The 51,667-nt window shown below is 40.8% G+C and overlaps 1 protein-coding gene across 1 annotated transcript; it reads right to left on the bottom strand.

Annotated features, from left to right (window-relative positions):
• Nucleotides 1-10,008: 10,008 nt before the first annotated feature.
• Nucleotides 10,009-51,448, bottom strand: TMEM236 (transmembrane protein 236). The gene is made up of 4 exons (XM_065872887.1): nt 51,192-51,448; nt 39,802-39,874; nt 33,639-33,780; nt 10,009-10,589 (listed from the first exon to the last, which is right to left on the bottom strand). The coding sequence occupies exons 1-4, from the start codon at nt 51,446-51,448 to the stop codon at nt 10,009-10,011; spliced, it is 1,053 nt and encodes a 350-aa protein (XP_065728959.1).
• Nucleotides 51,449-51,667: the final 219 nt, after the last annotated feature.

The following is a 51,667-nucleotide window of genomic DNA, read 5'->3' as shown; positions in this document are numbered from 1 at the left end:
ATTTTCAACATCCTCTGTACTCTTCCTGTTCATCTCTTTTCCCTCCCCACCCCACCCCAACTACTGATTTTTTTGTTGTCTCTACAGTTTCACCTTTTCCAAAATGTCACATAGTTTTGAACCATATAGTAGGTAGCCTTCTCCAATTGGCTTCTTTCACTTACTAGTATACAGTTAAACTTCCTCCATGTTTTTTCAAGGCCTTATAGCTGATTCTTTTCTAGAACTGAATGGTATTTCATTGTCTGGATGTACCAAAGTTGATTTATCTACTCCCCTACCAAAGGATATCTTGGTTGTTTCTAAGTTTGGGGAATTAAGAATAAAGCAGCTAAAAACATCCACGTTCAGGTTTTTGCATGGACATAAGCTCCCAACTCCTTTGGGTAAATGTTTAAGGAGCATGCCTGCTGGATCAGATGGTAACAGTATGTTTAGTTTTGTAAGAAACCATCAAATTATCTTCCAAAGTAGCTGCACCATTTTGCATTCCCACCAACAATGAATGAAAGTTCCTGTTGCTCCACATCCTTACTGGCATGTGGTGTTGTCAGTACTTTGATTTTGGCCATTCTAATTGGTATGTAGTGGCATCTCATTGTTGGTTTAATTTGCATTTCCCTGATGACATATGATTTGGAGCATCTTTTCATATGCTAATTTCCCATCTGTATATCTTCTTTGATGAGGTATCTGTTCAGGTCTTTTTTCCATTTTTAAATTGGATTGCTTGTTTTCTTATTGTTGAAATTCAAGTGTTATTTGTATATTTTGGATAACAGTCTTTATCGATTTGTCTTCTGTAAATATTTTCTCCCAGTCTGTGGTTTGTTTTCTACTTCTTTTGATATTGTTTTTCACTGAGAAGATGGTTTTTAATATTAATGAAGTCCAGCTTATCGATTATGCCTTTCATGGATCATATCTTTGGTGTTATATTTTAAAAGGCATCACTACACCCAAGGTTACTAAGTTTTCTCCTATGTTTTCTTCTAGAAGTTCTATAGTTTTGTGTTTTCCATTTAGATCTGTGATCCATCTTGACTTAATTTTGTGAAGAGTATATCGTCTGTGTGTAGATTCATGTTTCTGCATGTGGATGTTCAGTAATTCCAACACCATTTGTTGAAAACACTATCTTTTCTCCATTTTATTAATTTTCCTCCTTTCTCAAACTGGTTGACAGATTTATGTGGGTCTATGTCTGGCTTCTCTGTTCTGTTCTTTTGCCAATAAAATTCTGTCTTGACAACTGCAGCTTTATAATAAGACTTGAAGTCAGGTAGTGTCAGTTCTCCAACTTTGTTCTCCTCGATATTGTGTTGACTATTCTGGATCTTTTGTCTCTCCATATAAACTTTAGAATTAGTCTGTCAATATCCACAAAGTAACTTGCTGGGATTTTTATTGGGGTTGCATTGAATCTATAGATCAAATTGATAGATATAGACCAGTTGATACAATTGCTATAGAGATACAGTTGATCAACTCTGGATCAGCTCAAGTGAAGAACTGACATCTTGACAATATTGAGCCTTCCTATCCATGTACATGGAATATCTCTCCATTTATTTAGTTCTCCTTTGAAATCTTTCATTTTATAGTTTTGCTCATATAGATCTTATACATATTTTGTTAAATTTTCACCTAAGTATTGCATTTGGGGAGGCACTAATGTAAATACTAATGTGTTTCTAATTTTTAATTTCACTTGTTCATCCCCTGATATACAGAAAAGCAGCTGACTTTTGTATATAAACCTTGTATCCTGCAATCTTGGTATAATCACTTTTTAGTTCCAGAAGTTTTTTTGGCCAATTTTTATGAATTTTCTACGTAGATGATCATGTCATCTGTGAATAAAGGAAGTGTTATGTCTTCCTTCCTAGTTTGTATACATTTTATTTCCTTTACTTGCCTTATTAAATTAGTAAGGACTTCCAATATGAGGTTGAAAAGTAGTGGTGAGAGGGGACATCCTTGCCTTTTACCTCACCTTAATGGGAAAGCTTCAAATTTATTACCATTAAGTATGATGTTAGCTGTAGGCTTTTTGTAGATAGTCATTATGCAGTTGAGAAAGTTCCACTCTATTCCTAGTTTATTGAGATTTTTTTTAAATCATAGATATTGGATTTTTTCAAACACTTTTTCTGCATCAATTGATAAGATCATGTGATTTTTTCCTATTTAGTCTGCTGATATGATGGACTGCATTACTTGATTTTCAAATGGTGAACCAGCCTTGCACACCTGGGATAAATCCCACTAAATTATGGTGTGTAATTCTTTTTATAGCTTTTTTTTATTGGAGTATAATTGCTTTAAAATGTTCTGTTAGTTTCTGCTGTACAATGAAGTGAATCAGCTATATGTATAACTATATCCCCTCCCTCTTGGACTTCTCTCTCACCCACCCCTATCCCACCAATCTAGGTCATCACCGAGCACTGAGCTGAGCTCCCCATGCTATACAGCATGTTCCCACTAGCTATCTATTTCACACATGGTAGTGAATTTATGTCAAACTTAATCTCCCAGTTGGTCTCACCCTCCCCTTCCCCACCGTGTCCACAGGTCCATTCTCTACATCTACGTCTCTATTCCTGTCCTGCAAATAGGTTTTGTCTGTACCATTTATCAAGATTCCACATATATGCATTAATATACGATATTAGTTTTTCTCTTTCTGGCTTACTTCACTCTGTATGACAGATGCTAGGTCCATCCATATCTCTACAAATTACCCAATTTCATTCCTTTTATGGCTGAGTAATATTCCATTGTATATATGTATCACATCTTCTGTATCCATTCATCTGTAGTTGGATATTTAGGTTTTTTCCATATCCTGGCTATTGTAAATAGTGGTGCAATGAACATTGGGGTTCATGTGTCCTTTTGAATTATGGTTTTCTCAGGGTATATGCCCAGTAGTGGGATTGCTGGGTCATATAGTAGTTCTATTTTTAGTTTTTTAAGGAACCTCCATACTGTTCTCCATAGTGGCTGTTTCAATTTACATTCCCACCAACAGTGCAAAAGGGTTCCCTTTTCTCCACACCCTCTCCAACATTTACTGTTTGTAGATTTTTTGATGATGGCCATTCTGACCGGTTTGAGGTGATACCTCACTGTAGCTTTGATTTGCATTTCTCTAATAATTAGTGATGTTGAGTATCTTTTCATGTGCCTCTTGGCCATCTGTATGTCTTCTTTGGTGAAATGTCTTTTTAGGTCTTCCGCCCATTTTTGGATTGGGTTGTTTTTTTGATAATGAGCTCCATGAGCTGTTTGTATATTTTGGAGATTAACCCTTTGTCTGTTGCTTCATTTGCAAATATTTTCTCCTATTCTGAGGGTTGTCCTTTTGTCTTGTTTATGGTTTCCTTTGCTGTGCAAAAGCTTTTAAGTTTCATTATGTCCCATTTCTTTATTTTTCTTTGTATTTCCATTACTGCAGGAGGTGGGTCAAAAAAGATCTTGCTGTGGTTTATGTCAAAGAGTGTTTGTCCAATGTTTTCCTCTAAGAGTTTTATAGTGTCCGGTCTTACATTTAGGTCTTTAATCCATTTTGAGTTTATTTTTGTGTATGGTGTTAGGGAGTGTTCTAATTTCATTCTTTTACATGTAGCTGTCCAGTTTTCCCAGCACCACTTATGGAAGAGGCTGTCTTTTCTCCATTGTATATTCTTGCCTCCTTTATCAAAAATAAGATGACCATATGTGCGTGGGTTTATCTCTGGGCTTTCTACCCTGTTCCATTGATCTATATTTCTGTTTTTGTGCCAGTACCATACTGTCTTGATTACTGTAGCTTTGTAGTATAGTTTGAAGTTGGGGAGCCTGATTCCTCCAGCTCCGTTTTTCATTCTCAAGGTTTCTTTGACTCTTCATGGTCTTTTGTGTTTCCATACGAACTGTAAAATTTTTTGTTCTAATTCTGTGAAGAATGCCATTGGTAGCTTGATAGGGATTGCATTGAATCTGTAGATTGCTTTGGGTAGTACAGTGATTTTCACAATATTTATTCTTGCAATCCAAGAACATGGTATATTTCTCCATCTGTTTATGTCATCTTTGATTTCTTTCATCAGTGTTTTATAGTTTCCTGAGTACAAGTCTTCTGTCTCCTTAGGTAGGTTTATTCCTAGGTATTTTACTCTTTTTGTTGCAATGGTAAATAGCATTGTTTCCTTAATTTCTCTTTCTGATTTTTTGTTGTTAGTGTATAGGAATGCAAGAGATTTCTGTGCACTAGTTTTGTATCCTGCAACCTTACCAATTTCATTGATTAGTTCTAGTAGTTTTCTGGTGGCATCTTTAGGATTTTCTATGTATAGTATCATGTCATCTGCAAACAGTGACAGTTTTACTTCTTCTTTTCCAATTTGTATTCCTTTTATTTCTTTTTCTTCTCTGATTGCCAGTCTAGGACTTCCAAAACTATGTTGAATAAGAGTGGTGAGAGTGGACGTCCTTGTCTTGTTCCTGATCTGAGTTGATATGCTTTCAGTTTTTCACCATTGAGATTAATGTTTGCTGTGGGTTTGTCATATATGGCCTTTACTATGTTGAGGTAGGTTACCTCTGTGACCTTTTTCTGGAAAGTTTTTATCATAAATGGGTGTTGAATTTTGTCAAAAGAAATTTCTGCATCTATTGAGATGAACATATGTTTTTTCTTCCTTAATTTGTTAATATGGTTTATCACATTGATTGATTTGCGTATATTGAAGAATTCTTGCATTCCTACCACCCTTGATCATGGTGTATGATCCTTCTAATGTGTTGTTGGATTCTGTTTGCTAGTATTTTGTTTAGGATTTTTGCATCTATGTTCATCAGTGATACTAGCCTATAATTTTCTTTTTTTGTGATATCTTTGTCTGGTTTTGGTATCATAGTGATGGTAGCCTCATATAACAAGTTTGGGAGTGTTCCTCCCTCTGGAATTTTTTGGAAGAGTTTGAGAAGGATGGGTGTTAGCTCTTCTCTAAATGTTTGATAGAATTCTCCTGTGAAGCCATCTGTTCGTTGACATTTGTTTCTTGGAAGAATTTTAATTACAGTTTCAATTTCATTACTTATGATAGCTCAGTTTATATTTCCTAATTCTTCCTGGTTTAGTCTTGGAAAATTGTACTTTTCCAAGAATTTGTCCATTTCTTCCCAGTTATCCATTTTATTGGCATATAGTTTTCTGTAATAGTCTCTTAAAATCCTTTCTATTTCTGCTATGTCAGTTGTGATTTCTCCTTTTTCATTTCTAATTTTATTGATTGAGTCCTCTCCCTTTTTTTCTTGATGAATCTGGCTAAAGGTTTATCAATCAATTTTGGTTTTCTTATCAAAGAACCAACTTTTAGTTTTATTGATCTTTGCTATTGTTTTCTTCGTTTCCATTTCATTATTTCTGCTCTGATCTTTATGATTTCTTTCCTTCTACTGACTTTGTGTTTTCTTTGTTCTTCTTTCTCTAGTTGCTTTAGGTGTAAGGATAGATTGTTTATTTGAGATTTTTCTTGTTTCTTGAGGTAGGATTGAATTGCTATAAGCTTCCTTCTTAGAACTGCTTTTGCTGTGTCCCCTAGGTTTTGGGTCATTGTGTTTTCATTGCCATTTGTTTCTATGTATTTTTTAATTTCTTCTTTGACTTCTTTAGTGATCTCTTGGGTATTTAGTAGTGCACTGTTCAGCCTCCATATATTTGTGTTTTTACAGTTTTCTTCCTGTAATCGATTTCTAATCTCATAGTGTTGTGGTCAGAAAAGATGCTTGATACGATTTTAATTTTCTTAAATTTTCTGACGCCTGATTTTTGGCCCAAGATGTGATCTATCATGGAGAATGTTTCATGTGCACTTGAGAAGAAAGTGTATTCTGCCACTTTTCGGTGGAATGTTCTATAAACATCAATTAAATCTATCTGGTCTATAGTGTCATTTAAAGCTTGTGTTTTCTTATTTATTTTCTGTTTGGATGATCTGTCCTTTGGTGTCAGTGGGGTGTTAAAGTCCCCTACTATTATTGTGTTACTGTCAATTTCCCCTTTCATGGTTGTTAGCATTTGCCTTATGTATTGAGGTGCTCCTATGTTGGGTGCATAAATATTTATAATTGTTATATCTTCTCCTTGGATTGATCCTTTGATCATTATGTAGTGTCCTTCTTTGTCTCTTGTAATAGTCTTTATTTTAATGTCTGTTTTGTCTGACATGACAATTGCTACTCCAGCCTTCTTTTGATTTCCATTTGCATAGAATATGTTTTTCCATCCCCTCACTTTCAGTCTGTATGTGTCCCTAGGTCTGAAGTGGGTCTCTTGTAGACAGCATATATACAGGTCTTGTTTATGTATCCATTCAGCCAGTCTGTGTCTTTCGGTTGGAGCATTTAATCCATTTACATTCAAGGTTATTATTGATATGTATGTTCCTATTACCATTTTCTTAATTGTTTTGGCTTTGTTTTTGTGGGTCTTTTTCTTCTCCTGTGTTTCTCACCTAGAGAAGTTCCTTTAGCATTTGTTGTAAAGCTGGTTTGGTGGTGCTCCATTCTCTTAGCTTTTGCTTGTCTGTAAAGCTTTTGATTTCTCCATCGAATCTGAAAGAGATCCTTGCTGGGTAGAGTAATCTTGGTTGTAGGTTTTTCTTTTTCATCACTTTAAGTATATCCTGCCACTCTCTTCTGGCCTGCAGAGTTTCTGCTGAAAAATCAGCTGATAAACTTACAGGGATTCCATTGTATGTTATTTTTTGCTTTTCCCTTGCTACTTTTAATATTTTTTCTTTGAATTTAATGTTTGTTAGTTTGATTATGTATCTTGGTATGTTCCTCCTAGTATTTATCCTGTATGGGACTCTCTGTGCTTCCTGGACTTGGGTGACTATTTCCTTTCCCATATTACAGAAGTTTTCTACTATAATCTCTTAGAAAATTTTCTCAGACCTTTTCTTTTCCTCTTCTTCTTCTGGGATGGGACCTGTATAATAATGTTGGTATGTTTAGTGTTGTCCCAGAGGTCTCTGAGATTGTCTTCAATTTTTTTTCTTTTTTCTTTTTCTGCTCCTCAGCAGTTATTTCCACCATTCTGTCTTCCAGTTCACTTATTCGTTCTTCTGCCTCAGGTGTTTTGTTGTTGATTCCTTCTAGTGTATTTTTCATTTCAGTTATTGTGTTGTTCATCTCTGTTTGTTTGTTCTTTAGTTCTTCTAGACCTTTTTAAAACATTTTTTATACTTTCTCGAGCTGTGCCTATATTCTGTTTCCGAGATCCTGGATCATCTTTACTGTCATTACTCTAAATTCTTTTTCAGGTAGGTTGCTTATTTCCTCTTCATTTATTTGGTCTTACAGGTTTTTACCTTGTTCCTTCATCTGTGTCCCTTTTTTTTGTGCTTTTTTTTTTTTTTTTTTTTTTGATGGGTCAGTGTGTGTTCCTGTCTTACTGGTTGTTTGGCCTGAGGCTTCCAGCACTGGAGTTCGTAGGCTGTTGGGTAGAGCTCGGTCTTGGTGCCGAGATGAGGACCTCCAGGAGACCTCACTCCAATGAATATTCCCTGGGGTCTGAGGTTCTCTGCTAGTCCAGTGGTCCTGACTCAGAGCTCGACCAGAGGAGCTCAGGCCCGCCCCCTTGCTTGTGAACCAAGATCCTGCAAATCGTACAGGGCAGCAAAAACAAACAAAAAAAAGGAGCAAAACAATAACAAAGGGAAAAAAATAAAATTAGAAAACTAACAGATATGTTAGAAAAAATAAAAATATAGATTAAACAACAACCAGAAGGTAAAACAGGATCACAATAGGAAAAAAAGAGGGAAAAAGAAAAAAAAGCTGAATAAAGCCTTGGCTGTGGGGGGTGGGGCTTAGGCAGGGGTGGGGTTTAGGCAATGGGCGGGGCCTATGCTTAGGACCCACAGGGCCAGGAAAGGCCCTGGGGGTTCGGGGGTGTGGGGCTTAGTCTCAACGTGCAGGAAGGGCCAAGGAGTGCCTCTGGCCTTGGAGGGTGAAGGACCAGGTCCAGGTCTGGGACCCAGGCTCCCTGGGCCCGAGTGTCAGGGGAAACACCCTCTGCACCTCCCCTGATCCTCCGATCCTGGAGGGCCCCTCTCCATCCACCTCTCCTCTGCTCCCCCACCCCCCATCTCCCTCCTAGGCCCCGAGGACCCAGGCAGGCTGGAGGGGGCCTTCAGAGGGTGGAGGACCTGGCCCAGGAGCCCAGCAGGCTTCCCAGAGCTGATTGGGCAGGGGACATACAAGGCACACTCCCCCCTTATCCTCTGAGCCCTACCAGGGTCCCTCCAGACATGGGAAACCCTCCCCTCTCTCAGCCACCCCTCGGGGCACCAGTCCTGTACAGCCTCCACTTCTCCTACCTCCTCACTTCCCCCCATGTCCTACCCAGTCTCTTGGGGGTTTCTCCCATCTCCTTGGGTGCTGAGGTCTCCCAACAGCAACCGGCAGGTGCCCTACCTGTGGGGAGACAGGAACTCTGCATCCTTCTGTGCAGCCATCTTGACTCTGCCTCCCTCTTTTTGTATCTTTTTGTATTTGATTTGCTAATATTTTGTTGAGGATTTTTGCCTCAACGTTCATGAGAGATATTGTTCTGTAGTTTTCTTGTAATATTTTTGTATGGTTTTAGTATTAGGATAATGCTGGCTGTGTGGAATGAGTTAGGAAATATTCCTTCCTCTTCTGTCCTCTTCAAAGAGATTGCAGAGAATTGGTATAATTTCTTCCTTAAAAGTTAAGTAGAATTCACCAGTGAACCCATCTGTACCTGGTGCTTTCTGTTTTTAGAAGGATATTAATTATTGATTCAATTTCTTTACTCGGTATAGGCCTATTCAGATCATCTATTTCTTCCTGTGTGAGTTTTGACAGATTGCTTCTTTCAAGGAGTTGATCCACTTTGTCTAGGTCGTCTAATTTGTGGACATAGAATTGTTCATAGCATTCCTTTGTTATCCTTTTAATTTCAGTGAGATCTGTAGTGATGTCCCTAATGCATTTGCTAATGCATTTGCTGTTATATTTGTAAGTTGAACTTCTAATTTTAAACAGGGCTTGTACCTGACTGTTTTCATGATGGTATCCAATTCCGCAAATAAGATATTCTTCTACTTTGAAATCTCCCTCTTCAATGAATGGCTTCCTATTATAAAACTTTATCTAGGTCTTACTGGTGTACCTTGACTTCATTATATTGAACTGAGTCAAATGTCTGAAACTAAATTTACTGCTTTCTATGCTGAAACCAATTGATTACATAAAAGTCGTTTGCCACAGCAGAATAAAAAGCATAATTCCATATTTGAAGGAGACCCTAAAACTACAATTCAAATGTTTTTAAAGAATCTAAACATTATTCCATAATTACAAGTGTATTTCCTAAAATTAATTTTAACGAATTAATTCTTGTGATGCACTTTATATAAACAATAAAAAAATTTCATTCTTGGACTAACTTAGTGGGAAAACATGTTCTAATTTTTAAGAGGCTTTATTGAAGGGTGCTTTTAGAAAAAGTGCAGAATACGTAACTAAAATTAACTGTTAACATTTTCTAGAGATCAAGGGGAACCAACTTAGAAGACTATAACTTTGCTTAAATTTAGCACCATTTGTATACATCTTAAAAATTGATATGCTACAGTTTTTTTTTTTTTTTTTTTTTGCTGTACGCGGGCCTCTCACTGTTGTGGCCTCTCCCGTTGCGGAGCACAGGCTCCAGACGCGCAGGCTCAGCGGCCATGGCTCACGGGCCCAGACGCTCCGCGCCGGACTGGGGCACGAACACGTGTCCCCTGCATCGGCAGGCGGACTCTTAACCACTGCGCCACCAGGGAAGCCCGATATGCTACAGTTTTTAAAAAGTTTTTTTTCTCTAGCATCTATTCTTCATTTCTTCCTATAGCGCAAAAATTTATCCCTGCCCCCCAAAAAGATTATAAATGCGTGCATGTGCATAACACAGAGGTTTGACTATGGGACATTTCCTTGTTAAAAAGATACCTCAAACTGAGAGAAAATCCTGAATTTGGTTAAGTAATTGAAGTAAACATAAGAGAGAGTCACGAGTACATTTTTACAAAGGCCCAAGATGGGTGTGATCGTTCCCAGGCCAATGATTAAACTAAGTCTAACAAAGATAAAGGGTAGATCCTGGAGCACGATGCCCAGGGAATTCAGAAGTGGGTTCCGGGGAGTCAGTATCATTCGAAGAAGAGAAATGAAACTGAAGATGTAGACGGGGTAGACCCAGCCTGACTGGTACACGTTGGGGTGCCCGGCCACCCGCACCATTTCTATGGTGTCTGACCACAGCAGAAAGCTCCAGAGGAAGATCTCAGCGCGCACATCCTGCTGCGACATCATTCTCAGGATTCCCCGTTCGAAGGTGGGCTCTTGGGGTCCCTCCAGCTCAGGAGTCGAGCCCCCTGTTGTGGCTCTTGGTAGCCATGACAGCTGGGTCCTCTTGGCTGGCTGCGAAGGTGTCAGGTTTTCTTCATTTTGCCTCAATTCATCCGTCACAGTTTTTATTTGCTGCAAACTGGTCGTGTGGATGTGCCTGTCTTCGTTACCTGCAATAAGTTGATTTATTTACATTTTAACTTTAAATTTTTATTTAGAATTTAACTTTTCTTCTAATTTTATTTAAATTTAAATTTTTATTTAAATTAAAAATTTTTATTTAGAATTTAACTTTTCTTTCAATTTTATTTAAATTAAAATGTAAGTTTTTAATTGTTATTTAAATTTAATTGTTATTTAAATTAGATTTTTATTTACCTGTGATTTTAGAATTTTTATTTAAAGTGAGATATTTAAATTTTTATGTAAATTTAAATTTTTATTTAAATTTAAAAATGAAATTTAAGTGTTCTCTTATTTGAGGTCTGTTTCACACATGGAATTTCAAGATAGCAATGAGTAGCACAGTGCAAAAAAAACAGAGGCAGAGAAGGCTCTTTGTGTCTTTGTATTTCCCTGGGTATGGATCCTAAGTCATTTTTACCATTTCAGAATAATAGCCATTACTGGTTACTGAGCTAAGTAAGCACTTTCACACATTATCTCATTTAATCCTCAGATAAAAAGGTGAGAGATAGGGATTACTATCCCATTCGATAAATATGGAAACTGGAGTACAAGAGGTGAAGTGATGCCTAAATTCAAATACACAGTTAGGAATGGGCAGAGCTGGAATTCACACCCAGACTTGTTTGACCCCAATTGACAATCCCTTAACTTTATGGCTGCTAGCACTTTCTAGAAGCAATACATCACATGCTAATTATAAAACAGATACATATCATAAAATCAAATGAATCAAAAGTTCAATGGTCCAATCTTATTTTATAAGACGCCCACAGAGATCACTACAACCCAGATCGCCAAGCTTAGAGTCTGGTGCTAAGAGGGTCTTTTGGGCATGATCATGAGAGAGCACAAGAGAGCCTTAGTGAAGGATAGCATTCTGTATCCAAGATTCTTAAGCTGTTCTTTCCCCCACAGTCTTTGAACTCGTCAGTGCGATGGGTTAGACTAAAGTATCTCATTTGTGACCATGAAGCTGTGGCTGGTCAACATGTCAGTCATCTGAATGAGTAGGGCGTTTCCTCATTAACATCATAAAGTGAGTGAGTGTGTGTGTGTGTGTGTGTGTGTGTGTGTGTGAGAGAGAGAGAGAGAGAGAGAGACAGAGAGAGAGAGAGAGAGAGAGGGAGAGAAAGAGAAAGAGGGAGAGAGAGAGAGGGAATGTGTGTGGCTCTCTATACACATGGGTGTTGAGGTTGGGGTTATGAAGGAAGCTCAAATCTCAGAACTTACTGTTGATGGTATGATTTTTCTACATGAAAGGACTAGCACATTATTTTCCAAATATTTGAACACTTAAGCACCGTTTTCATTGCTAACGAATTTCTCAGGTCTTGACAAAGTTTACTCAGCAAATGTGCTGAGCTGCCACATTACTTGATAAGACAAAATTTAAAGGGAGTCATTAGATGGAATAGCTCTAAAGGTTAAAGACACAAAGTCGATAAAAGTTGAGATGTACTGAGCTGAAGTGAAAACATTTTAAAACAAATAAGTTATTATGATTAATGACTAATAAAAGGCTTGCTCACTATAAGTAGGAGTTGTTTAAAGGACAAACCTCAGTTTTCTTTCTATACAATTAATTATTTTTAAATTTTAAGTGTGAATTGATTATATTTATCAAGTAAAAAATAAATTCTTGATGAGATATTATTTGCTTCTGGTATGAATCATTCATAAATAAATGTTAGGAACCATGACCCTTAGAAACTTCCTTATCAAACTTAGATGTCACAGTGGCATGAGTAGGAATCTTTTTTTTTAAAATTGGAATATAGTTGATTTATAATGTTTTGTCAGTTCAGGTGTACAGCAAAGTGATTCAGTTATATATATATATATATATATATATATTCATTCCTTTTCAGATTCTTTTCCCATATAGGTTATTACAGAATATTGAGTAGAGTTCCCTGTGCTCTAGTAGGTCCCTGTGCTCAGCAGGTCCTTGTTAGTTATCTATTTTATATACAGTAGTGTGTATCTGTTAATCCCAATTTCATAATTTATCCCTTCCCCCTACATTTCCCCTTTGGTAACCATAAGTTTGATTTTGAGATCTGTGAGTCTGTTTCTGTTTTGTAAATAAGTTCATTTGTGTTGTTTTTAAAATTAGATTCCACACATAAGTGATATCATACGACAATGGAATATTACTCAGCCATAAAAAATAATTTATGAAAAAGAGAAAAATAATGCCACTTGCAGCAACATGGGTGGACCTAGAGATTATCATACTTAATGAAGTAAGGCAGACAGAGAAAGGAATCATTCTGATAAATTACATTCAAGAGAGAAAAATATATGCCAATTACTATTATTTTAACAATCATAATATCATCTGTTTTTAAACTCAGATGCTCACTTGCATCAATTTTATCTCTTACTTTACCAAAAAAAAATCAATATAGAAAATACGTTTCTTAGAGTGTGTCAAGTCTTAGAGCACTCTCCTTCACCTCTCGTAGATCAAGGTGTTCAAATGAAAATCCAAATTCCTTTGGCAATAGGAGGAACAAAGCATATAATTTGGGCTTTTGAGGATGACTGCAAATTCAGCATTGTTTCAAAGCCAGGAAGTGCAATCTAAGAAGTGACACAATAACATTTTTTAAACAGTCATTGGGAGTCGTAATACCTGAGGATAAGAGCTGTTGGTACAAGCAACGAATTCTTAGCTAGGGTTCATTTTTAATGAAATACAAAAGCCCTAATCCGTGTGTATTTGGTAAAATCAGCCTCATATTTCTCCACGGCTCATTAGGGACTAGTTTAGATTTGGGGACTAGTTTAGGGTCTCTGCTGTCCTCTTTCCAAGTAAGAAGCATTATAACTATGAGCTGGAAAGCTCTGCTGGCCTCCCAAAGGGCAGGGTAGAGCTAAGGATGTTAAGAATTCATTTGGTCATTAGAACAGACCAGCAAGTTTATCCTCCAGTCACATAAACCTTCATGTATTCAATACTATTCCCTTCGGCTCCATGATTAGTTTCCCTCCAAATTATTATTTTTAAAATTTCCACTTATAGCTGGAATTCTTTTTATTGTTGCTGTTAGTTGTCAGGGTTTCTATTTGAGGAAAATTATATTTACTTGTGCAAAATCTGTAAAAGATATCAACACAAAGAGAGCAATCTACTCACTTCCTTAAAGGCTCACGTTGCCCTGTAAAAAGTAGAGGTCTTCCCTGGTCCGCCTGCCAATGCAGGGGACATGGGTTCGAACCCTAGTCCAGGTAGATCCCACATGCTGTGGAGCAACTAAGCCTGTGTGCTGCAACTACTGAGCCTACTCTCTAGAGTCCAAGAGCCACAAGTACTGAGCCAGTGTGCCACAACTACTGAAGCTCGTGTGCCTAGAAGCCCGTGCTCCGCAACAAGAGAAGCCACTGCAACGAGAAGCCCACGCACCACAATGAAGAGTAGCCCCCACTCGCCGCAACTAGAGAAAGCCTGTGCACAGCAATGAAGACCCAACACACAACTTTATATCCTCACCGTGCACGCCAAATAAATAAGGAAATGCTTTTTTTTTTTTTTTGCGGTACGCGGGCCTCTCACTGCTGTGGCCTCTCCCGTTGTGGAGCACAGGCTCCGGACGCGCAGACTCAGCAGCCATGGCTCACGGGCCCAGCCACTCTGCGGCATGTGGGATATTCCCGGACCGGGGCACGAACCCGTGTCCCCTGCATCGGCAGTCAGACTCTCAACCACTGCGCCACCAGGGAAGCCCAGGAAATGCAATTTTGATAACAGATAAATGTTTAAGTAGGTAACTCACACCTCTTTTGCTTTATTATTTCTTCATAGTGATGTATTTCTATCTCTAACTTGTTCCCCCAAAGTTTTAGATCACTTACAGGGAAAGTGTAAGTACAACATAACAAATCAGTAGTGAGGAATTTTCTAGAGTGACATGTATTCCTCTTGCAAAGAGAAAAAGAAAGCAATAAAAGTTATTTAAATAAAAAGAGAGCAAAAGGAGAGAGAAGAGTCACAAAAAAGGGCACCTAAAAACAAGACAGGAATGATGCTGCTACTAAAAATGAACTTTTTAAATGAAATCAACATTTTAATTTTATTCATTCAAAAATTTCACTGTGTAAAGGCAACTTGGAAAAGGGAAATCTCAGCTTAGGGGTAAAATGGCCTTTTTGAGGGGGAAGGGGGCTGGACTCAAGTGCCAACAGCAGGCGAGTGCTAGGTAGCGCCGTTAGTAGGGGGACAGGCTTCAAAACTGCCTCTCCAAACAACAGCTTCAAAACCGCTCCTGACGGGGGGCTTCCCTGGTGGTCCAGGGGTTAAGACTTCACCTTCCACTGCAGGGGGCACAGGTTCGATCCCTGGTTGGGGAGCTAAGATCCCCGCATGGCACGGCCAAAAGACTGCGCCTGATGTTGGTTAAGGGCTAGAACACTTGGACACCCAAGCTGTCTGCTGTTAGCAGACACACTGTAGTGCTGTTCCAAGCTTAGGCTGGGCATTGAGAATAATGCAGCGGATAATGTCCCTGCCTTCACCACTCCGCCCCCTGGATCTGGGAAGTGACAGTTAAGCAGAGACTGAAGAATAAATAGGAATGAATTATGTGAGAATGGAGAAAGGAAATTTCCAGGTGTTAGGAAGAGTAGGTGTAAAGTTCCTTCAGCTAAAATGAGCTGAAAGGAGGAGAGTGTGGTGAGGGGCTGGTGGGGGGCAAGAGAGCGAAGAAGAGGAGAGAAGCTAAGTCTTAGTGTCTTCTCCATACCAGGTGCCCTTCTAAGCCCTTTCTATGCAACCATTCACTTCATCCTTAGAAAAACTCTATGATGTGGCTAACCAAGGGGAAAGGTGTGGGGGGAAAGAAATTAGGAATATGAGATTAACAGATACAAACTACTATATATAAAACAGATAGGAAGTAAGGATTTACCATAGAGCACAGGGAACTATATTCAACATCTTGTAATAACCTATTAGGGAAAATAATCTGAAATATATACAATATATATAACTGAATCACTTTGCTATATACCTGAAACTAACACAATATTATAAATCAACTATACTACAATATAATAATAATAATAACAATAAACCTCTATGATGTAGATACTATTATGTTCCCATTTTAAAGATGAGTAAGCTGAGGCAGAGGGAGATTAAGGATTGTTTCCAGGGTCACACAGCGAGCAAGGAGAGGGATGGAGCGTGAACCTCAGACCCTTAAGCACTAGACAACACTGTCCGTGGCAAAGCCAGCTGATGTGGAGCTAATGGGCCACGATAAACGTTTTGGACTTGATTCTAAGTTTATTCTAAGTTCACCAAAGATGAGGACAATGCAGGGCACAGGAGCTAGAGAGGACCTGGGGATTCATCAAAGAGGTTCTTGAGGCCATCAAGGCAGCTGATGTGAAATTGAGTTGTTGTTACTCAACTCACAGCAACCAGAAGATCAAATTAAAGACTCATTCAGAAAAAGTATGACTAGTTTTGATGCACAGTCCCTGAAATCAATTTTTCCCTTAGAGGAAAATGGTCTAGAGAAAGAAAACTGCTAATGATTTAAATATAACATGCTGAGACAAAAAAAAAATCTGGAATAGAAGAAAAGTCACAGTCTTATGAAAAAATTTTTAAAAACATATGAAGCACTTTCAGTCAAAGTACTTTTTGAGATTAAAAAAATAATGAGGACCTTCAAGATGGCGGAGGAGGAAAACGTGTAAATCATCTTCCTCCCCAAAAATACATCTACATGTGGAACAAATCCTACAGAACACCTACTGAACGCTGGCAGAAGACCTCAGACCTCTCAAAAGGCAAGAAAGTCCGCACGTATCTGGGTAGGGCAAAAGAAAAAAGAAAAAACAGAGACAAAAGAATAGGGACGGGACCTGCACCAGTGGGAGGGAGCCGTGAAGGAGGAAAGGTTTCCACACACTAGAAGCCCCTTCACGGGTGGAGACTGCGGGTGGCAGAGGGGGGAGCTTCGAAGCCGCGGAGGAGAGCACAGCAACAGGGGTGCGGAGGGCAAAGCGGGGAGATTCCCGCACAGACGATCAGGGCCGACCGGCACTCACCAGCCCGAGAGGCTTGTCTGCTCACCCGCCGGGGCGGGCGGGGCTGGGAGCTGAGGCTCGGGCTTCGGTGGGAGCGCAGGGACAGGACTGGGGTTGGCGGCGCGAATACAGCCTGCAGGGGGTTAGTGCACCACGGCTGGCTGGGAGGGAGTCCGGGGAAAAGTCTGGAGCTGCCGAAGAGGCAAGAGACTTTTTCTTCCCTCTTTGTTTCCTGCTGCGCCAGGAAAGGGGATTCAGAGTGCTGCTTAAAGGAGCTCCAGAGACGGGCGCGAGCCGCGGCTAAAAGCACGAGACGCTAAGGCCGCTGCTGCCGCCACCAAGAAGCCTGTGTGCGAGCACAGGTCACTCTCCACACCCCCTTCCGGGGAGCCTGTGCAGCCCGCCACTGCCAGGGTCCCGGGATCCAGGGACAACTCCCCCGGGAGAACGCACGGCGCGCCTCAGGCTGGTGCAATGAGATACTGGCCCCTGCCGCCGCAGGCTCGCCCCGCATCCACGCCCCTCCCTCCTCCCGGCCTGAATGAGCCAGAGCCCCCAAATCAGCGGCTCCTTTAACCCCGTCCTGTCTGAGCCAAGAGCAGATGCCCTCAGGCGACCTACACGCAGAGGCAGGGCCACATCCAAAGCTGAGCCCCGGGAGCTGTGCGAACAAAGAAGAGAAAGGGAAATCTCTCCCAGCAGCCTCAGGAGCAGCGGATTAAAGCTCCACAATCAACTTGATGTACCTGCATCTCTGGAATACATGAATAGACAACGACTCATCCCAAAATTGAGGCGGTGGACTTTGGGAGCAACTGTAGACTTGGGGTTGCTGTATGCGACTGACTAGTTTCTGATTTATATGTCTACCTTAGTTTAGATTTTAGCACTTGTTATCATTGGTGGATTTGTTTATTGGTTTGCTTGCTCTGTTATTTTTTAATTGCTTTTTTATTTTAATAATATTTAATTTTTAAAAATTTTAATTACTTTTATTTTATTTCTTCTTTTTTTTTTTTTGTCCCTTTTCTTCTGAGCCATGTGGCTGACAGGGTCTTGGTGCTTTGGCCGGGTGTCAGGTCTAGGCCTTGGAGGTGGGAGAGCCGAGTTCAGGACATTGGTCCACCAGAGACCTCCCAGCCCCACGTAATGTCAATCGGCGACAGCTCTCCCAGAGACCTCCATCTCAACGCTAAGACCCAGCTCCACTCAACGACCAGCAAGCTCCAGTGCTGGACACCCCATGCCAAGCAACTAGCAACACAGGAACACAACCCCACCGATTAGCAGAGAGGCTGCCTAAAATCATAATAAGATCACAGATACCCCAAAACAGACCACCAAACTCGGACCTGCCCACCAGATAGACAAGATCCAGCCTCATCCACTAGAACAAAGGCACCAGTCCCCTCCACGAGGGAGCCTATACAACCCACTAAACCAACCTTACCCACTGGGGGCAGACACCAAAAACAACAGGAACTATGAACCTGCAGGCAGTGAAAAGGAGACCCCCAAACACAGTAAGTTAAGCAAAATGGGGAGACAGAGAAACATGCAGCAGATGAAGGAGTAAGGTAAAAACCCACCAGACCTAACAAATGAAGAGGAAATAGGCAGTCTACCTGAAAAGTAATTCAGAGTAATGATAGTAAAGATGATCCAAAATCTTGGAAATAGAATGGAGAAGATACAAGAAACATTTAACAAGGACCTAGAAGAACTAAAGAGCAAACAAACAATGATGAACAACACAATAAATGAAATTAAAAATTCTCTAGAAGGAATCAATAGCAGACTAACTGAAGCAGAAGAACAGATAAGTGACCTGGAAGATAAAATAGTGGAAATAACTACCTCACAGCAGAAAAAAGAAAAAGAATGAAAAGAATTGAGGACACTTTCAGAGACCTCTGGGACAACATTAAATGTACCAGCATTCAAATTATAGAGGTCCTAGAAGAAGAAGAGAAAAAGAAAGGGACTGAGAAAATATTTAAAGAGATTATAGTTGAAAACTTCCCTAGTATGGGAGAGGAAATAGTCAATCAAGTCCAGGAAGTGCAGAGAGTCCCATACAGGATAAATCCAAGGAGACACATACCAAGACATATTAATCAAACTATCAAAAATTAAACACAAAGAACAATATTAAAAGCAGCACAGGAAAAGCAACAAATAACATACAAGGGAATCCCCATAAGGTTAACAGCTGATCTTTCAGCAGAAGCTTTACAAGCCAGAAGGGAGTGGCAGGACATACTTAAAGTGATGAAAGGGAAAAAGCTGCAATGAGATTACTCTACCAAGCAAGGATCTCATTCAGATTGGACAGAGAAATTAAAACCTTTCCAGACAAGCAAAAGAAGAGAATTCAGCACCACCAAACCAGCTTTAAAACAAATGGTAATGGAACTTCTCTAGGCAGGAAACACAGAGTAGGAAAACACCTACAATAACAAACCCAAAACTATTAAGAAAACGGTAATAGGAACATAACATATCGATAACTACCTTAAATGTAATTGCATTAAATACTCCAACCAAAAGACATAGACTGGCTGAATGGATACAAAAACAAGACCCATATATATGCTGTCTACAAGTGACCCACTTCAGACCTAGGGACACATACAGACTGAAAGTGAGGGAATGGAAAAAGATATTCCATGCAAATGCAAATCAAAAGCAGGCTGGAGTAGCAATTCTCGTATCAGACAAAATAGACTTTAAAATAAAGACTATTACAAGAGACAAAGAAGGACACTAAAGGGATCAATCCAAGAAGATATAACAACTGTAAATATTTATGCACCCAACATAGGAGCACCTCAATACATAAGGCAAATGCTAACAGCCATAAAAGGGGAAATCAACAGTAACACAATCATAGTAGGGGACTTTAACACCCCACTTTCACCAATGGACAGATCAAACAAAATAAAAATAAATAAGGAAACACAAGATTTAAATGATACATTAAACAAGACGGACTTAATTGATATTTATAGGACATTCCACCCCAAAACAGCAGAATACACTTTCTTCTCAAGTGCTCATGAAACATTCTCCAGAATAGATCATAGCTTGGGTCACAAATCAAGCCTTGGTAATTTTAAGAAAAGTGAAATCGTATCAAGTATCTTTTCTGACCACAATGTTATGACACTAGATATCAATTACAGGGAAAAAAAAACCTGTAAAAACTACAAACATGGAAGCTAAACAATACACTACTAAATAACCAAGAGATCACGGAAGAAATCAAAGAGGAAATTTTGAAAATACCTAGAAACAACTGACAATGAAAACACAATGGTCCAAAACCTGTGGGATGCAGCAAAAGCAGTTCTAAGAGGGAAGTTTATAGCAATACAATCCTACCTCAAGAAACAAGAAACATCTCAAATAAACAACCTAACCTTACACCTAAAGCAATTAGAGACAGGAGAACAAAAAACCCCAAAGTTAGCAGAAGGAAAGAAATCATAAAGATCAGATCAGAAATAAATGTAAAAGAAATGAAGGAAATGATAGCAAAGATAGCAATAAATGATAGCAATAAAACTAAAAGCTGGTTCTTTGAGAAGATAAACAAAATTGATAAACCATTAGCCAGACTCATCAAGAAAAAAAGGGAGAAGACGCAAATCAACAGAATTAGAAATGAAAACGGAGGAGTAACAACAGACACTGCAGAAATACAAAGGATCATGAGATTACTACAAGCAACTATATGCCAATAAAATGGACAACCTGGAAGAAATGGACAAATTCTTAGAAAAGCACAACCTTCCGAGACTGAACCAGGAAGAAATAGAAAATATAAACAGACCAATCACAAGCACTGAAATTGAAACTGTGATTAAAAATCTTCCAACAAACTAAAACCCAGGATCAGATGGCTTCACAGGTGAATTCTATCAATCATTTAGAGAAGAGCTAACACCTATCCTTCTCAAACTCTTCCAAAATATAGCAGAGGGAGGAACACTTCCAAACTCATTCTATGAGGCCACCATCACCCTAATACCAAAACCAGATAAAGATGTCACAAAGAAAGAAAACTACAGGCCAATATCACTGATGAACATAGATGCAAAAATCCTCAATAAAATACTAGCAAACAGAATGCAGCAGCACATTAAAAGGATCATACACCATGATCAAGTGGGGTTTATCACAGGAATGCAAGGATTCTTCAGTATATGCAAATTAATCAATGTGATACTCCATATTAACAAACTGAAGGATAAAAACCATATGATCATCTCAATAGATGCAGAAAAAGCTTTCGACATAATTCAACACCTATTTATGATAAAAACTCTCCAGAAAGTAGGCATAGAGGGAACTTACCTCAACATAATAAAGGCCATATATGACAAATCCACAGCCAACATCGTTCTCAATGGTGAAAAACTGAAACTATTTCCACTAAGATCAGGAAAAAGGCAAGGTTGCACACTCTCACCACTATCATTCAACATAGTTTTGGAAGTTTTAGACATAGCAATCAGACACAAAAAAGAAATAAAAGGAATCCAAACTGGAAAAGAAGTAAAACTGTCACTGTTTGCAGGTGAGATAATAGTATACATAGAGAATCCTAAAGATGATACCAGAAAACTACTAGAACTAATCAATGAATTTGGTAGAGTAGCAGGATACAAAATTAATGCACAGAAATCTCTTACATTCCTATACACTAATGATGAAAAATCTGAAAGAGAAATTAAGAAAACACTCCTATTTACCATTGCATCAAAAAGAATAAGATACCTTGGAATAACCTACCAAAGGAGACAAAAGACCTGTACTCAGAAAACTATAAGACACTGATGAAAGAAATTAAAGATGATATAAACAGACGGAGAGATATACCATGTTCTTGGATTGGAAGAATCAATACTGTGAAAACGACTCTACTACCCAAAGCAATCTACAGATTCCATGCAATCCCTGTCAAACTACCACTGGCATTTTTCACAGAACTAGAACAAAAATTTCACAATTTGTATGGAAACACAAAAGACCCCGAATAGCCAAAGCAATCTTGAGAAAGAAAAACAGAGCTGGAGGGATCAGGCTCCCTGACTTCAGACTACACTACAAAGCTACAGTAATCAAGACAGTATGGTACTGGCACAAAAACAGAAAGATAGATCAATGGAACAGGATAGAAAGCCCAGAGATAAATCCATGCACATATGGTCACCCTATCTTTGATAAAGGAGGCAAGAAGATGCAATGGAAAATGAAAACCTCTTCAATAAGTGGTGCTGTGAAAACTGGAGAACTATATGTAAAAGAATGAAATTAAAACACTCTCTAACACCACACACAAAAATAAACTCAAAATGGATTAAAGACCTAAATGTAAGGCCAGATATTATAAAACTCTTAGAGGAAAACATATGCAGAACACTCTATGACATAAATCACAGCAAGATCCTTTTTGACCCACCTCGTAGAGAAATGGAAATAAAAACAAAATAAACAAATGGGACCTAATGAAACTTAAAAGCTTTTGCACAGGAAAGGAAACCATAAACAAGATGAAACGACAACCCTCAGAGTGGGAGAAAATATTTGCAAATGAAACAACTGACAAAAGATTAATCTCTAAAATATATAAGCAGCTCACTATCAGAAACACAAACAACCCAATCCCAAAATGGGCAAAAGACCTAAACAGACATTTCTCTAAAGAAGATAAACAGATTGCCAACAAACACATGAAAGGATGCTCAACATCACTAATCATTAGAGAAATGCAAATCAAAACTACAATGAGGTATCACCTCACACCAGTCAGAATGGCCATCATCAACAAGTCTATAAACAATAACTGCTGGAGTGGGTGTGGAGAAAGGGGAACCCTTTTGCACTGTTGGTGGGAATGTAAATTGATACAGCCACTATGGAGAACAGTATGGAGTTTCCTTAAAAAATGAAAAATAGAACTACCATATGACCCAGCAATTCCACTCCTGGGCATATACCCTGAGAAAACCATAATTCAAAAGAAGTCATGTACCACAATGCTCATTGCAGCTCTATTTACAATAGCCAGGACATGGAAGCAACCTAAGTGTCCATTGACAGATGAATGGATAAAGAAGATGTGGCACATATATACAATGGAGTATTACTCAGCCATAAAAGGAAACAAAATTGAGTTATTTGTAGTGAGGTGGATGGACCTAGAGTCTGTCATACAGAGTGAAGTAAGTCAGAAGAAGAAAAACAAATACTGTATGTTAACACATATATATGGAATCTAAAAATAAATAAATAATGGTTCTGAAGAACCTAGGGGCAGGACAGGAATAGAGACGCAGATGTAGAGAATGAACTTGAGGCCACAGGGAGGGGGAAGGGTAAGCTGGGACAAAGTGAGAGAGTGGCATGGACATATATACACTACCAAATGTAAAATAGCTAGTGGGAAGTAGCCACATAACACAGGGAGATCAACAGGGTGCTTTGTGACCACCTAGAGTGGTGGGATAGGGAGGGTGGGAGGGAGACGCAAGAAGGAGGAGATATGGGGATATATGTATATGTATAGCTGATTCACTTTGTTATACAGCAGAAACTAACAGAATGTAAAGCAGTTATACTCCAGTAAAGATGTTTAAAAAAATAAAATAAAACAAATATACAAATAAATAATAAAATACACTCCATCTAAAATAAACACTTTGATACTCTTAAGTGTTTAAAATGCAAATTACAAACATTGTTATTTTCACCATCTCCACTGACTAAACTCGCTGACCTGTGTCTATACACAGTTTCCTTTGAGGAGCACGTCTGAGGTTGGGAAGACAAGTAACGTCACTGCCAAGTAATAATGACGAAACCCCGCGCCGACCTCCCAGCATGGTTATGATGAAGGATTGAGTCAACATTTGTAAAGCATTTAAAATAGTGCGTGACACAGAGAAACAGCCCTATGTGCATTAAATAATTGTTTTAAATGAATTAGAAGAGAACAGAAAATAGAATGCAGTAAACAGTTTGGTTATAGTTACACTGCTACCCAGTATCCCATGTATCAGGGGAGGTCAAAACTTTGGAGACATAGTGTCAAACTAACAGAGACTAATTCTTTAATTCTTAGATTTGCCTGTTCACAAAGAAATATGCTACTGCACAGATATACCCTATGCAGGCAGAGACAGCTTGCACCAGCTGATAGCCATGTGTACCTCTTCTCAACTCCGTGATCAGTGCTCAGCGACACCACCTTGGTATCTGTAAATTGGTCACTGTGAGAGTATTCACGCCGGAAAAAAACTGGCAAATGCTACAAATCAGGGCTTCCCCACCACCCCCACCCGGAGAGACGGTTGTTTAAACACTGACTAGTGTACTACTCTCTGTGCTCAAAACTGTATGCACGGTTTCATCAAATAATAATAATTAATAATACTAATGAATTCAACCTATCATCAGTTCTGCAAGACTTCTTGGGCATACATTCTCAGTTGTGAGACAATTGTGACAACTTTCTTTACAAAAGGCATTGTATTGTGATCTGGTAAATTCAAAAGCCCTCAGATTCAGTTCCAGTTCCCTGCTAGGCATTGCATAAATCTGACAAGAAATAAATTCACTTCTGAATTTTAGGCAATGTGAAATTCTAAGGGAATTCTTTTGTCTGAGGACACGGCAGGAAGTCTTGGTAGTTTAAAGACCATCTTTCCCTATAATACTGGACACAAATTGCTAAAAACTGACAATATTATCGATTCTTAAAAATTCCATTTGTTAAGGTTGAGAAAACTTTCTTCATTTTCTAATCTTCAGCTTTTCATTTGGGATATTCTGGTCCTTCTCCTCTTTGATATGTGTTTATATCAGAGAATTAATTAATTAATTTTTTAAATTTATTTTTTCCTTTTTTTAACATCTTTATTGGAGTATAATTGCTTTACATTGTCGTGTTAGTTTCTGCTGTATAACAAAGTGAATCAGCTATACGTATACATCTATCCCCATATCTCCTCCCTCTTGCGTCTCCCTCCCACCCTTCCTATCCCACCCTCTAGGTGGTCACAAAGCACTGAGCTGATCTCCCTGTGCTATGCGGCTGCTTCCCACTAGCTATCTATTTTACATTTGGTAGTGTATATATGTCCATGCCACTCTCTCACTTCGTCCCAGCTTACCCTTCCCCCTCCCTGTGTCCTCAAGTCCATTCTCTACGTCTGCGTCTCTATTCCTGTCCTACCCCTAGGTTCTTCAGACCCATTTTTTTTGTGTGTAGATTTCATATGTATGTGTTAGCATACAGTATTTGTTCTTGAGAGAATGTAATTTAATTTACAGTACATAAGTAGAAAACTTATTTTTCTACATTTATATTAATATATTGTGTATACTATAATAATGATATATGAATTATGCTAACAATGTAATAAGTATATAATATGCATTAATATATACAATAAATAATTCTAGAGTTCTAAGTGGTTTGAAATTCCTCTACTAGTTAAGTGCTTGGATATAGACCAGAGCTAGAATCCCCAGTGTGAGCCCAATCAGGGTGACAAAAGTGGACACATGTGGGAATGAGCCTGATCTGTGGCCTTCCGAGCCCTTACCTCAGTTTTAATCATAGGTATTTGTTAGTGTCCTTCAGAAACGTGGTACCACACCCACTAGACAGTGAGCTCCATGCAATGGGGGCTCTGCTTGTTTTCACCCATCACTTCACTCCCAGAGCCTAGTGGAGTGTCTGGTATGGAACAGATCCTCCATAAAGATTTGCTGCATAAAAGATGGGAAGGGGCTTCCCTGGTGGCGCAGAGGTTGAGAGTCCGCCTGCCGATGCAGGGGACACGGGTTCGTGCCCCGGTCCGGGAAGATCCCACATCCCATATGCCGCAGAGCGGCTGGGCCCGTGAGCCATGGCCGCCGGGCCTGCGCGGCTGGAGCCTGTGCCCCGCAATGGGAGAGGCCACAACAGTGAGAGGCCCGTGTACCGCAAAAAACAAAAACAAAAAAAAAAAAAAAAAAAAAAAAAAAAAGATGGGAGGAATTCCTGTTCCGGAGACTATGAGCATGATGGAGCCATGCGCATTCTGGAGGGAGAAAAAAAAATCTGCACTAAGGCAGGTAAGCCAAAGCGTCAAAACCAGGCTGAATAATACCCGCCCTCCCCCCAACCCCGGCCCCCATGCTCTCAATCCCCTCCCATCACAGGAAGACTTGGGAAGCCTGCACAGACTATCCTCTGGCCTGGGTGCTAGATGGAGCCCTTTAAGCGAGACCACGGACTGATTTGGTAAAGAAGCCCTGAAAGGCATTTGGAGCTCCTGGCAGCGCAGCCTGGGGCCCGCGCAGCTCAACGGTAAGGGAAGACCGCTGGCTGTGGGCCCAGCAGAGTGCACGCACGCGCGGCACAGCGCCTGCACAGCCCCTGGACTCGGGCCGGCATCCCCAGGGGTGCCAGGGGTGGCTCAAGAGATTCAAAAGCCTCCCGGGCACTGGCGGCAGTAGGAGGCACCAGGCAGGGGAAAGCGCCGATGCGCGGTTCCCAGAAGAAAGCGTTTGTGAGTTCATAGGAAGCATACTTTGGAGCAGGGGTCCCCAGCAGCCGGGCCACACACGGGTACAGGTCCTCGGCCTGTTAGGAACCGGGCCGCACAGCAGGAGGGGAGCGGCGGGCGAGCGAGGGAAGCTTCATCTGCCGCCCCGCATGGAGCCGTGGAAAAATTGTCTTCCACGAAACCGGTCCCTGGTGCCAAAAAGGTTGGGGACCGCTGCTTTGGAACATCCATCCCACCTGAAAAGGGGGAACTTGGGGGCCTAAAATCACCTGTGAAAGCAGAGTCTGAGCAAACTGGTGTCCCTATGCACTGGACTCTACCACTGATGTATACACGATGTAAACAAAAGGCTGTCTGGCCACCAGCTCAACAACCTGTGTCACTCTCTTCAATCCTGCACAAGGAAATCAAGATACTGAAAATCAGTGACCTATGCCTTTAATTTCTTGCTGGGGCCATACAATTTTGTTGCTATTATAAAGTAATGCATGCTGAATTCTTTAGGTTCCCTTACTCTTAGAGTCCTTGAAAATATTTATTTTGAAAATATCTTGCAATTCTCAAAAATCTCACTTTATGTATTAAAATTGTTCACACATTTTATTACCTCCCTAGGAAAAAATTAACAATTAAACGCCAAATTATTACAATCATGGAAAGCTGTCCTAATTCAAGGGAGTCCTAACTCAGTTCTGGCAGCACCCGATGGCCCATGCCTTTTGACACAGGGACCCACTGCAGTCCAGTTTCTGGCTCGGTCTATACTGTCCTAATCCTGACAGCTGGTCCCTCTGTAGAAGGTATAAATCAGAAATTCTACCCTTCTCTCACTCCCAGTCCAGTAAATGGCTACTTGTTTCTTGAGAAGGGGAAAAAATCCTAGAGCTGACATACTTTCCTGAAACTTCCTTCTTCTAAATAGCAAACGGAGGGTTTAAAAGGAAATCCTCCCCCTTCTTGGCATGGCCGCAAACACAGTGTTCCTCACACGTACTCTCTAACCACATTGCAAAACACATTATGGAAACCCAGCTCACACACTGGGCTCAGATTGTATGATAAGCTTTTTCTGAAAAAGAAGCAAAGAGGGACTCAAAACGCCATTCATTTTATTCAGAGAAAAGTAGTGTCTCCCCCTTTTTTTTTCTTTTACCTTCTGTGACATCTCTTATATTCTATTTGGTTACAGAGTGATGAGTTCCATTCCAAGGAAATCTGGAAAGGAGGTTCCTTTAGGAATTTGGATTTCATCTCTCGGCTTTTAACTTGTTTTTTGTCTCAGTTCCTAATGTATAATTAAAGGCTCTCAATCAAGGTGGGCATCAGAATTGCTTGGAGAACTTTAAAAAAATTACAGGTGCCAGCCTTAAAACCTTGCATATCCTTTGAGCCCGAAGTCGCACACGGAGGCATTTCACCTAAAGAAATAATCATCTGTGCTGCCAAAGTCCCTGCAGCACTTGGTTCAAGTCTCTGAGGCTACACGGAAGGAACTGGAGTAGGGCCACTGAGAGCAGATTTAGTTGAAAACCTTACGCTGCACCTGTTACTGATGTGTTGATGGAAACCGCCTCCTCTGCAGAGCTATGATGGTTTCCACTCAAACAGCCTGTCCATCTCACTTCTAGCCAGTCACGTCTGACTATGCAGATAGCCCTAATATAGCCAAACCATCTTGCCACCCCCTTGGTACAACCCCCTGCGACCCCCTCTGTGTTTGTCCTCATGAGCAGCCAGTCCATAACTGTCCCTTTCTTCTGGCAAGCGCTGTTGCCAAGGAGTCTGGGCATGTGCGGATGCTCAGGGTCTTCTGAGGACACTGTCTATGGTCATCATCCTGACATCATTCGGCTGCCGCCCAGCAGCAGTTAACTCTGTCCCCAGCCTCTGCTTGGCTAGTTACCTCGCACAGTGGCTGATGGCTCCCATACACAGCACAGGGTCCCTGTAAACATAGGCCCCCTGCACCATCCACACTTGTGTCCTCTCACCTGGCTTGTCTCCCCTGCCCAACTCAAACAAACACCACCTTACTCATTTTAACCGCATCCTTGTCCTTTTCTTCTCAACCCTTCTCACTTCCGAACAAGTCATTAACAGTCGTGTTTACAATAGCTCAAAACTAGGGGAAAATCTAGTTGTCCAACAATAAGTTAGTAAGTCATGGCTCATTAATACACGGAAATGTTTTTCAGCCAACAAAAATGATGCAGTAGAAGATGTAATAACAAGAATAATCTCCACTTCTTTTTTTGCAGTACGCGGACCTCTCACTGCTGTGGCCTCTCCCGTTGTGGAGCACAGGCTCCGGACGCGCAGGCTCAGCGGCCATGGCTCACGGGCCCAGCCGCTCCGCGGCATGTGGGATCTTCCCGGACCGGGGCACGAACCCGTGTCCCCTGCATCGGCAGGCGGACTCTCAACCACTGCGCCACCAGGGAAGCCCAATATCCACCATTTTTTAACAAGAATGATACCCACCACACATTGTTGAGGGAAAAAAAAGTTATAAAGTAGGTTTTCTTAAGAACACCCATCAAGATACTATCAGTTCTAGATCTCTAGTGTGTAGAACTCTGGTTGATTTCCATTTTCTTCTTTTTTGTTTATGTCTATTTGATAATCCTTAAATAAATATGTGTTATTTTGGAGAAACAGAAAACATGGGAAATTTTAAAAATTCAAAAGTGGAATGTTAAAAATGTTATCTGGTTTCTGTATGTGTTGGGCCTCAAACCTGTGTGTACTCCACCGGGATGATCCAGTCTGTCTGCAAAGCTGAACTGAACTGTATTAGATGGGATTGGATTGTGTTGCATCGTCTCATACCCCAGAGCAGCAACGATCACAAGACCTTGGAGGGGGTCACATTTTTTTCTAGACTGTGCGCTGTCATCATGGGACTAATGACTGGAGATGCTGAGAATTGGCTGGATATAGGTACAGCCAACAACTCTAAATGAGGTCCTACATTGATTTGCAGACATTTAGAAGAAGCACTTTTTCCAATGAAATCTTACATAAAACACTCCTAAACAAACAAAAGCTGTGTTCCTCTGGTTGAAGTAGGAATTGGGGCATCCAGAGACCCCAGTTCAGCCTCCCCCTCCTGCTCTCCCCACCTCCAGAAGATCTTTACAGCTTTGGAGGTTTCCAAATTGACTATTTGAAAAGCAAACAGTAGCTGGTCTTAAGAAGGCAACTTCCGGGGGATTCCCTGGTGGCGCAGTGGTTGAGAGTCCACCTGCCGATGCAGGGCACATGGGTTCGTGGCCCGGTCCGGGAAGATCCCACATGCCACGGAGCAGCTGGGCCCATGAGCCATGGTCGCTGAGCCTGCGCTCCGGAGCCTGTGCTCCGCAACGGAAGAGGCCACAACAGTGAGAGGCCTGCGTACCACAAAAAAAAGAGAAGGCAACTTCCGTTCCAGCGCTAGGTTTGCCTATTCAGGGTGAGAAATGCAGCCGAAGTTATTTTTGCTTCCCAAACATGCCCGTTTATTACATGGACACCTGAGTTTCTAGAGACCCAACCTTCCTTCTATGGAGAAAGCTTTCTTCACCATGTCTGCCTACAAACTCGTACAAATTCCAGGTATTCCCCTTAGTCTTTTCTGACCTCCAGCACCTTAGATAAAATGAAGTTTGCCATCACCTGGGGCCCTACAGTACTTTAACCACGATACGCTATTATACTGCTTTGTAATATGGTGCCCAAGCTGGGTTCATGCTACTTTAATAAGTCCTGCAGGGAGAACTGAAAACTCACTTCCTAACCACAGACTCCCTTATATGTCTGTCTGCAGTCACTGGTTTATATGGGAGTTAAGGAATCTTGGTGGGGGCAGGGAGGAAAATCTAACGGTGACCATGATTTGGGGTTCAGACAATAAAGGTGAGGCTGATGTAAGGACAAACTATGAGGCTTCTCAGAAAAAAAGCCACTCCCAAAGAAGAAGGAATCTAGCTCTACCAGAATCAGCCAGAACATCTAGTGGCAGGAGAGGAAACAGTGGTCTCCAGTGGATTGAATGGCCATGACTTGAAATCATTAAAGCCCAGACAGTCTGATTCCATATACATTCTGGGGATAAAAGGGTTGTGTTTCTAAGTGAAAATAGCCCTTCCATGACTCTGTGTGGGACTTCTCTAGGAACGTAGAACTCAGGGGAGGGAAGTCAATACTCCAATGGCAGGGGAAAGGTAATCAATTCAAAACAAGAGCAGAACATCAAGCGATATCCCAGAGGCAAGAAGCAGCAATAACTAAGGGTGTTTGGAGCAGAGTCGAGCAGGGATGGTGGGAAAATAGCACACAAAGTTGTCTGAACATGAGAAAGACAGCTGAGAGGAAAGTAGGGGCAAGAAGATATTCAACAGTCTAGACCAACAAATGAGACCACGGGAGATCCATCTAGGGTCTCATTTAAAAGTGGAAGAGCGGGGCTTCCCTGGTGGCACCATGTTTAAGAATCCGCCTGCCAATGCAGGGGACACGGGTTCGAGCCCTGGTCCAGGAAGATCCCACATGCCACGGAGCAACTAAGCCCGTGCACCACAACTACTGAGCCTGTGCTCTAGAGCCTGCGAGCCACAACTACTGAGCCCACGGGCCACAACTACTGGAGCCCGTGTTCTGCAATGAGAGGCCACCACAATGAGAAGCCCGCACACCACAACTAAGAGTAGCCCCCGCTTGCTGCAACTAGAGAGAGCGCACGCGCAGCAACGAAGACCCAAAACGCAGCCAAAAAAATTAAAACATGGGAGAGAGAACAATACGGGAGAGGAAGAGAAATGGAGGTCCAGTCACTAACAGGTTGGGACTGAGCTAGCAAAATTCAGATGGAAATGTAAAAGTGTGCTCATTTGTACCCACATACTAGAAAGAGTGGGGGACATGCAGGCTATACATTGTATTCTTATTATTTATTCTCATGACCGGGATTTGACACTATTAGGTGCTATGTGCATCTGTGAGATTGCCATGCCTCAGAGATCTGTGTTCCAAAAAATATTCCCAAGTGAGCCCCAGTCTATGGGAAACGATCCACTTAAATGTTACGGCTTGGTAATCACTTGATACTTCGGTATTTCAACTGGTAGTATGAAGTTAGCAGAAAGCATTCTTTGGGCCACGAAAGATTGTTTTAAGCATATGTCAAATATAGAACTTTTATTTTTAAATTTAGAAAAAGAAAAACTATACAAAGATCAAACTTTGGTAGCTTGGAATTAAGACAGTATAGTTAGGAGGGGGTGTGGGGGAGGATGGACTGGGAGTGTGGGATGAGCAGATGCAAACTATTATATAGAGAATGGACAAACAACAAGGCCCTACTGTAGAGCACAGGGAACTCTATTCAATATGCTGTAATAAACCATAATGGAAAAGAATATATAAAAAAGAATGTTCATATATGTACAACTGAACCCCTTTGCTGTACAGCAGAAATTAACACAGCATTGTAAATCAACTGTACTTCAAGGTAGGGTAGTGCAAGTGTGTCCATAAATCCAAGCATTGCAGAGTACCTCAGTTTCATCTGGTATAAAGTGAAAACTGCTGTAAGTTGACTAGTATGGATGCATGTCAAACTATCTGGATAGCAAAGAAGAGAATGTACTTCTTTCTCAACATTTTCTAAAGGGACACAAATTATTCTAAACTTTGCTGTCACACACCCTTAACCTACTGCTTTGATTCTGAGGTAGCACATGCAGTGAAACCATATTTATAGCATACTTGCTTATATTCAGATTTATGTATTATGTTTATGAGTTTATGTATTAATTTACGTTCCAGAGGATAAATGAGAATACCCCATTGGTTAAAAATTCACACAACTGATTTTATTAGTATGCCTGTTAAAATGAGTATAGGAGACTAATTGAGTTCAAAGTTTGCACAAAAATTAAATACACATATAATTAATATTTACAAAGGTATTTTGAATGAATGCTAGTATTTTAAAGTGTGATTTTATTAAACGGTGGCGCTATTTAACCAGACATTAACCTTCCTAAGTTTGAGCAGAGAAGAAAAAGCTCAAGAAGGAGGCACTTCAACTAAGAAGCAGCAATTGAACAAGATGTTCTAGAGTCTTCTCCCCAAGACTGACTTCTTCCTTGAGGTTCTCTTATTTTGATTCTCTTTTCATCACTACTTCTGAATACAAAGAAAATGCCCCTTTAAAAATCCAACTCATCACTTAAAATATAAAACGCCAATAAATGATTCCCAAAAATATACATGTGCATTTTTTAAAAGAGAATTTTCACTAAAAACGTAGCAACTTCACATTAACCTGGAAAATACAGACTCATTAAAAACAGTCCAATTTCAAAATGGGCTTGTCATTAAGCAGTCTACAGAAGTAGTAAAGGGTTTGGCGATTCCCAAATATCCTCAGTTTAAGACAAATACACTTGTCTGTGGAGGGCAGATGTACCTTGGGAGCACCTTTTCTTCAACAGACTCATTGGCTGCCATCTTATCTACCTTGTCACCTGTGTTATGTTAACAGTCTATCATCTGCCGCCCAAGGGCAAAGTGCAAAATATGAAGCTCAGAGTCTCAGGTTTCCTGGTGGCCTCCAACTCAGTTTTGCTTTTCAATCTGAGGAGCAAGAGTGACTGGAGGGGTGATGGCTCATAAGAAATAAGTCTAGTGCTTTCCTTCCTGGTTGTAGTAGTTGCCCTATTACCCCAAAGCGTTCTCCTATGACTCACTCAATTTCTCCCATCCACTCCGTCAGGGAATGATTAACAAAACCTACCCATTTCAAATGCAAAATCTTTGCCATACAATAACCATACCATGCAAATACTGTAAATCAAACACAGATACCATCACATAAAATTAAATGAAAGTTGAGGGAATTTTTGACTGACCAAACAAAATATTCAATTAACAAAATAGTTTTTTTAAAGGCCAACCAATATTTAGTTTCAACTGCTCCCTTTGGAAGAATGTGGCATATCTTGCTTTTGAGTGTGATCTTTGGCTTTTTGACAATCCACGATTAAAAACACAGAAATCTCTAGGACGTATCTGCAGCAGTCATATTAATTCCTGTATCAAAGGTATGCAGACTAAACTCTCTATTCATCTCAACTTAAGGTTTTGAGAGAGTTCCTAAAAATACAAATCTATAATAATTTACTTAGGTAATTTTCATGTTAGAATAAACATTAAAGATTTAGTATTAAATATTTAGTAACTTTATCCATTTGTCAGTACTATCAAAATCAAAAAAGAATAACTGTATAGCTACAATTACATTTGGATATCTTCATTTGTAATCTTCTATCTGTAATCTTAGCTCTTAAAAAATATCATTGAACATGTCAACAGACAAGAGTGGGAGAAAGGTGAACTATATGTGAAACTTTAAAAAATATTTGTATTTAAAAGAATACTTACTCTTTTGCCTCCCTCTAAGAGGATATGTCCTGAGTTTTTCAATAATATCAACCATGATCAAGCAGGTCAGAACCAAAGAGACTGGCAGGTCAGGTAACATATCCGGTAAGGTACAAGTGGAAGCATTAATATTCTTTTGAACCTGTTTTCAGAAGACCATTTAGAAGCATTAAATTTTTGTACTTTCTTTGTTCACAATTCTTTGAAGATTTGAAAGCAGTGCTAAATTAATTATACATACATTTACTAAAAGACTAGAAGCTTGGTTTTCAGCTTTTTAGGTGCTCAACCCCACAAGGTTTTGAACCATTTCTAAAGATGTAATAAGGGTTCATATCAATGGAAGAGCTTTCAGTTAAAGACAGAGCTTGGTAAATGTGCATAAAAAGTTAACAGTAGGCTCCTGGAATAGTGGAATGGGGAATCTCTCCCAACCCAACTGCTAAGCAGAGCCTCTGAGAGTCCTAGCTCAAAGAGCTAGGGGGGCAAACATTAGAGTGTTGGGTCTTCCAAGAAGGGAGAGCTGGGTAAACCCAGCTCAGCTTTGGAGCACTTCCTTCATCTGTTTAAGGTATCTACAAAAAAGGCTATGACAAACATCATGTTAATGGTGATATGTTAAGAGTTTTCCCTCTGAGATCAAGAATAAGACAAAGGTTATACCATGACCATTTCTATTCAACACTGTACTAGAGGTCCTAGCCAGTGTAACAAGGCAAGAGAAAGAAATAAACAGTGTAAGTATTGGAAAGAAAAACACACTGTCATTATTCATAGACTATATGATTATAAATGGGGAAAATCTCCCCAAAATGGATAAATTATTCCTACACACCAAAAACAAAGAGCTAGAAAATAAGATTTTAAAAAATGATACAATCTGATACAACCTCAATGAAAATTCCAACTTTTCTGTGGAAAATGACAAGCTGATTCTAAAATGAACATGAGACACGGAGATCACCTTCCTCCCCACAGATACACCAGAAATACATCTACACATGGAACAACTCCTACAGAACACCTACTGAACTCTGGCAGAAGACCTCTGACATCCCAAAAGGCTAGAAAGTCCCCACAGAGACAAAAGAATAGGGACGGGACCCGCACCAGTGGGAGGGAGCCGTGAAGGAGGAAAGGTTTCCACACACTAGGAGCCCCTTCGTGGGCGGAGACTGCGGGTGGCGGAGGGGGGAGCGTCGGAGCCACGGAGGAGAGTGCAGTCACAGGGGTGCGGAGGGCAAAGCAGAGAGATTCCCGCGCTGAGGATCAGGGCCGACCGGCACTCACCAGGCCGAGAGGCTTGTCTGCTCACCCGCCAGGGCGGGTGGGGCTGGAAGCTGAGGCTCGGGCTTCGGTGGGAGCGCAGGGACAGGACTGGGGTTGGCAGCGTGAACACAGCCTGCAGGGCGTTAGTGCGCCACCGGCTGGCCGGGAGGGAGTCCGGGGAAAAGTCTGGACCTGCCGAAGAGGCAAGACACTTTTTCTTCTTTGTTTCCTGGTGCGCGAGGAGAGGGGATTCAGAGCGCTGCTTAAAGGAGCTCCAGAGACGGGCGCGAGCCGCGGCTAAAAGCGCGAACCCCAGAGACGGGCATGAGACACTAAGGCCGCTGCTGCCGCCACCAAGAAGCCTGTGTACGAGCACAGGTCACCATCCACCCCTCTTCCGGGGAGCCTGTGCAGCCCGCCACTGCCAGGGTCCCGGGATCCAGGGACAACTTCCCGGGAGAACTCACGGCGCGCCTTAGGCTGGTGCAACGTCACGCTGGCCTCTGCCGCCGCAGGCCTGCCCCACACTCCGTGCCCCTCCCTCCCCACGGCCTGAGTGAGCCAGAGCCCCCGAATCAGCGGCTCCTTTAACCCCGTCCTGTCTGAGCAAAGAACAGACGCCCTCTGGTGACCTACACGCAGAGGTGGGGCCAAATCCAAAGCTGAACCCCAGGAGCTGTGCGAACAAAGAAGAGAAAGGGAAATCTTTCCCAGCAGCCTCAGGAGCAGCGGATTAAAGCTCCACGATCAACTTGATGTACCTGCATCTGTGGAATACATGAATAGACAACGAGTCATCCCAAACTGAGGAGGTGGACTTTGAGAGCAAGATTTATGATTTCTTCCCCTTTTCCTCTTCTTGTGAGTGTGTATGTGTATGCTTCTGTGTGAGATTTTGCCTGTATAGCTTTGCTTCCACAATTTGTCCTAGGGTTCTATCTGTCCGTTTTTTTTTTCTTAAAAAAATTATTTTTCTTAATATTTTTTATTTTAATAACTTTATTTTATCTTACTTTATTTTATCTTCTTTCTTTCTTTCCTTCCTTCCCTCCTTCCTGCCTCCCTCCCTCCCTCCTTCCCTCCTTTCTTCCTTTCTTTCTTCCTCTTTTTTCTTTCTTTCTTTCCCTTTCTTTCTTTCTTTCTTTCTTTCTTTCTTTCTTTCTTTCTTTCTACTTTTTCTCCCTTTAATTCTGAGCCATGTGGATGAAAGGCTCTTGGTGCTGCAGCCAGGAGTCAGTGCTGTGCCTCTGAGGTGGGAATGCCAACTTCAGGACACTGGTCCACAAGACACCTCCCAGCTCCACATAATATCAAACGGCGAAAATCTCCCAGAGATCTCCATCTCAACACCAGCACCCAGCTTCACTCAACGACCAGAAAGCTACAGTGCTGGACACCCTATGCCAAACAACTAGCAATACAGGAACACAACCCCATCCATTAGCAGAGAGGCTGCCTAAAATCACAATAAGTCCACAGACACCCCAAAACACACCACCAGATGTGGACCTGCCCACCAGAAAGACAAGATCCAGCCTCAACCACCAGAACACAGGCACTAGTCCCCTCCACCAGGAAGCCTACACAACCCACTGAACCAACTTGAGCCACTGGGGACAGACATCAAAAACAACGGGAACTACGAACCTGCAGCCTGCAAAAAGGAGACCCCACACACAGTAAGATAAGCAAAATGAGAAGACAGAAAAACACACAGCAGATGAAGGAACAAGATAAAAACCCATCAGACCTAACAAATGAAGAGGAAATAGGCAGTCTACCTGAAAAAGAATTCAGAATAATGATAGTAAAGATGATCCAAAATCTTGGAAATAGAATAGACAAAATGCAAGAAACATTTAACAAGGACCTAGAAGAAATAAACATGAAACAACGATGAACAACGCAATAAATGATATTAAAAATACTCTAGATGGGATCAATAGCAGAATAACTGAGGCAGAAGAACAGATAAGTGACCTGGAAGATAAAATAGTGGAAATAACCACTGCAGAACAGAATAAAGAAAACAGAATGAAAAGAATTGAGGACAGTCTCAGAGACCTCTGGGACAACATGAAACACACCAACATTTGAATTATAGGCATCCCAGAAGAAGAAGAGAGAAAGAAAGGGACTGAGAAAATATTTGAAGAGATTATAGTTGAAAACTTCCCTAATATGGGAAAGGAAATAGTTAATCAAGTCCAGGAAGCGCAGAGGGTCCCATACAAGATAAATCCAAGGAGAAACATGCCAAGACACATATTAATCGAACTATCAAAAACTAAATACAAGGCTTCCCTGGTGGCGCAGTGGTTGAGAGTCCGCCTGCCGATGCAGGGGACGCGGGTTCGTGCCCCGGTCCGGGAAGATCCCACATGCCGCAGAGCGGCTGGGCCCGTGAGCCATGGCCGCTGAGCCTGCGCGTCTGGAGCCTGTGCTCCGCAACGGGAGAGGCCACAATGGTGAGAGGCCCGCGTACCGCAAAAAAAAAAAATGCAAGTTCTGCTGAGGATGAGGAACATGAAGATCGCTCGTTCTCTGCTGGTGGAAGTGTAAATTAGTATACTCTCTTTGAAGAACTGACACTGTCAGTTACAACTGAGTACTTGAACATCTTGTGACCCATCAGTTCTACTCCTACACATTTAACCAACTGAAATGCTTGCACATGGGCACCAAGAGACATGTTCCAGGATATTCACAGCAGCAAAAACTGGAAACTGAAACGGCCATTAAGAGCAGAACTGATGATGTATACGTATAGCTGATGCACTTTGCTGGACAGTAGAAACTAACACAACATTGTAAAGAAACTATACTCCAATAAAAATTAATTAAAAAACAACAAAAAAAATTTTAACCACTCTTGTGGGTATGTAGTAGTATCACATTGTGATTTAGCTTACATTTTTCTGATGACCAATAATGTTCAGCATATTTTTATGTGCTTGTTTGCTATTTGTAGATCTTCTTTGTGAAATGCCTATTAAAATATTTTGCCCATTTAAAAACAAAGAGTAGAACTGATGAATAAAGTATGATATATTCATAAAATGATGAATTCATAAAATACTTTACGATAAATTCATAACATGAAATGATATATAGGAACAGAAATGAATGAACTACAGCTAACCAGAAAAACATGAAGGAATCATACTTTTGAATAAAAGGAGCCAGAGACAAATTAGATATATAGGTAGGTAGATAGATAATAGATAATTTGATTTCCCTTCATAAAACTTTCAAAAACAGATAAACTAACTTGTGGTACCTGTGGTATTAGGAGTTAAGATAGAAGTTACCTTTGGGATGGAGGGAAAGGTAGTCATTGGAAGTGGCTTTTAGGGCGTTGACAAAGTTTTATTTTTTGACCTGAGTAGTGTTTCTTAATTTTTTTTTTTTTTTTTTTTTTTTTGCGATACACGGGCCTCTCACTGTTGTGGCCTCTCCCGTTGCGGAGCACAGGCTCCGGACGCGCAGGCTCAGCGGCCATGGCTCACGGGCCCAGCCACTCCGCGGCATGCAGGATCCTCCCGGACCAGGGCACGAACCCGTGTCCCCTGCATCGGCAGGCAGACTCTCAACCACTGCGCCACCAGGGAAGCCCTGACCTGAGTAGTGTTTCTATGGGAGTTTGCTTTGTGGTATTCCATTAACATTGTGTATTTATGTTGTGTGAGGTTTTCTGTTTTTGTGTTAGATTTCAGTGAAAAATAAGAAAAAAGGAAAGAAAAATATCCAACAGCGGGTGAGACATAACGGGAAAGAATCCCCAAAAGAGCAATTAAACTGTAGATAGAGCATTATCTGTGATAGTGGTGTTCTTTGAAAGTGTTGTACACTGAATTTTCAAAGCTCTTGGGAACCTCCCAAGTGCTTTACAAGGTCTTTGGGGAGGAAGGAGAAAATGATAAATCTAGATTAAAATATTTGTGTGTTGCAATTTGATGCAAAGTCCATCTGTATGGCCTTCTGAGGTTATTCTGTGTGTTCATGTATTGTCCTAATGCTACATGTAGGACATCTCCCAAGAGTCATGTCATTTCTAATGATGTCATCCACTACCTGGTACTCACCTCTCTCACAGAACTGATCATACCTATTCTAACTGCCTGTTTATTTTTCTCTCTACTGTCAATAAAAAATTACTGAAGGCCAGAGACTGTCAAATTTTCTAAGTGCTCTATCCTCAGTTTCTAACACAGTACCTGGCATGTAATAAGCACTTAATGACTACCTGCTCAGCATGTAAATGAAAATCTTATAAATAAATAAATAAATAAAATTAAATCTTTCAAAGAACCTTGAAAATTAGTAAGATTAGCAGGGTATTCTGCTTTGAACTCTCTGGGTAAGAGTCCTCACAGGCTGAAAGTTCTGCCTATAGTATTCCTGCCCTGCTGATATCCATTCATCAGAGTCCCTTTGTAGCTGCATTTATTGAAACATAAACTCAAATTTATTTTCAAATAAACATCGTGTACAAATTATTTGTCAATGGAATCTTATCAAAGCTTTAGCATGTGAGTGGTTGTTCCCTTGGATATTGATTGGATATTCCATTTAGAACCGAGGACACTCATGAAAAACATCAGGTTAGAAGAAACACATGTGGATGTACTCTCAAATTCCTTGCTTTTTTATTATTTTCAAATAACTTTCCTTTCTCACACATACAAACACAGAAGCAATTTTTCTAATTGGCTGCTATACTTTCCTCCACAATCACAGAGGTAACAATGATCTTAGTACCTTAAATATATATATTGCAACTTAGAATAAAACCGGAGAAATTTGTTTGGGCATACCACTCTATGAAATTTTAATAACAGGGGACATTTTAAAAACTCAAAATCTTGCAGGACAAGAAATCAAAATTCCATACCTTGGTCACTGCTATAGAAAAGCTGAAGCTGGGAAGCGTGGTGAGGATTACACACATCATCATAACAGGTCTCCTAGCAAAGGAGAAAAAATAAGCAAAAGCAATAATGTACAAGATCAACAGTTCCTGTTACATTTTGCCGATTTTGCAGTTCCTGTTCCATTCATCTATAGTTTTTCTAAGAAGCTACTACTTCCCTATTTCCATTTCCCAAATGTTTGTGTATGGCAAAGGGGAACACACACAAAAGCCGCAATGCTTTTCTAGAACAAAGGGGTGAGAGGTTTCCAAATAATTAGCAAACCATCGACTGCTAAAAGCATCACAGTACAAGACAAATGACATTCAATATTTTCAAAATCCATTCATCAGAATCCTGCCCAAGAGTTCAGGGTCTGGCGACCAACTGAAAAAAAGAACAGCATGACCTTCTCAAGTGATACTATACCCCACGTTGTAAAATTGATTTTTTTCAAACAATATATTTAGAAACAGTATACTGTTGGATAGTTAAAGACGACTTAGAGTGAAAACACCTGGATTTTTTTACGTGAACCACCTCCCCCCCAAAAAAATCATATAGACGTAAAAATCAGATAGTTTTTAAATGTTTTTGGATCACTTTTTAAGCCTTGCATGATCAACCAAACAAATAGCTATTGAGATAGAATATATAATAGTCTATCATGACAGAGAGAATTAAAATGTGTATTTAACATCACTAATTTATGGGAAGATAAAATATACTCAGGTTTTCTATAGTAAAATATTCATCCCCTCTTTCCTTAGTTAAATACGTATTATATGAATTACATATATAGAATAGTATGTGTTTAAGTTCAAAAAGTATTGTTGGAGTCTTACAAATGACTAAGAATTCTTCTTGGTCCCACCATTTCACTCTACCCCAGTCCCCTCCTAGATGTTCTAGGTATAGACATAAGATAGGGCAGTGGATAGCCCATCTCTCATAGCCAGACTCAGTACAACCTGCTAAAACCAGAGGTAAGATGGAATTTTAAATTGGTAGCTTTGCCTCCTTCTCTGAGCCCAGATCCAGACTCCTGCAGCACTCAGCTCTCTGAGGCTAGCTGGGGCATTCATAGAGTCCTCTTCTCAGCTTGACCTCTAAAAAATAAGAGTGCCCCAGGGATTATTCCTGCACCCCTTATTTATCTATATTATCTCCCCTGATGATCTCAGCCAATCCCATCGCTTTAAACACCACCCACTTGCCCATGACTCACAAATAGACTATAGTATATATACACTGGCCTCTGTCCTGAGCTCTGGACTTGGACACCCAACTATCTATTTGGCACCTCCACTCAGATGTCTAATCTAATAGGCAACTCAAACTTAACATGCCTAAAAAAGAACCCATACTCATTCCAATCATCATCAAATGCTGTCTGATGATTTAATGCCAAAATGTATTTTGAATCAACCTCTGCCAACACTGTGGTTCTCTCACTATCATATCTCATCTGCAGTGTTTCGTAACCAGTTTCCTGTTAGTGTCCCTCTTCTTGCCTAGCAATATTTTCTCCATAGAGCAAACGTCTGATTTTTCAAATGTAAAACACCTCTTGTTACTGCCCTGCTCAAAAATCACCAAAGCTGGGAGGAGTGGGGAATGGGGAGTTACTGTCTAGTGGCTAGAGGTTCAGTTTTGCCAGATGAAGAGGGTTCTGTGGATGGATGGTGGCGATGGTAGCGCACCAATGTTCATGTACTTAATGCCAATGAGCTGTGCACTTGAAAATGGTTAAGATGGTAAATTTTATGCTAGGTGTATTTTACCACAAAATACACTCATTTGTATATCTTAGAGATTTAAAAAATATTTTCAATGTATGACTAATGTAATTAGAATAAAATTGAAACCTATCACTGTTGCCTAAGTGTTCTACGTGATGTGGTTTCTCTTATTTCTCCTACTCTCTTCACTTAGAATGACCTGCCTCTTCCCCACCATCCACTTAATCCTGCCATACTAGCACCCTGGTTATTCTGTGGTCACACCAAGCTTGCCCCACCTTCCAGGCTTACACTGGCTCTTCCTTTTTGCCAGGGTGTCTCTAGATCGCAGACCTAAATCTAGATCATAGATCTTCCATGTCTGGCTCCTGTGTGCCTATCCCCAAGGTAAGTTCCATGGGACTATGTACCTTATCTGAATTGTTCATTACTTTAGCTCCAGCATTTAGAACAATGTTTCTAAATCTTTTTTGTACAATAAACTTCCTGGGAATCTGCTAAATCCTATGGACCCTTCTCAGAATAGAATTTTTAAATGCACAAAATACATAGACTACAAAACAAAGCAATTATATTGAAATACAGTTATCTGGGCTTCCCTGGTGGCGCAGTGGTTGAGAGTCCGCCTGCCGATGCAGGGAACACGGGTTCATGCCCCGGTCCGGGAAGATCCCACATGCCGCGGAGCGGCTGGGCCCGTGAGCCATGGACGCTGAGCCTGCGCGTCCGGAGCCTGTGCTCCGCAACGGGAGAGGCCACAACGGTGAGAGGCCCGCGTACCGCAAAAGAAAAAAAAAAAAAAAGTAATACAGTTATCCACATTCTTTTAAAATTTTGATTTAGTAATATATACACTTATCTAAGAATACAGTGTCTTCTTATTTTCTTTGGAGCATTCAAGATCTAGTGGAAACTGTAGTCTCTCATAATTTCAAGGTAGTGAAGATCATAAACCGTAATCTGAAGTATCTGCAACAGTTGTAATGTGATATGAAAAAAAATCTATGTAATAAAATTACAGGTCCTGCTAATACTACTCTGGTTTGTTACCAGCATTCATAGTGGAAAGAAATGCCATCTTTCAATCAGAGGTTATCGAAAGTAGAGATGTAACTTGTTTCTCATCCAAGTTCAAGAACCCCATAACCCTGGAGAATATCTGGCACAGAGTAGGAATTCAATAAATGCTAAATGAATGAACAGACTAGTTAATAAGTGAACACTAATCCAAATCTGTGTTTTATTTAAGCAGAAATAATGATAACCTGTATTTGAAAATCTTGACTTACTGCTAACATATGCTTCTAATTTATTAATGAGTGGTATGGGTTAAACTGTGTCCTCCCTAAAAGACATGCTGAAGTTCCAACCCCCAGGACCTCAGAATGTAACCTCATTTGGAAATAGGGTCTTTACAGAGGTAATAAGTTAAAATGAGGTCATTAGGGCAGGCCCCCATCCAATAAGACCAGTGGCCTTATATAAAAGCAAATTTGGAGACAGATATGTACAGAAGGAAGATTACATGAAGAAACACAGGAAGACACCATATGAAGATGAAGACAGAAATCAGGGTGATGCATCTATAAGCCAAGGAATGCCGAAGATTGCCAGCAGACCATCAGAAGCTAGAAGAGAGACTTCCCTGGTGGCACAGTGGATAAGAATCTGCCTGCCAATGCAGGAGATACGTATTCAATCGCTGGTCCAGGAAGATCCCACATGCTGTGGAGCAACTAAGCCTGTGCGCCACAACTACTGAGCCTGCATGCTGCAACTACTGAAGCCCACGTGCCTAGAGCCCATGCTCTGCAACAAGAGAAGCCACCACAGTGAGAAACCCGCACACTGCAATGAAGAGTAGTCCCCTCTCACCGCAACTAGAGAAAGCCCGCACACAGCAGCGAAGACCCAACACAGCCAAAAATAAATATTTTTTTAAATGTTAAAAAAAAAAAAAGAAGAGAGGCTTGGACTGGATTCTCCCTCATAGCCCTCAGAAGGAACCAAGCCTTCCAACACTTTAATCTTGAACTTCTAGCTTCCAGAACTGTGACACAATAAATTTCTGTTGTTTAAACCACCCAGTTAGAAGTACTTCGTTATGACAGTCTTAGGAAACTAACACAGATTTTGCTATAGGGAAGTGAGATACTGCTGTAACAAATATCCAAAATGTGGAAGTGGCTTTGGAATTTGGTAATGGATAGTCTGGAAGAGTCTGAAGATGCAGGATAGAAAAAGGCTAGATTATCCAGAAGAGAATGTTAGTGGAAATATGGAAGTTAAAGGAGATTCTGGGGAGAGCTCAGAAAGAGGAGAGCTGTGCAGAAAGCCTCTACTGTTCTAGAGAATACCTATATTATTATGAACAGAATGTTGCTAAAAATATGAATATTAAAAGTCCTTTTGGTGAGATCTCTGACAGAAATGAAGACTGTGTTACTGGAAACTGGAAGGGCGGTGATCCTTTTTATACAGTGACAGAGAACTTGGCTGAAATGTGTTCTGTTGAGTATAAAGGAGAACTTGTACGCAATGAGCTCAGACACTTAGCTAAGGGGATTTCTAAGCAAAGTGTTGAAGGCACTGCCTGGTTTCTCCTTGTTGACTAGAGTAAAATGCAAGAGGAGAGAGATAAATTGAAGAAGGAATTGTTAAACAAAAAAAAGCCCAGGCTTGAAGATTCAGAAAATTCTCACCCTATCCATATTGCAAAAGATACAAAAAATGAGACAGCATGTTCTGGAGACAACAGTAAGGGTGTGGCTTGTGAATCCAATCAACCATCTCAGCAGAAACCCTGACAGCTTGCACTGAAGGGGGACAGAGATGGGGCAAAATGAAGAAAGGTTGTGAGACTTCTGGGTACAATCGGCAGGAAACAGGCTAAAACAGAGCTATATGGATGCAAATATGTACTATCCTTCAAGAAAAGGGAAGAATGACTCTGATGATGCTTCAGAGGCCAGGGAAGCTGCCGCTGCCACCACAGGCCCAGGGGTTCCCTCCTCAGATCCAGAGAGCAGGGCTGCTGCCCAAGGCCAAGAGGGTGGAGCCACCACCTTGATGAGCCCAGAGAACAGTGTCCAGACACAGAGGTTTATTGTCAAGCCTTAAAACTTAGAACTGTTGGCTAAAACCAATATACAGGCAGACCTTGTTTTGCCACGTTTCGCGTTATTGTGCTTTGTAATAAATTGAAGGTGTGTGGTATCAATGAGACCACACTCAGACATTAACAAGCCAACCAGCATCCCAAGGAGGCATCCCAAAGAGTAAAAGGTCCAGAAATCATAAGACAAGAAATACTGATGGAGGCTGGACACTGGAGAAGAGAAGATGTCAGTGAGCTCAGAGAAAAGGTCACCCCTAGAAACACAACGTGGGGAGTCGTCACTGTACAAGGGACAGTTTATGAGAGCCGATGAGAGCGCTCGAAAAGTAATAAAAAGGGGTATATGTATACGTATAGCTGATTCACTTTGCTGTACGCCTGAAACTAACACAACACTGTACATCAACTAGAGTCCCATAAAATTTTTTTAATTTAATTTTTTTTAATGTCAGTTCTCATGCTACTGACAGTGACCATTATATGGGGCTAATTAATTGCTTGTAGCCATGCTAGTGTAATTTCATAACAAGGACAGTACTCTGAAATTGGCAAGTGTTGAATCACTGAAAATTGATTGATGAGGCCAAATTTTTCTATGCAAGTTGAAGTATGCAACTTCCGAATTAAAATATTTGACACATCTTGGGGGGTGAGGGGTAGGGGGTGGGGGGGTGATGAACTGGGAGAATTGGATTGACATATATACACGAATATGTATAAAATAGATAACTAATAAGAACCTGCTGTATAGCACAGGGAACTCCACTTTGCTGTACAGTAGAAACTAACACAACATTGTAAGACAACTATACCCCAATTTAAAAAAATTCAAAAAAAAATAAATAAAATACTTGATGCATCTTATAAAAAAGAAGAAAGGAAAGCAATAAAAAGCGGGAATCAGGGGGCGATGGGTAGAGCTCCCGGCCATGGCCAAATTCACTGGCATATAAAGGGGGGCAGAGGATGTGACATGTACAAGGAAGATTGGAAGGAAGCTACATGGTGGCAGAGTTTATCTCAATACGAGGAAATAAGGAAGGCTCTTCTCATAATTAGAGACACAAAAAGTCGTAAATTCCCTTTAAAATCAGAGGCAGACTGTCTTGTGAGAAATAGTGCCCTAGATGAACGCTAGGGTGCCTTCCAGCTTCAGAATGATGCCAACACTGAATTCTACAAGCAAGGGGAAGCGTAGAGTTTTAAAGGTGGAACTGACATGCAGACACCATTTTTCAAGCAGATTATGACTCTGTCAACAGGACTGGGAGGGAATGAGGGGGACAGAGAGGCCCAAGGCAAGGACAGCAGCTGCTGAAGGCTGCCAGAGCCGCAGCAGGTTAATAAAATGCTCTTCGTGCCTCCTTTTGAACACAAGCGACCAGAACAAGGGATCTGACGCCGGACCTGAACAGGTGAAAAGTTGGGGAACTAGGCCAGAACCTCAAGTGCACACCTCCCTGGAAATCAGCGCCTGACTGGGGAGAGGAAAACAGCCACGGAGAGCAAGGTCCTGAATGAAAGAGAAAGATGAAAGAGAAAGAACTCATGGAATCTGGTGACACTGCATATGCAGAAAAGCAAAAGTGAATCCACTCACGCTGCTTTACTAGAGATTGTGGGACAAGCAGAGAAAGCCTGTCATCAAGGAGGAGAAAATGATCAGTCCTGAGCGTTTCAGAAGATGACAGACAGACTGAAAGAAAGGGGATGCTCTGGGAAGAGGTAACTGTTAAGCACCAGGGTTTAGTTCGTGGTAACTCACCGATGACCTTCTCAGAGGTGCTGAAAAGAGAGAGCTCTCCCTCCTTGGGTTAGCCTGTCACTCGTGTGTGTTACTGTGGACCATTTAGGGGCTCAGACCCCAGACACCCTGGGGTTGGTCTTGGCTCCCTACTCACTGGCTGGGTGGTCTTTTAACCTCCGTGCCCCAATTTCCTCACTTGTTAAATGGGCACTGTAAGCTTTCTTCACAAAGCTTCGAGAATTAACTAAAGTCATACAGGCGATGTGTTTACAACGCTGCTTGTACATAGTAATTGTTCAGCCAATATTTTCTCTTATTTTACTATGATGACAGCTATAACTACTACTGCTGCTACCACAACTGCCACCTGAAACAAATCAACAGCAAATCTGGGGGCATATGATAAGGATGTAAACAAGGTAAAATGTTCCAAAATGTTGGAGTCTTTCTAACTTAGCACCGTCCAGGATAACCCTGACTTCCACAGCAGTCTGGGAATCCCCAAAAGTCCTCCAGGATTATTTTGCCCCAAGGTACCCTGTCTGAGGAAATCTGCTTCAGTTTCCGGCTAATTTGTCAATGTTTTCACCTATTCACTGATATCCCGGGCAAAGATTCCTCTTATTTACTGGGATATAAAATTTGGTGTGGATATAAATAGCTTTTCTTCGTTCCTCAAACCAGCTCCCTAGTCTTTGATAAATTATGACAGGCAACCCTAAAAAGGAACAATCATTCCAAAAGAATGAGGAAGTGTTTAACAAGAATAAAGGAAAGAACACCGGATAAAAGTTCAGACTACTTTTGGTTTAGTGTGTGCCTTAAGCTCTCTGACATTGTTTCCTGCCTTATAAAATGGCAATTATATCCACTCCCTCAACTTTACAACACAGGCATGCAGGTCAAGTGAGAAAATGAAAAATAAAACACACACTGTAGAGAACAGACTTGTGGTTGCCGACGGGGAGATGGCGGAGGGTAAGGGATGGACTGGGAGTTTGGGATGAGCAGATACAAACTATCACATACAGAATGGACAAACAATGAGGTCCTACTGTATAGCACAGGGAACTATATTTGGTATCCTGAGATAAACCATAATGGAAAAGAATATTAAAAAATGTATATATATGTATAACTGAATCACTTTGCCATGTGGCAGAAATTAACACACATGATAAATCAACTATACTTCAATTTTAAAAAAAATAAAAAATAAATAAAAGCATGTTATGTATATATGCAAAATACTTTATAAGATATTCATGAGACCACTTTATTGACCCTCATTACTCTCAAAGGATAAAAGAGACCTACAAGATTCTCCAGATATGCAGAGTACCACTTATAATATAGAATTTTCTTCAGTTTTATCACTTTTATCATTACTTTTACCACTTCTCAGAGTCATTCTGAGGATTACCCCAGATCATGTTTTCAATGGAAACATGATTCAGTCTGAGGTCACAACACTAATATTCACTGGGTCCTTACTATGTGCCAGGAACTGTGCTCGGAACTTTACATGCATATCTTATTCAGCTTCTTAAAACAACCCAATAAAGAAACTAGGTCGTCCCTATTCTGCTCATGAGAAAACTAAAATTTAAAGAATTTAAAGAACTCACACACGGTCTCCCAATCAGGGTCAATGCTGGGATTTAAACTCAGGTCTGCAACTCTCAGCCATATTGTCAGGGCTTCACTAGCTGGCTGACTCACTCTCTCCTCAGTACCAGCCTCACAGGGCCCATGACGCCAATGTGGACATACAGAGAGGTTCTCAAACAGGCCCATCAACAGTGTATCTGTGAATGCTAAGAATCTATGAAATCTCACATAAACAACTATTTAAGTATTCTTCAAAAATAATTCATACTTTCAATCGCTACTTTCTATAGTAGCAATAATGTCTGCATCATCTTCATCTAGGAATCAGGTTATATGACACACACACGCTATGTTACCACGTATATTAAAATATCCTATACTCGTTTTTGGGACCCATGATATAACATCCAAATATACATCTTTAGGGGAAATGTATCCTAATGACACTAGAAGAATTGCATTTTTCTTGAAACACACTTTGCATTCAAAGTCAGAAAAACTACAGGAGAAGTTGCATAAGTTAGAAGAAACAGCACACAATAAGATCAGTGTGGGCTCACCAATCCCAGCTCCACCAGTTATAAGTTTTATCACTAGACAAAGTTAATCACATGTTCAAGTTTCCATTTCTTCATCTATAAAACAAGAATACTAGTGCATACCTACTAGGTTGTCATAAAGTTTAACTTTAATAGTGCAGAATGTGTAAGGCTCCTAGACTAGTACTCAGTAACAATTTCTTCTTTTCTAGGCCAGTAAGAGATAATAATGGCTCATAAAAGAGGCCATGAGGGAACAGTTTCACTGAAATCATAGGTAACCTGTCCTCTATCTAAAACTATTTCGAACACTCATGGCCGGCCACACCCACAAATAGAAGGAAAAGACTGGAAGAGTATTTCCCAAAAGAAATCACTGGAAGATGTAATTGTTGTGACAGCCGAAGACAACTTAGCACAAGGGGAGTAGCTGGACCAGATGTACAGACAAAAACAGCAAACAGACACAAACACAAACACTAGGGGGTAGAAATGAAAGACTACTTCTCTTCCTTACTTTCAATTGCCCCCAGAGACTGGGACCTCATCCTTCAAAGAAGCAGTTTCGGGTAGTGGTTAGAAGTACCAATTACAGAATCAGATGGACCTAGGTCCAAAGTATAGTCCTTTCACTCACTTGTCAATTGACCGGGTAAGTTTCTTAACCTCTCTAATCATCAGTTTCGTCTTGGAAATAATAATGATAAGCTCATAAAATATATATACTTCACAAGGTGGTATGGGATGAAATGAAATTCATACATAAATTTTATAGTACATAATAAGTGATCAGTAAAGAAGCAATTATAGCTTAATGACAATAACAATAATATTATATTAATAATAGTAAGCAACATGGGAAAGTTTGCTGCCTGAATGATATTCAGACCTAAGGTCCTAGGGATTGAGCCAATGTAAAAAAACTCAAAGAGCACCTTCCTGGGCATGACCAGCTTGCCACTGGTTTACTCCTGTACTCATTTACACATTCCCCAGCCTGGCCAGGAGTCTTCAACAGTCGAAGCCACTCCTAGCGGGTGTGAGGGGTGGAGGGCCCAGCTCAGCTTCAGACCCACCCCTTAGTTGATGCTGAGGATTTGGGTCAAGTGTTGGAAAATGCCTAAACCCCATTGATGCCAACCACGTGATTTATTTTCGGAAACCTCACAGGAGCTCTGCCCGCGGGGCACTGAGTCCCCTGGTGATTTTGGGGTTGACACCCAGTGTCAGTACCTAAAGAGCCCTTCCTGTGCCCCACGCTTCATGCCTCCCCTGCCACACCCTTGCAACAGGACTTCTCGCTATACTGCTGTGTCTATTACTTTTATATTTCTGCCTTTGCTTGGGTTAAAATTCCCGACTCCTTGCTTTTCAAATGTGTTCTATGTTGTCCAACTTTTTTTTCTTGGCCACACCGTATGGCTTGCGGAATCTTAGTTCCCTGACCACGGATCAAACCAGGCCCCCCAGTGGAAGCACAGAGTCCTAACCACGGAATCGCCAGGGAAGTCCCTATGTTGTTCAACTTTAAAAGATCAGTATGGGGACTTCCCTGGTGGCGCAGTGGTTAAGAATCCTCCTGCCAATGCAGGGGACATATGTTCGAGCCCTGGTCCGGGAAGATCCCACATGCCACGGAGCAACTAAGCCCGTGTGCCACAACTATTGGGCCTGCGCTCTAGAGCCCGTGAGCCACAACTACTGAGCCCATGTGCCACAATTACTGAAGCCCATGCACCTAGAGCCTGTGCTCTGCAACAAGAGAAGCCACCGCAATGAGAAGCCCGCACACCGCACCGAAGAGTAGCCCCCGCTCGCAGCAACTAGAGAAAGACTGAGCGCAGCAACGAAGACCCAATGCAGCCAAAAAAAAAAAAAAAAAGAAAGATTAGTATGAAAGAAAAATTTAACTTATCAAAGAGATCCCAGATGACAAGAACCAGATCTGAAGATTTAAAAGGAAAAATATATGAGGATCAGAAATTATATGTTCTCATTACCTTTACATGGATCAATACAGTCATTAGTTAAACTGAGTTCAATCCATATTAAACCTTGATTTATTTAAAATATTTGTGTTATTATTTTAATTACTTACCCCTCCCCTCACCAAGGTAATAGAATTTACCAACATAGCAAATTTTTTAAAATCTAAGTAAAGGAACCAATTTGCTTAAAAATCTCAGTTGGTTAATGCTCAAAGGATGCCTTAGAGCTACAAAATAATGCAATATAAACATTTTAACATAGACATTACTTTCAGTTTTACACAAAAGAAAAAATTCTATATTAGAACCTTACAGTTATGATTTCTGTAAATTAACTGTGAAAACTTTGTGCAGTTCTGTGTACAGAGGAATTAGTACAACAATTACTACTCAGAGTATCAGAGATTCATGCTAGCTCTTAGGAACACATGTCAGTAAAAAATGACCCGATAAAAAATATGGAAGATACCATAATAGGAACACATTTATATAAACAGTGATTATTACCTCTCCTTAATCTCACATTATGTACCTGTGTGCTACACTAACATCCTTACCCAGAGTACATGAGAAAATCTCTTTGAAAGCATCCCAGGGGTTCCCTGCTGAAGGATTCTGTTACTTACCATCCTTTGATTTTTTGGTAAAGATGACGTTTCCTGTACAAGAGAAGTTTCACGGGAACCCAAATCAAAAGAGTCACTGAAGATACATAGGCGATGGAACAGGAAACAATCAGCCAATAATGCGCTTTGCCAGGTGTACCCCTTGTGCTTTGATAGGCATCGGCAAACTGTTCCATTATCACCAGCGTGGGGACAGAGAAAGCAGCAAGCTCAAGGAGCTCAAAGAACAGCAGCTTCATCAGTCTCCTCGAAACCATCCTGGAAGGGCGAGCACCTGGGGACCAGACGCTCCCACTCTGACCGGGAGCAGCATATGGACTCACAGACACTGAACTGGGATCAAGTTCCTTGTACTCGAATCACTAACCAGTGACTTTTTATTCTTTTATTGACCCTCATATGGTTCAGTGATCTTCCAACTTAACCGAGGTCTCTTAAAGAAACAGAGCAGTTGTGGAAGTGATCACTCAATGTGT

The sequence above is a fragment of the Phocoena phocoena genome, chromosome 2 (assembly GCF_963924675.1).
Source record: "Phocoena phocoena chromosome 2, mPhoPho1.1, whole genome shotgun sequence".
In the NCBI taxonomy this organism is placed as follows: Eukaryota; Metazoa; Chordata; class Mammalia; order Artiodactyla; family Phocoenidae; genus Phocoena; species Phocoena phocoena.
The sequence above is the reverse complement of the archived record's forward strand: the minus strand, read 5'-3'. Positions and strand labels throughout refer to the sequence as shown.

Bases quoted from the DNA above. Each gene is read 5' to 3' on its own strand.
- TMEM236 (XM_065872887.1), bottom strand. From the start codon at position 51,448: ATGGTTTCGAGGAGACTGATGAAGCTGCTGTTCTTTGAGCTCCTTGAG. The intron at 39,875-51,191 runs GTAAGTAACAGA...CTCCTTTGCTAG, and splicing joins TACCAAAAAATCAAAGGATG to GAGACCTGTTATGATGATGT. The intron at 33,781-39,801 runs GTATGGAATTTT...TTCTGAAAACAG, and splicing joins TTTCTATAGCAGTGACCAAG to GTTCAAAAGAATATTAATGC.